General features: G+C 38.9%; 1 protein-coding gene across 5 annotated transcripts; it reads right to left on the bottom strand.

The window, feature by feature from the left end:
• Window positions 1-16,372: 16,372 nt before the first annotated feature.
• Window positions 16,373-65,724, bottom strand: elavl2 (ELAV like neuron-specific RNA binding protein 2). Of its 5 annotated transcripts, none has more exons than XM_039823062.1 (8): window positions 65,333-65,724; window positions 40,013-40,103; window positions 38,452-38,692; window positions 31,619-31,722; window positions 23,822-23,975; window positions 21,907-22,132; window positions 21,069-21,107; window positions 16,373-19,019 (listed from the first exon to the last, which is right to left on the bottom strand). In XM_039823062.1, exons 2-8 carry the CDS (start codon window positions 40,082-40,084, stop codon window positions 18,689-18,691), a joined length of 1,167 nt encoding a protein of 388 aa, XP_039678996.1. In that variant the 5' UTR covers window positions 40,085-40,103; window positions 65,333-65,724; the 3' UTR covers window positions 16,373-18,688. The 5 variants fall into 5 exon arrangements, with proteins under 5 accessions (XP_039678996.1, XP_039678993.1, XP_039678992.1 ...); XM_039823059.1 differs by having other exon boundaries at window positions 38,452-38,695; window positions 65,333-65,719; XM_039823058.1 differs by lacking the exon at window positions 65,333-65,724 and adding an exon at window positions 63,882-63,990 and having other exon boundaries at window positions 38,452-38,695.
• Between the last annotated feature and the right edge of the window lie 6,365 nt (window positions 65,725-72,089).

The raw sequence follows: 72,089 nt of genomic DNA, 5'->3' as shown, positions 1-72,089 counted from the left end.
CCACTGCAACAATTCCATACTGCCTGTATACATTGATCTCTATAAGTTATTTTTCAATTTTTGAAGTCTACACATTTGATCAAAGGAAGTGGAAGGGGGATGGCATTTTTCGAAAGCAAAAAGACCAGAGATACACCTGACGAAGAATAGGGGGGAGGGTGTCTCTTCTGCTGCAACAGATCTGGATCAAAAGTACCTATTGCACAATCAAAGTCAGCGCCATCAATATTTCATCATAGGAGAACCTGCCGGTCATTGCACACACCCTTCTGCAACCTTTCCTTTTCTGTCCTTTCCTTGGCTACTATTTTTTTTTTGGAATACAGGACTCCATAGAACAATTGTTTTGTCCCAGATGTTGGTGTTTAACCTGATTATAAATACCCCTAATCACAGCAGCCCCATTGTCTAATTATTAGATCCTGGTTACTGACAACATTACTAAATCATTTTATCCCATAGACTGTATATGGTCCATCCTTTATTCCTAATTTTGAGCCTTAGGACATTTTTGGGGAACACCACAATCCCTTTATCTTAAAGGAGTAGTCATGCAATTTAGTATTACACCTTCACGTAGTTGGGATATTAAAACCAACAGATTACTAGGCTGTACTAGGCACAGAGATTCTTTGAGCTAACTGGTAACATCAGCATGCTAACATGCTCACAATGACAACATAAACATGCCGAGTTTAGCTTGTTAGCTATAAATCAGCTGGTAGGGTTTACTATGTTCACAGTCTTAGTTTAGCATGTTAGCATCCTAACAATTGCTAAACAATCCCTAAGCACAAAACACATATTTGTGTTATTGTATTTTAGTATTTGACAAACTTATGGTGGCGCAAAAGGAAAGGTCAGGGGATCACCAAAGTCAGTGGCATCTGGGAAGCATGAATATGATTTTTCAGTCCGGACCAAAGTGGTCGACTGACCAACTGACAGACCAACAGCAGTTGGCATTGGATGTAGTTTTTTTATGTTGCAAAAATAATTGTAAAGAAAAGCCAACAAAAGGTTACCAAATAGCTCTCTAAGCTGTTATAAGTTCTGTTCCACTTTATTTTAGCAATAACTATAAACAGGGCAGCAGACCCACATTTACTTGAACTGTTTTAGAAAAAAAACATCCAGACATCCGCTGGCCTAAAAAATGGCCGAAACTTTAATAACCAAACCTCCATTAAATTGGCGGCAGTCTCCAGGTTCACTCTAATCTAATGATTAAGATCCAGCTGTTCAGTATCGGAAACTTTGTCTGTGCACAGAATACATTATTTCAGTTTGTGTTGGCATACACAAAAGATTAAAACTTATGAGAAATCTATGCAAATAATAATAAAATAAAAGCTCAAATAAACTTTGGCTAGACAGTTTATCATATTCATGAATACAACCCCAATGTGTCAGAATTTGGATTCTTCTCCAATCCCAAAACAGGGAGGCAGTGACATTCACGCTGTGCAGAAACTAGGCTACACTGAGCTTAACATGGCACCACACCGACTAATACAGGAAGAGGTTAAGTTAATGCTCAGGAGAGAGGGAGAAAGTGGGAGAGAGTTCTCCTCCCACGCAACAGTATTAAGGGAGGGGAGGGAAATGAAACTTTGCATTATTTTTTGAAGGAAATTATGTCTGTGCAGCTCAGTAATTATAAAGCAATTCGGAAATGACTGATAGGCCTTGCTGTGGACTTTTTTTCCCCCTCCCTACTCTTGCAGTCTTATCTTTTCCAACCACAACTGCACAGACTCCTACATGCATTTTAATATGGTAATTATCCAGGGAATTGTAAACATTAACCAAAAGGAAAAGCTGGCGAAAGCATTTAAAATGGGATTCAGCCACCAGTTTCCTTTATCAACACAAATTGTGCTTCTCTGATTAGGAGGATTTATTCAAGGTATTTATAGCCCCTATCTCTTTTGTGTCGACTGGCAGGCGTGCTATTTACTGTATTTTGCTGCCGTAATTTGGCTGATTTGCAAACGTGATAAACTTAGTCAATGAATGAGGGAGCTTATTGTTAAAAATGTATATAATTGTTAAGCATAGGAGAGCTCCAGCAAGTCTGAGCTATTCTTTAAGACTTGCATTCATTCCATAGACTACATACATTGTTATGTATTACAATAAAGAATACTCTCTTAGACTGCACCTCAGCTGCGGGAAAAAAATAGTCTTGTTTGACAACCTTGGTCCCAAAGTTGTTTTTTTGCCTGCTAAAATAAATGGATAGAGAAGAAGAGAGAAAGAGTGAAGGGGGGAGGCAAGGACCTCCCTACGGACTCCTCTATCTCCAGGCAAGTTTTTCTCTGTTTGATGGAGCTCAACAGACGAGAGTTTGCTCACTGTGGCAAAGTTAAGGGGAAGCCGCAACTGTGGTGCCATGGCTAAAAAAAAAACATAGCTTACAACCAAAAATCGGTTGCAGGGGAAAGGAAACCAAAGCTGCTCCTTTTTTTCTGCTTTGTTGAAGGGTCATGGCCAATAGATCTATTTATTTCAAGTTTATGTTGGAGTGGGTTGGACCTAGATACTGTTTAGTTTTTCAAAAAGCCCTCTCTCACTGGAGCGCACGTCTGCTGTCAGTCTCCTTCTCACTCTACCTTCAGTGGTGGACTCCAGTTATTCCAGCAGGAGAAAGCTAGAGTGGGATTGTAGCGAATGCATTTTTAATAGAGTCAAACATATTCTACACACTGTAGCTTGTAGTAGGTTAATGCCAGGGCTGTCCTGTATCACCTTCTGAATTCAATTCAGTGTTAAGGCCTCTGAGATGTGACTTCTCCTCCTCCTGTTTCTTGCAGAAAACATGTGTCTCACTCGAAGGAACCACCGCTGAATCCATCTCTCTAAAATTGATGCCAAACCTGATCTATTGCCTGCCTTTCCAAAATGTGACTCTGACATCTACACAGTTATGTCGAGATTAGTATACAGATAGAAGCCCAATAATGGCCTGACTCCACAAACTCCCCCCCGTGTAGGTCTTGGAAGACATTCGACACAGCATCTGAGTCGATCCCTGGCACCTTACTGATCACCTATGTACAAGTCATGAAAGCAGGGATGCTGTAATTGGTTGGGGTCCAACGCCTGCCAAGTCTCTTTGCCAATTTACAGCAAACATGTATAACTCTGTGATTGCTTTATTTGAAATGGTGACCATCTTGAAAGACCAAAATGTCATGTGGTCTGATCCCAGCATTGGGATTTAATCAAGATGGCTAATTCAGCTGTATCGGTATGTCTTAGCTGTGTAATTTAATTATGTTTTGCTGCCTAGCAGGTACTGTAGCCTTACTTTACACAGTTTTATTCTCCCTGTATACATCTATGATTCCCATGCATAATTTGTCCTTTCTTCCATCCCATTTCTCTGTCTCCTCTCTATCACTTCCTCCCTCCTGGGTTAGCTTTGCAGCCTAGCCTGTGGGCCCAGGGATGTTGTATTAATTAACTCGCATCACTACACTCTCATCAAGCTGCCGGTAAATGGCCTCGCTCCAAGTTTCCCTCCCGGAGCGCACCAAGATGGCAGCATCAGTAAACAACTTCAAATTTACGGTACTGCAGTCACAGCGGCGAGGCCCCTGCTACTCCTTACAATGAGGGAAGGCAGGCTGGAGCGTGCAATTCAAACAGAGCCTCGCTTTGCATGCTGCTGTGTGGTTTAATATGTAAATGTATTTTCGTTAGACTCAAACTGCCATTGCAGTCATCTATTTTCCCTCTACCTCTCTGACGTCTGTGATTTGCAATTGCTGCTCGGAACAAAGTACAATCTGTTTTAATGTGCACTGCAGTACGGAATGTGCCTATTGCTCAGCGGTGGAGCAGTCATAAACAACTTTGTATACCTTTTACGTTGCGTGATTAAAATGGGTGCAAATCTTTGTCAATATTAACATGGTTTGACAAGCAGCCATGCAAATGACTCTGCTCCTCAGAGAGTGTGCAGACTATAATGAGGTAAATGTTACAGTGGGTTTCTGTAGCATTGGAGCTGAGCTGCTGAGGAAACTCAAGGTAGGTAAATACAACCCACAACCCCAGAGGATTCCCAAGCCTTACTTTAGCTTGGAATAGCAGCAACACATAATAAATAAAAAGAAATTATGGACATCTTAGTAAACTGTTTTGCAAGAAAAGCTAACTAGTTTAAAGTATGCAATTTTTTGGTTTGTTTATTTCCCCTAAAAGCCATATTTACCCCTGTATTCATGATAGTTTATGCTTGTACGTAGGTATGTATGATGGTTTTACGGTGGTTTAAGCCTTGGCAGATCATGTTTGCTTTTCATTTCGGTTTGCCCTAAAACACACAAATTAATGCTTGATTAATTCCACAATAAATCCATCCATATAAATCAAAATTAATTAATGCAGAGCTCAAAACATCTATCTTTGGATCTTAAAAAAAACAGATTAATATGTTTTACAACCTTAATGGATGGATTACTAAATAGACCTAAAGGACACAGGCCTAGGGGCCCAAGAGGTCCCAGGGCCCCTCGGCATAAAGTCACACAAACTGAAGATCGAACAACAGCAGCACCTGAAAGTTCTGCTTTACATAAAAGAGATGCAAAAAGCCTACAAAAAGTCAAATGCCAAAAAAAAAAGAGTACTTAGAGACACAAAATGCCGTAGAAATGAAAATGACTACAAAGAGATGCAAAATAACTATAAAGAGCGCACAAAGAGACTCGTAATGACCACACAGAGAGATTACTACATGGAGACACAAAACTACGTAGATGCAAAAGGACTACATAAAGACTTTAAGCAACTACAAATATACTCTAAATAAAAGAGACACAAAATGACTATAAGGAGATGCTAAATGACTACAAATGGATGTAAAACAACCACAAAAAGAGTTACATTTTGTAGTTGTAAAATGACCAACAAAAAAAAAGATACAGAACATCCAAAAAGAAACACAAAACCACATGCCTGTGTCCATGCTTCTGTGCTATTTAAACAACTCCCTTTCAATGTTAAGAATCTCAAATGCAGCATCCTCACACTGAATCCAACCTGAGTTGGTCAGGAGCATCTAAGTGAAATGCAATAAGCTAAGAAAACAAGTGTGAGTCACGCTACCAACAGTGCAACACAGCGGCTCTTCATTCTGAAGGCCAAGCACAGAAATACACCGACCTAGCATCATCTATAAACAATGATCTGAGGCTTTTTCTTTCCTGTGGACATAGCTTCTGTCTGTTTTCTCTCTCAGTGGCAGCAGTGGGCGAAAATAGCCCTCACAGAGACACACCCAGAAGAGTCAAATCAAACATCATTATTCCCTGGGTAAATATTGTGAAGAGATCTCATCACAACTAGCTGTAGAGGAAATGAGGGACGAGGTACTATTCCTGGTGTGCTCTGGTCAACCTTAAATCAGGCCTTATTATATGAGAACAGACGCTGGCGAGGAAGCCAGCAGCTACTTCACCGTGAGACATTGCATAAGTGTATGGACACATCATGAAGCTGATGTGCAACATACAGAACCTGACTTCTAGGACAAACAGATACAATCATGCTGAGCTTTCATCACAGCCTCATACATACAGTATATCAACACATACAGTGAGTTGTTGCAATCTGTCAAGAGTGTCTAAAAATACATACATGTTATTGGTCTCTTTGTTTCACACCCAAAATTACATTTTAGAGAGGCACATTAGACGATGTAAACGCAAAAGAAATGGAGAGACATCAGCTTAGTGAACATTGCTGAGGTCTGAGGTAAAATTAAACTACAGTAGTGACCTGACACTCGCATGCAACAGAAGGTGCTCCGCATTGCCCACCATAGACATTCATATCATTGCCTGTAGTAGCTGCTGTGCAAGTGATATAAAATTGCCAGAACTGCAGCAGCTCATCAGAGAACCTGACACTCATGTTGAATCCAGCTACAGCTGCTGCACAACAGGAGTGTAATTCTCCTTACCTGAGACGATGTCTTGGGGATTTTACTAGGGTAAAATACAGCGACAGGTTTCATAATCATCATAATAAAGGTGTAAATGACAACAATGCAGTGGCTACAACTATGATCCTCCCCCCCCCCACCATGTTTGCTATTTGCTATTGTTTTATGGATATTGGTACCATATTGGAAAGTCATGTTAATAATAAAATGGTAACCCTAAAGTTTATATAATAAGTAACTACATGACTCAACTTGCACAAAAACCACAAGGTGGTAAAGTAAGCTTTAAATCCAATTTAGCCTTGTTGGATTCATACTGACACATGTATTCTTTTAAAGGGCTTTCATCCATTTATTTTAATTAACTAGTTTGCGGATAGTTTTACGGTTCTTGCCTAATAGATCGTACATTACATTGTAAGCACAAAAAGAGTTACTCAAGGATCTATTTTGGATCCTTTCCTTTTCACTATGCATGAATAAAATTGTGGCGTGGCTATTGAACGACTGCAGCTTGCTTTTACAAATACAAACCCAATTCCATGGAAGTTGGGGCATTGTGGAAAACAAATAAAAACAGAATACAATGATTTGCAAATCCTTTCTAACCTATATTCAATTGAATAGACTACAAAGACAAGATATTTAATGTTCAAACTTTGTTTTTTTTGTAATTATTCACTCATTTTGAATTTGATGCCTGCAACACGTTCCAAAAAAGCTGGGACAGGGGCAACAAAAGACTGGGAAACTTGAGGAATGCTAAAAAAACAAAAACAAAACTGTTTGAAACCAGAGATGGGGACTCGAGTCTGAGACTCGGCCTCGAGTCGAAATCTAGCTGACTTCAGACTTGACTCTGACTCGAACCAAAAGACTTCAGACTTGACTCAGACTTGAGCTTTGAGACTCGTCAACAACCTGTTTTCATGCAATTATTGCTTTTTAAATCTAAATGTTCTATTTTCTTTTATTGGCACATATGCGTTGGGGAAACGTATGACGAGCTGCATGTTCCCTGCCCTTTGCCATAATGTGCAACGTAACGCATGTGCTATGCCCATGTGCGCGCACTCGCATATCAAAAAATGCATTGACGATGGCGACACCAAGTGCTCCCGGAGTTGTGCCTTTTGTCATTAGTTTTGCTTTCAATAACTTGGTAAACAGTGGCAGTAAGCAAACAGCTACATGCAAGGTGTGTGGCACCAAGATAAATGATGCCGGATCAACAACGTCGAACTTCATCAGGGATCTCAAAACGGACCCAGATGAACAGGCAAATTGTATCTTTATAGTTGTATCCATATGATGTGACAGACTTGGGTTAATATTTCACCAGGTCAGAGGGCCAGAGGGATGTGATAAGTATCAGAAGATTAGACTATACCATGTCCTAAGTTGGAGACCCAATGTTCAAAGTTCTGGATGTAACAAAATTAAGCTAGCTCCATTAAAGCATACGTGATAACTCTCAAACTTTGAACACTGAAAAATGTAATGCATGATGAGTTTGGGCTTTACAGCCAGTTAGTAACACTGACAAACATGTATTCTTTGGTGCAGACACCAAAATGTTGAAAAATACAGTTATGAAATTGAAACAGAGTTCTTAATCTGTGTTTCTTCATATTGCATTGCAGTAGACCCCATAACGTTATCCTACAACTGATTTTGATACTGTACTGTATGCTACAGGACATGCTTTGAATTCATAAGATTTAACAATACAGTGTTAGGGACAGATCAGATGGCCAGAGACTTGAGACTTGACTTGGACTCGTAGCAAAAGACTTGAGACTTGACTTGAACTTGCCCCTCAAAGACCTGAGACTTGACATGGACTCAAGCTCAAAGACTTGAGACTCGACTTGGACTTCCAAAAAATGACTTGTGAACATCTCTGTTTGAAACATACCACAGGTGAACAGGTTTATTGGTCATAATTGGGTATAAAAGGAGCATCCCCAAAAGCCTCAGTCACTCACAAGCAAGGTTGGGGCGAGGTTCACCACTCTGTGAACAACAGCGTGAGCAAATAGTCCAACAGTTTAAGAACGTTTCTCAATGTACAATTGCAAGGAATTTGGGAATTTCATAATCAACAGTCCATAATATCGTCAAAAGATTCAGAGAATCTGGAGAAATCTCTGCATGTAAACGGCAATGCCGAAAACCAACATTGAATGCCATGACCGTCAATCCCGCATTCATTCAAAACTGACATCACAATGTAAAGGATATTACCACGTGGGCTCAGGAACACTTTGGAAAACCATTGTCAGATAACACAGTTTGTCGCTACATCTACAAGTGCAAGTGAAAACTCTACCATGAAAAGCGAAAGCCATATATCAACAACACCCAGAAACGCCACTGGCTTCTCTGGGCCCAAGCTCATCTGAGATGGACTGAAGTAAAGTGGAAAAGTGTGCTGTGGTCTGACAAGTCCACATTTCAAATTGTTTTTGGAAATCATGGACGTCATGTGCTCCGGGCCAAAGAGGAAAAGAACCATCCGGATTGTTATCAGCGCAAATTTCAAAAGCCAGCATCTGTGATGGTATGAGGGTGTGTTAGTGCCCATGGCATGGGTAACTTGGACATCTGTGAAGGCACCATTAATGCTGAAAGGTACATACAGGTTTTGGAGCAACATATGTTGCCATCCAAGCGGTGTCTTTTTCAGACACGTCCCTGCCAATTTCAGCAAGACAATGCCAAGCCACATTCTGCACGTGTTACAACAGCGTGGCTTCGTAGTAAAAGAGTGCGGGTACTAGACTGGCCTGCCTGTAGACCAGACCTGTCTCCCATTGAAAATGTGTGGTCAGTATGAAGCACAAAATATGACAACGGAGACCCCGGACTGTTGAGTAACTGAAGTTGTACATCAAGCAAGAATGGGAAAGAATTCCACCTACCAAGCTTCAACAATAAGGGTCCCCAGTTCCCAAATGCTTATTGAGTGTTGTAAAAAGAATAGTTTTTTTGGAACGTGTTGCAGGCATCACATTCTAAATGAGTGAATATTTACAGTTTATCAGTTTGTACATTACACATCTTTATAGTGTATTCAATTGAATGCAGGTTGAAAAGGATTTGCAAATAATTGTATTCTGTTTTTATTTACATTTTTCCCCAACGTCCCAACTTCATTGGAATTAGGGTTTACATCAAAAGAGCATTTTTAAAACTACACCTTGTTAATGTTGACAAAAATAATTCATATTCTTTATCTTCAAACTGGCATTCTTTATTAAATGTTATTGAATGATCCACTTGTGATCAATGACAAAGTCATCAATGTCAAAGCTTCAACTGACGAATTAAAGGTAAAGATAACTTATTTTCTTGTTTCCTCAGATCCTAAAGACTTAATTAGGTCCAATCCATCTGACATTTACGAACGCAGGTCAAGTTTCACTCTCAAACCCTTAGATGCTCTAGATCTATCACTATGCGGTTTCTTTTCATGTGCATCTTGTTTTTGACTTGCAAATTGCACACATTTGTAAAAGAGGGCACTTGCCACTAGACACTTTTAATATTTTACTGTCGGATGGTTGATTTAATCTAAACAGCGAACACTGTTGACCATTTCACCATAGAAGTCGACTTGAGCTACAATTCACAAGTGCTTTTTCTATATTCACCACAAAGGTTTTAAAAAATAGTTTTTTTCTCCTCTAATTTGTTACATCAGTAGTTTTATAAAGCTTAATTGAACCAACTAACAGATTTGTTGATCTCCTATTGCACTCCTGTCTAAATCTATAATAAACCTGTCTGCTGTATGTTCTGTTAACCAGAAGGGGCCCCTAGTGAACACCCCCTGGAGAGATGAAACAGTTTTCCAAAACTGTTGTCTGGAAAACTTCACTGCTTCAAAAAAGCCTCAATAGCAATCACTGGCAGAACCGCCTATGTCCCTTAGATGGGGGCTGGAGCCCTCAGTAGTTTCTTCCGAGATGAAACCGGTCTTTCATTTGCAAAGTCAACAGTCAGAGGAGGCATGGATTTCCTTTCCTTTCTCCTCAGACTATTGGTGGGAACTGAAAAAGAGAGAGTGACAGAGGAAGAAGCTTTGTTTTGATGATTGCTGTACTTGTGCCGGAGGCTTGCCACAGCCGTTATTCTTCGGGCTTGTTTTGCGTGGGGGTTGAGAGAGAGATTTTTCCGTGGCACTGCAAAATGAGAAATGACATGGTTTTCCCAAACGTGGCGCCTCATCGGCCTGTTATGGATTAGTTAAGGCTGTTATTCTAATCTGCACCCCTTTTCTTCACTGCCTCATTATGGAATGGAGGTGCCAAGGCCTCATAGGGAGAATAACATGGAGCCCTGTTAAGAATCGTTAGGATAGATGATGCCTTGTTGATGGAAGTCAGTGTTGATCTGACAGGGCTGCATGAAGCCATGCTCCAACCATTTGTGATGTAAGAACTTAAATCCAATCACTGAACATGTTTGACCGTGGACTGCAAGAAATAGGGAGACAGCAGAACAAGGTCGTATACTGAGCAGAATGTCTTTGATGTCTGAAAAATGGAAATATGATGCAAAAGAGAAGCATTCAACATGGTATACTACACTGTGTAAGCCGCATGGCATTTCTGTCAGTAGCAGCAGGGATAGAGGGACGCTTCTGTGGTGAATTTTAAAAAAAGGGTCTTATTTCCTTTGACCTTCACCATTTAATTAATTTCAAGCCGGTCAAAAATGCTACTTTAACTCCATTTTGCAGTTTTCAACTTTGCAATTAACTAATTTGAATTTGTACGCAATCAACAAGGACCACTGATCCCCACTTATCCTCTGAAATAGACAGGTGCAACACGTCTAACCCTTCGTAACCATTTGTTAAAAAGAACATTTCAGGGAGTGCTTAATGGAAGAACCTCTCACAAAGAGAAGGTACTTGTGAATTTACCTGTGAATTATCCGTGACACTGGGCCATTAAAGGGATCATATACAAGTCACATAAAAGACCACTATTCATCCACTCTTCCCCAGTCAGCTTAAAGGCCTTTTCATTTAAAACATTCAAGAGCGTTTCATCAGTAGATGAAAGACAATGTTCTACAGAGGACAAATACTCAGTGATCAACTGTGCATAGGGATCACTGTAAATCGAAGGAGAATGAGATGAATGACACAAATGCATTTTAACCTGCAGGGTCAAGCAGTGAGGTTTGTGTGGTCGTAATGTCAATGACCACACAAACAAGCTCCTTGGCAACTGGTTTACTGGCAGCTAGGTGGGTAGCACCATTTACCATGGAGACATAGAAGAACAAAATATAACAACACATTTGTGTTGAAAAACACCTTCTGGGCACGGGCCATTTATTAAGCTTCTCAAAGTGCCATTATAGTCTTAAGTGCTGAGAATTCATGACATTTACTCCTACTTTCAAACTAAAGTATGAAAGCACGTTATTACATTTCTTGAAGCTAAGAATCACTCTTACTCTGGCCAGTGGTCTTTGGCTAGGAGTATGGCAACTCCTAGCCATTTGAGAGACCTCAGTGATGGCACTGATGAGACAGAGACGTGTGCAAATCTTTCAGGATAGAACTTTTTTTTTTTTTATGTTTGACGGTGAGCAGTTAATCAAACGGTAGCGTTTTGAGATATATATGTCAGTTAACAGAACACAGATTTAAAATTTGTAATTAATACATGGTGGAAAACATATTTATCTTTAATTTCCAATGTTTATATAATAATGTATTCTCTTGAAAATGCTTACAGTAATGTCAAATGTGTGTTGAATGTAAACCCCTTATAGGAATTTCACCATTCAATGTGAATTTATCTGAGAATATTCTTAAATATGGAAATCTGTTCAGTGATTGGTCCACGCCTATGTCATAATCCAAAATCCTGTTTGTGGCACAGCAAAGTGTTGTGAATCATCTCTAAGACTGACACTTAAAGATATATTCCTACACTTCACTTAAATTCCAACTGAGATGCTTGATATCGTAGCTTTGAGTCAAGAATGTTTTTACTCTTAAGTCAATTCTTAGTAGTGTACTTGTGAGTAATTCTCAGAGGCTTAATAAATATGGGCCCTGGTCTTTACAGTTACACAGGCAAAAATGAGACTTCAAGTAAGTTCAAATACTGCCAACCAAACTAACGCATCTGAAACATGTCTATGCTGCAGCAAGCTAGACGCTTTATTTTGTCTCAACAAGCTTTGCATGCAAACTTCCTCACTCTGTGTTTAAGACATGAACCATGTTTGTATCAAACCGATGCTGAGTAATGTAGAGAAAGTAAATACACGTTATCGTACATTCTTTTGATTCATTCCAATACAATTCTGGCCCTGAAATAAACTGTAGCTAATTTGTTGTGCAATATCTGCAAATGAGAAAATTATGTATCTCACCATGTTTAATTGTTTCAAAATTACTGGGGTGGACTCCTCAGAAGTGTCAAGCACTGCTTACACCCAAAACACAAAATCTGTAGAAAAAAAAATTAAAATAAAAAAATTTACAGAAGGGCCTGAGGACAACTGCATCAGTGGTGACATGTTATTGCCTTATCACATAGAAACATGCACATCTATCTTATCCAGTTCAGAAATCTGTAACTGAATTATATCCCACTAAACACATAGTCCTATTAAAACAATTTTTTGACTACAGTCAGAAAGTTTTTCTCACAACCAGGTACACAAATATAATTTGAAACCAATTTTATGGGGGCAGATGACACCATTTCAAGTCAGCTTTCTCAGACTAGCCCTGAAAATCAACAATGTTAAATGAAAAACTCTATAGAGGCCAGTCAGATAAATTATTAACTGCATTAAATTATAACTTTCAATCAGCCTGAGTGGGCCTGCATGAACCTCTTGACAAAAGGACATTTTTGGTCTGTAGTTTTACTGTACGTCCATAAAAACTGGAATTGGAGTACAGGTAAGGAAAACTCAAAAATACAAATACTGTAAATGCCAAAGAAATTTCAACTATTGCAACTAAAGCTATCTTGTTTGTTATTAATTCAATGTTCTGAGCCTAGAATAGTTAGGTTTATTACTTGTAATGCCTTATGTTGGACCTCCAGGATAGTATCTCACATTCAGGTCAATCCAGAGTTTTATTAAGCTTTCAATGCATACCAGTTTCATAGTGTTAACCCTGGCAAGGAATTTGTCGGTATGGAAAATGCAGATGTTCCAACTTATGCAGATTTGTCACTTTTGTGCACAAAACATCCTGTAATAAAAAAAAAAACTCCTATTATCCCATTTATCTGCGCATAAATACAGTACAAGGTCTCAACATACTGTAGGAGAATACCATGAGATGAAGGCTTTTTGCTTTGGTTATACTGGGGAATCCAAACAGGAGGGTAGGTGCAAATTATAAATGAGCATAATAGAAACCTGGTGGGCCATAAATCACATCAGCAGACAGACCATATGCAAATATGTTTACGTGCGCCTGCTGACATCAGCAATTCTGGAAAAATTGTACAAGCATGTTTTATTCATCTCCTGTTCCATTGCTACAGTATGTTAGGTTTCACAAGTGCAAGGGGGCAGTTAAGAGCGTGAGAGCAGCAAATGGGTGGCATGATAATGGAGGGACCATCTGTGTGAACCCTTTCTTCATTAACACAGACTGAAATGTAGGGTAGGCTAAAGAGAAAATGTAGAGGACAAAGTGCTGGAGTGCAAATCTCCACATACTGTCCATGTGGGAGCTGCAGGTCAAAGCTACATCACTTTACAGCTACTGTACATCAAGGGCATACAGGATAAAGTTTTTTTTTATACCCTAGAAAATTCAACAAATATGCAAAGAAAAGTGCAAAAAAAGCTAAACCACAATCAACCTACTCCTTTGACCAGTTATTCACAATGGGAAACTTGTACCCCAGGGGTTGCTTCTGAGTTGGCAGAGGGTACACGGTAGCTAAACATAGAAATTAAGATTAGATCAAAATAATACTGTGACTCCTGAACACTATGTGTTGCAATTATAAGTGTGTGAACTAGTTATCAAGCCAGCAAAGACGTCTAAACTGTTAAAATTACAGTTAGCTGCAAGTAATGATTTAGTTGAAATTGTTAAAGATAAATGGAATGGGTAAAATACTGTACTAAAAGTAATGGATTAAGTCAAAATATTTAACTAAAAGAAATTAATAGTTGCAATTGCTAAAAGTAAACGGAAATAGTGAAGTTAGCCATAAGTAACAGTCAAACAGTTGAAATAGTTAGCTAAAAGTAACAGATATACAGTTAAAATAGCTCGCTTAAATTAACAAATAACGGTTTAAATAGTTAGCCTAAAGTAAGATTATTAAAATAGATTGAAGTAACCGATAAATGGTTGAAATAGTTAGCTTAAAGAAATAGCTGTAATGTAATTTAATGTAAAATGTTAAAATAAATACCAAAAAGTGATAGATAATGAAATGGCTCCCTAAAAAAAAAAAAATGACAACAAATGGCTGTTACATTAATATTTTGGCCTTTGCATAAGAAACAGAGACGCCACTCAGGATAAAATGGTGTCCTCTTCAAAGTTAAAAGCCCATTTTGTCCCTGTTGGTACCATCACTTGTACTATTTTGTGATCTGAATGACTGCTTACCCAAAGCATTAAAAAAAAAGGAGTCAAAGTATTTTTTTCAAAACCCTGATGATTCAGTGTGCCAACAGAGGAAACACACTGACTGAAAATCTGTTTATGTCAAGTTACAGAGGGATATGACATCAACTTACACCAACTCATCTGTGATGGCCATTAACTGCTGAAGCCTAATCCTATTTCAACTTAGCAGCGTGTAATCACAACATACAGCTAGAGGATGCCCAATCACAATGTGTCTGCATTGATAAGACCACTTTCAGCTGGGAGAAGAGCATCAAACATGCCAGATAAGAACTAAACATGCTGTCACTCAGCCAAAGCTCCTAACATAAATATCGGTTTCCTGTGAAGGACAACAAACCAAGAAAGTGCCATGTAACATTGACACACACGATGCTTTCAACTGCAAAAATGACTCCTTTTATAGAAAAAAGTGCTGTCAGGAAAGATTATTTCTGCTCTAACATGCAGGCTAATGGAACAGTAAATATCAGAGACTCAAAGCTTTTTAAGCAACGCACAGATTAGCCTCCTTATCTTCTGCCCAACAGTGCTAGAATGCCTACGATTGAACATGCCATAAATATTGTTTTCATTAAACTGAGCAACGTGTTGGAACTTTAACCTAAACAGGACATTCTTTTAAAGCTTTCTTTACAAAAAGGCAGTGGGGTTTCTTCAGCTGCCCCCCCCCCCCCATCTGCGTCCTTGCAATGCCACTAAAATGACAGTCGGGCAGTGTAAGGTGGCTGCGCAGTGGGGAAGTGCACTTCAAAGCCGGCCATTTCATCTTCAGCAAGGCTGTCTGCCTCAAGTGGAGCATGAAAAGAAAAAAAAAGGGGGGAAAAAAGAAAATCAATTCTCTTATCAGGCTTAATCCTTCAAATCGTGTATGTGTTACTCTTTGTGACTGTGCATACAAGCCAGCACCTGAACTCTGCCCCAAATACCTGTTGGAGGTAATTTGAGAATATATTCGTATTTTTCAGACATTTGAAGTTAAAAACTTTAAAAACAGTGTATTTAAATTACTATGCACCTGTTTATCAGTTATCTTCAATGCCGTGCAATGCAAGTATTAATCGAAAAGTGTAGAAACATGACCACCACCATGAATACCAAACAATCATCCATCACTGGAACAAAAAACTGTTCTTAAAACATTTAAGTAAGAGATAATGTCAATTCACAAAGAAATAAACGCTTATGAACGATAGGTATTGCACAGACTAGAACAAGGCAAGACAGTAAAATTCAGTGTTTGAATTCTGGTACATCAAAGCAATAGTTTGACGTTTTATGAAATTGACTCACTTGGTTGCCAAAGGTTAGATGAGAAGATTGATGCCTCACTTCTGCCAAACAGTTTGCTATGCTTAGCATAAAGAGTAGAAGCAAAGGGAAACCACTTTAACCAAAATGGTACAAAATTAACTGCCTCCCACTACATTGAAAGCTCACTAATGAACATGTTATACCTTTGTTTAATTCCTACAAAAAAGAAAATGTAAAAATCTTAATTTATGGTTTTACAAGGAGGTTAAGTGGACTTTGATACCTTGGCCAGGACGACAAGACTCCAGTGATCTTTAGAGGTTCTCGTAGACAGATTTTCTTGAGAGCAAAGCATCTAGATGAATTAAATACAATTATAATGGGTGTACTCTCTGCTTAGAGCTTAGATTTAACAAGACAGAATAGTGAGGAAATTATGAATTGCTGACAGTTTTACATATTAAATAAAAAAAACATTTTTAGAGGAATGATGGCATCCATTCACAAAGCTGCATTGCCCTTCAACTTATTTATTGATGTACTGAACATGGAAAAAATCCAAAGTATCCAAACACAAAGTAAATAACATGTACATCCTTTTAAATACTCAACAAAAGATATTCTATTCCAAAAATGCTGTGAACCAAGTCAGACTATACAACTTCAAATAAATAATTATTCTTATATTAAGAATTGAGATAAGAGGGGTGGGAGGGGCCATTTCTTCATGCCAGACCATCAGCACAATTTGTCAAGACCAAATCATCATGAAGAAGTTACAAAAAGAAAGTTATTTTCAACAATGACTGGTCAGGCATGAGAAACGTAGTCTCTACCCCACAGCAGCAAGTATCACAACTCATCTAGACTTAAATTTAACTTTTACAAGTAACACAAAGAAGGAATAGATAAACAAGAAAAAGCAGTTGCAAAGATAATTATACAATGCATAGCACACTGCTCATTTAAGGGGAAGCATGACTAGTAATTGGTTTAAATACCAAGCAGGATGCATGTGCAGTATTCAGTGCATCTAAGGCTCGACTAGCCTCCATTTGTTTGTTCAAGATTACCGAGATGTTGTTTTACAAACACTCGCTATCGTTAATGGAACTGCTTCACTGACCTTACCCCAAAGTGAATAAAGCAATATACACCTTTTTACGATTTTAAAGACAGGTTATATGCATTACGTATATATATGAGTATGAAAAAAAAACTAATCAAATAGCTTCAAAACTGTGGTTTATATCCATTCTTTACCACATAAATATATATCTATAATGTTTATATATAAAAAAAAAAAAACATGTCTATAGTTTAATACCTTTTTTTTTTTTTACGAAGCAAGACTATCTACAGACCAAACAACCAACAAATTTGATGCACTGTAATGCTAGTCCATGGGACAACAAATCAAGGATTTCAACTGAAGGAAAACTAAAATGTAAAGGTTAATATCCAAATTAAAAATACCTTACATACTCAAAAGAAAAAAGAAAAACGATATATATAATATCACTTTCCGATGAAGTCCAAACTAGAAACAAAAGAAGTTCGCCAAATACTCAACATAAAAAAAGGACTTATTTACATAGCTCAAAGCTCAGGAGTAATCCGTTCTATTCTTCAGACTAGTTTTTCTTAAGCTGCTGCCTTCATTGGCTTGTCCTCAATCCTTCATACAAAGTATGTAAAAACCCTTATTGGTCGATATTAAGACAAAAATCAGTCTAATGATATATCGTAGGTACACCACAAAACACCACAAGCTCTGTCTGAAGGGAATCCTTTAGGAAGAACTGATTTTTATCCCCCATTTACGTTTTAAGATATCTCCACGTTATAATTTTGCATGCACTGTTTGCTAATAAACCTTTGTATTTTTGTCCGTTTCCAAATCATCAAAAAGCGAGTTGCTTGTCATAACAACCAGGATGACGGGGAACCCACAGATGATTTTACAAACGAAACCAGCACTGCCATTGATTCTAGAATCTAAAGATAATACAAAGATCTCAAAAGGTATCTTTTACATCATAAATCTCCCCCAGAAATTTCAACCGCTGCAAACTTTCCTGTAAAGTTCAAAAGCTCACAAGGTGTCATATGAAGATATTTCTCAAAGTATCCAAGTCAAAATATTTTGTTCCAGGTCCTGTAAAAAGTTTCTCCAAATTTTTCTTTTTATAAAAATAGATGCTTTTTAAACCCACATCAAAGAGGTTCTTAGCTCTTTGGCAAGGTACTGCTTTAAGAATTTTTTTTTGTCTTTTATCCATTAAGTTTACAATAAGCAACATTATGCAGCCAACCAATAACCAACTCATAATACAATAAACTGAATGCTTACAAAATCAAAAATAGTTGCAAATAGTTCAAAATAAGTACTCGCTAACCACTGAAGGCATAACGCACCTAAGGCAAATCAGGACACAGAAAAATACAAAGAAAATCACTACACATAACCTTACAAGACTTACTTTTTCAAAGCAGATGTGCAACAAAATGACAAAACCTATAGTACCGTTATAGATGGTCCATCTGTAAAGACAGCAAGAGAATTCAACATCACAGGCAATAGAACCTGCAGTATTTTTTCTGTTTTAAAGTATATTGAGAAGATTCAAAGCGTAGCAATGAAGAAAATAAAAATAAAAATAAAAAAAATAAAAATAAAAATCACATTGTTGGACACTAAGTTTTGTTTTTCTTCGTAACACTGATTTACAAAGCTGTTTTTACTAATGTAGAAAGTTACGGTCAATGCGCTTCCATTTTCTGTTTCCATTTTCTGCTGAGTTTTCTAGAAACATTCTCAATGGGTATTAGGCTTTGTGTGTTTTGTTGGTTTTGAACGAGACTTGCAGCACTCTGTCCCCGAGGCGGTATCCATTCAAGCTGGCGATGGCCACGGCTGCCTCATCGTAGTTGGTCATGGTGACAAAACCAAATCCTTTGCACTTGTTTGTGTTGAAGTCGCGAATAACCTTGACATTTGTGACAGCACCAAACGGCCCAAACATCTGCCAAAGGATGCTCTCATCTGCATCTGGAGCCAAGTTGTAGACAAAGATACACCAGCCAGTGCCTGCATGCCCTGGGATGTTAATGCCAGCCAAGCTGGTCACCCCTTCAATGGCCATGGGGGAGAACCTGCTGTAAAAGACAAAAAGTAACATGGTTTAAGGCAAGAGCCAAAATGAGGACAAAATGGGCCTTTTAGAAGATGAGATTGTGCCAACAAGCATAACAGAATCTGACAAGTCTCTACAGAGATCAGCACTAGCCATGCTTCATTCTGAGCAGTGTTTACATTGCTTCTACAGTCAGTGTTAACACCTCCTTTGTATTAAAAATCATTAGATGTAATTTTTTTAATAATCTTTTTTTAATATTTTTGAACATACAAACACAAATGAACAAAACTTATTTTTTAAAAGTAAATATTTTTCTTCAGCTGGACAATAAGTTAAAAAGTCAACCTGGTCAAAGAAAAAAAGGTGAGCAGTCATTCTGACTAAAACATGCATGCACACCATCTCTCATATGAGAGTTGAGATTATAAAACCAGCATAACACTTGTTATGCTGGCTTTATAATCTGTTGGTGATTTTTGAGCTCATGTACCTTTAAAGAAAGGATCACAGACTTATTTACTCAAAAACAGGTAAATAAGTACCATATTAAAGTTGGAGTCCGTGCCAAGACTGTAATGAAAAGGCGCGCAAGAGCCCTAGCTTTTGGTAAATGTGGTTTTGCAGTTTGAAGAAACAAAATTCAAAGTGCATGAAAAGCCTATGAATTATTGCAGCAGGTGTCACATAAGATTAGCTGCTCCAGTTGGCCTCTCAGGGAACATCCACCATGACAGGTATGCTCCCAGCATCAAGGACACGCAGAGAGATTTGGGAACGAAGACGTCAGCCAATGAGCAGGGCAGAAGAGAAATCACAAGTCTATTGTCGCCGGTGACGGGCCTTTGAGTTTTCAGGGGATTGGACTTCAATCATACTTGAGGAAGGCATTCTTATAAAACTGAACTAAGACAAACTGGTATCCTGGCGAATCCTGAAAGATGTCTGACGCAACAAAGTTTAAAACGGGACAGGGCTGTCCATAATAGATCAAGGTAAAAATATGGAGCTCAAAATACAAGTATGCAATTATGTGCAATAGCAAGTAAGACATTGTAAAATTCTGTCCTTTGTTATATAGACAAGCAGTGTAGTCTTTAATCTAGACATGTTGTGACATCATGTCAAGATTAAAGCACTTCACTGCATCACTGTTACTGACCTTATCCTATACAGTCACTAAACTTATTTTAGAGAGACATCAAGTAATTATCAGTCAAAATCAAGTTTAAAGCACAAATCACTGAACTTGCTCAAATTTAACTTACAGAACTGTACATAAGTGATTAAAGTGTATGTTGTAGAGTCCGGCTAATATGACAGAAGGCCATCATAATAGCCACCAATCAGATAAACCGAAGCAGCTTTAATGTTAGGAAGGTATGCTTGAGGTCATTAACAAATGTGTAATATAAGTTTGTAGTATAAGTTTAATAATTACGATGGGTTCAATGTAGGAGAAGTGAGCCAATGGGGATTACGATATAACTGGTAAACCAATTTCACATGATTACTAATACTTAAACTGAAAGTATATCAGAACATATTTATCCCCCAAATCAGCGTCATCCCCAAGAATCCAGTATCCAGCTCTACTGTACTGTGGCAGAGGGAAAGTGATTGTTCCAGGTCAGAGGAGCAGGTAGTCTTTAGTAACACCCATCACCGGTCTCTTCCTAGGAGCATATGTGGCTCTGGTCCTCCCTTTCCTACTCGTAACATACACAAGTCTACCTTTCTGCATCTTGCACACATGTTAAATATTTACATTATCACTCGCTGTTAAGCGACAGCCTAATTCATTCACACCGACTGCATTATGTATACGTTTGAGAGGGGAGCACTAATTCATGCACACAAAAGCTTTTTCCTTTGATCAACAACCTCATATTAGATCAGTGTTACCTTATGCAGTGTTAAATACCTACGCAATGTTGCCAAGAGCTCATGCAGGGAAAAATAAACATAAGAAAAAGGAAAGGTATCTCATCATCTCCCTCATGTTAGGTCTGAATTTCCCTCAGGCTCAATTATGGCAGGCTATGAAATCTAAAAATGAAAATCAATTTACCTTTTGACTCCATAGGCCATGTTCAGCAGATTGTCCAACCTAACACACACACACACACACACACACACACACACACACACACACACACACACACACACACACACACACACACACACACACACACACACACACACACACACACACACACACACACACACACACACACACACACACACACACACACACTCTTTTATGAGGTTGATGATGCATTTTGACAGGATGAGGAGATGAGTAATATCTCTGATAAAAGTTTGTTCCATTCAAGTGAATCTAAGACAATCATTAACCTTGTTAATCAAAATTCAACCTACACAATACAGCCAACCGGAAAAATTCTGTTCATATAGAAAGCGCAGGTTATGTTAAAAATACTGCAGCTTTCACAGCATTCTATATAAAAAGATAACATTTCCACAAATTGTGATTTTTATGAGGTCAATTTGTGGAATGAAGAGCAAATTTATGGATTCATTTTCACAAGTAGGCTAACTGACAAAATGTTTTTCAGACCATCTATTGATTTATTCAGAGTATTGCTCATCTCATTTTCATATTTGTCGAAATCTGCTCAAACCCAATTGTGTGAAAGGCCTACATCTGCAACAGGAGGAACACAGCAAAGTTGGAAATGTGAATATGGGGAAGAACTATAATTCTGTCCAGAGTATTGCGCTCCAACACAGAATATTTAATAAAAAAAAAAAAAAGAAATACTGCTGTGAGACAATTTAAATGCTAATTTCAAATAGCTTCAGAGGGTCAACAGACTCAAAAGCACTAGCAGTATTAACCATACTTGGGTCTAATCAGATTGTTTTTTTTGGTGTGCCCCTTTTACCTGAAGCGTTGTGCCTGCTGTGCGAGGGGTCCTGGGTACCTTCGATTGGGTGACTGATACAGCTGGGACAGCAGTGCCTGGCTGGTCTTCTGGCTCGGGTTATTTGCAAACTTGACTGTAATGGGTTCAGTGGCACCAGGCGGCTTCTGACAGTTAAGACCCTTGATGGCCTCCTCAGCCTCAACTCGCCGATCAAAACGAATGAAGCCAACCCCTCTGGAAACACCTGAGGAGTGCAAATTAACATAAGATTAGTCATATGCTAAGTTTCTCTTGACAGCCATGAAAACATTCAGTAATGATATGCAGCATTAACTTCACTGTCACAGCCTAAACAGTAATTTAGGGGACACAAAGTTTATTGGGGTTGATTTACACCTTACAAATTTATCAAATTATTTTTTTGCGATTACGTTATCTCATCATGACGGTTGTGCATTACCACAAACAGAACAAATAAAATCAATTTTTTTTACCACAACCTTCTGAGAAAAAAAAAAAATTTGCTGTGAGGATGCATCACTGCCCTGCAATACTACAAAGTTTTGAATCAATAGAAGTGCGAATACTTCTAATAGCTAAAAATCTGAATAATACAAATGATGGAAGAGATTGCTGTAGCAGGCATTAAATTCCCAATTAGCAAAATTTGAGGTATGGAGACCAAGACCGAAGATCGTGACATGCACAGACGTCCCAAGAAGACAGAAAGGGGTGGGGGGAAAAAATGAAGAAACAATTTTGTTGGCTGAACAGCACTGAAACTCAAACTTTACAGACCACTACATTAGTACCATTACATTAACTGCTGGTTGTAATTTCTGTGTGACAGTTAGCTAGCTATTTTGAGCAAACCCCACCAGTTCAGAAACCTTTAAGTAACAGATCTAATAAGTTAGTTTAAGCATTATTCTTTGGGACAGCCATGCATGTCTTTTTGTTCTTGGTCTTGTTTCTTCCTGCTGACTGCCAATCAGCCTTGAGCTTCAGTAGCTTTGCCAAATCAAAAAAGGTCCATCACTCCAGTACCCCATGTTGCTTGGGTACTACTTCTTGCTGCACATTGTGATTAATTTGTTTCGTGTTAAATAAGTGCATTTCTCTGTTATGGTACAGTATGCATTTGGACATTTTTGTATGCATTGCAGTGTTTGGAATTTATTCTGCAATGTTTGTGCTTAAATTCTTGTATGAGTTTTGTCCTTAAAAGCCACGCATTAAACAGGCATCAGAAAGCATGAGTACCTTTGTACAATGCGCAAGTCTGTTAGTTTGTGACCAATAGCATGTTGCTTTCTGGGTTTCCCTTTTTCTTACAGTTGGATCACAGACTGTTCCATTAATACTAAAGTAAAACTGAAAGTGAATTCTCCAGATAAAAAGTGGATGTTTGAAAAATAAAGATAATCATAATGCACACCTAAAAGGAATATCTTATGTTTCGGCAGGACACAGGCACAGAACCATTGGGAAATGTCTCAGTGAGAGATTCTGTTTATTAGTGTTTCATAATGGTTCTGCTTCCTTATGACAGTTGAGAAAGAGAATATAACTGCTCTAAATGCATTTCATTTCTTGCCATGAAACAGGCATTGCATGTACTGTACACCCTAGGGATAGAAAGAGAAAGGGGGAGAAAGCAAGAGAAAGTAAGTGCAGGCAGAACAGAGATTGGAGGGGAAAAGAAATTATGAAGCACCGAGTCCTGCTACTTGACACCCATTTCACATTCTATCCATCTATGCATATTTCGGAACACCTCTAGTGGAAAATTGCATTTTTGGGGACCTCATACCACCACCACCTGATAGATTTCTCAGGCCTGACTGTGTCATATTGTTAGGCAGTCACTGGGGGAAGGAGGGGAAGAACAGTAAGAAAATGGACAAAAAGAAAGCTGCCATGTCCTACTCACCAGTCACCTGGTCCACCAGAATGCGTGAGGTAATGATGCGTCCATACTGAGAGAAGAGCTGCTCCAGTTCTTTCTGAGTCATGGTTTTTGGCAAGCCACTGACATACAAATTTGCGTCTCTGATGGAGGCGGAGCTTGGACGCGCATAGGAAACCTACAGACGGAGACAGTTCACATGACCATTAATTACCACCTATTTTAGCACATGCAGTGAACTCTCAAACCTCCAAATCATATAAAGGTGTAGGCTATTCATCACATTTCATGTTACATTTGTTCAAACTAACAGAAGCAGAGGAGCAGATGCTGTGCTGCTTTTATCAGAGAATGCAAAACACTAATAATTAACCGGACTAAGTTTTACTTAAATATACACTCATGCTATAGAGCTTGCGTCACTTTGTATGTGACACATTGCATTCAATTACAATACTTTGTATAATTTAAACAGTATGTTTATCAGGTAACATAAAAATGCTGACACTATTTCAGTATATTTATAAATGCATTAAATTTCTCAATTGTTTTTCAAACAATTGCTATTGGTTGCATTTCTAATAGAAGCACTCAGTTTCTGTTTTCCACTAAACTAGTGCAGTGCCCATTTAAAACATGCCTGTATGTAACAGGCCAATTGCTTGTCTTGTGGTATTGCTGCTTATAGCTTTCTCCAGAACCACTGTACACCAAAATAACTTACAGAAGGACCCCAAAGCACTTACATGCAACGCCACTGTATACTACTGATTATTGTGTACTTCTAGGAAAACATTGTAATACTACATTTACCCGACAGAGAAATGTTACTGGATGTTGCAGATTCAGATTTTACTCACAAGATAACAACATTAAGTAATCACAAACATTTGCCTCATACTCACGGCGGTGCGCTATTGCGCCACCCATCCGGCCCGTTATGAGAGCCAATCAGCAAAAATCGGCATTAATCAACAACCAGAACCGGACTGAGTAGAGAGACTGACTCAGCCGGCTACGGAATATGAATGAGTGAGTGAGTGAGTGAGTGAGTGAGTGAGTGTGAGTGAGTGTGTGTGAGTGTGTGTGTGTGAGTGTGTGTGCGCTTGAGAGAGAGAGACGGGGGAAGAAAAGGTAAAAGGCAATCAAAATAAAGAGTTTGTTTTATCTACATTTTAGTGTTGTCTTTTTTCCCCAATGATATTCCATGTTGATATCGCAACAGTCCGCATTTAATGACAGCGGTGCTGTCTTGTCACTATTATCGTTAATGAATTCAACACTTCAGCAGAGGTTTTAATTTCCAAACAGGCTTAGGGGCTTGACGGTTATAAAGTACTGTTAAAGTATGGATTTAATTAGCGGAGGCATTTTGCTGACGGTAATGTTATTAGTGCGTTAGCAGCACACTTACACAACCGGACCCGGGGTGAGTCTGAGTGAGACAAAGGAAGACTGCTCTCTTTGCCCGAACAGGCTCCGAGTCGGAAATGACGTTATCTTCTGCCTCATGCTTAGAAGTGGTGAATTTACGGCTCACAAAAATTTGAAAACTGTATAGTTTGTTTGATATCTAGTGTCGGCAAAAAAATGCCTTTTTAGTGAGTTTCCTCTTAGCAAAATGCTCTGAGTGAATTTAAGCTGGGCTTTTATTGTGAAGGGTAGACACGGAAGAGCCAGCACTGTGGCACCGCTTTTCCCCCTCAACCTATATTATGCGGCCGTTTAGTTTTACCCGCAATTTTCACCAACTGCGGAACAGCTGTGTGTCAGCTCCACTGCATGTCGGCTCTGTGCTCCGCCGTCCTTCAATACCCACCAGGTCTGGATTTGTTGCAAATAGCTGCGGCCATGACAGCTGAAGTCACGAGGACCCACGAGATCTCACAAATTCACATATGATCGATATATCAGGATGTAGTTTCTATAAAGAGAACCACAAAACCAACAACAGTTCGACTTCAGGCCTGTCTCCGCCCATTATGACATTGTCAAGGTGTAGTGCAGGGAAATATGATCCACTGTGAGCATGGTGTATTTTATTTTGAAAATTAACTGGATGTTTAATTTTGTTTCTGTGCTCTACTTCCTGTCCCGCACAATCTCCACTGTGCTGAATTGCTGCAGAGCTCTCTGGCATCCAGCAAAAATAGAAGTTCTGTGTATCTGCTCCAGAGGGCTGCGGCTCGCCGGAGTTGGGATGCAGTCGGAACGCAGCCGTTCCGCAGTCAGTGAAAATACACACATTTACTTTAAAAGGAAACCTATCCACTCCGCCTTCGTTCCAGAGCGGATCCGCAGTTGGTGGAAATTGTGGGTTATTCACTTTATTAATATCCAATGCTGTCCAAACTGCTCCAAATTCCAAACCCCAAGTTCATTGGGTACCCACGAAGCCAAGTGTGAAATAGATCAAATAAACGGTTCTCGATACATTTGAAAGACACACACGCACGCACACTGACATTGGCTCTTGGTGACTAGTAAAAAGACTGAAAAAACACGGGACAACAATTTAATTTGTACAAATAAAAATAAAAAATAGTGATTCCTGTTCAGTCAGAACAGGCCTAAAGAGAACCACACTAATCTGTCATAGAGCAGACTAAACAATGTCATGCTTTATTGGCGCATTAAGGTGGGGCTGGGTGTTATCGATTTTTTAAGGTATAGATACATTTTCAAACGAGACATAAAATTAGACAATACCGTTAATCTCAATATAGCTTCCATAAAGCCGTGCCTGTGTTTGCATCTCCCTCACAAACTCTGCAGTCGCAAAAACACGGGGAAAAACACAGAAGAGAAGGTGGTTACTAGATGTAAATTTAACTTCAGTTCTATGACTAAGAGTGAGTAAGACCACGCCTGGATGCTGGCGATAGATGTGACCCTTGAATAGATTATAATCGTTCATCAAAAAAAAAAAAAAAAAAACAGCGCATTGATGAGACAGACATTTCATACACAAGACGTGTGTAACATCGCTGACCTGCCAATGCACATTTAACTCGTGCTGGAACCGTTCATATGAGTCAGCCGTCCGTCACTCTGTGAACAGATAATCCACTTTGCAGTAGGGATGTCACAACACCAAACATCAAGTACTAGTCGGTACACGATACCAAAGTCGATACCACGCTGTGTAAAAAAGTAAATAAAATACTTCAACATTAATTGCTTTATATAAACATTGGGGGTGGGGCAGTGTCATGTCTTTTTTTTTTTTGTTTCAACTTTGTTTTAGAGTTTGAGTGGAGGGGGCAAGGAGAGCGTGAATGACATGTATTCTGGAGAAAACATCAGTCTTCTGGACCCACAGCCCTCTGCTCTGAAGCCTGGCATCACAACACAGCCAGCATACAGTACCATCTTCCATGAGTTCACCCGTTTTCTGACAACAATGCTAATGTAATTTTCTCCTTTGAAATTTTCGTTCCGTGACGGAATGTCTGTTTTGGCCTGTGTGTTGGTATCAACTGCCCATTCTGACAGCTGGGCCGGGTTACCAGATATACCTGTAAAAACGCAAACCCAGCGTGCTACAGCAGTAACACAGCTATGGATCCGCAAACAAATGAACGGGATCAGTGGAGAAAGATTCATTCTACCCGCCCTAAAAAAATAAATAAATAAAAAAACTCGCCATCTTTCTAAACTGTTGCATATCCAGAGACACGGTAGAATAACAGGTAACTACTGGAGATGCATTTAAAAGAAGGAGACAGCTTAGAGCCTAAAAAGGACACAGAGTAGACCAATTTCCTCATAAACAGGTAAGCGTTGAGCTTCGTTAATTTATCACGGCTAACATAGGTAGGTAGGTTGTCATTTTCATTCATTTCAACAATCATGTGCTCGCAATAAATTATATAGAGTAACGTTACTCAAGTTAGTTACTCGCAAAAACATAGCCGGTGAAGTGATCCTGACTGGTGCTTACGCCACCATGCGAATACACGCTAACTGCTAACGTAGTATTTCTTACAAACTGGAACGCAACGATAATCTGTAATGTACTGATTGTACAGTGTATAGACTGTACAGACCTCTTATGAAAAGATACCAAACTCGACCGCTGTGTGGTTTCCATACATTTTAAAAAATTTCAGATATTTGACCTTGTTTGACATTTCTGCAAGGCGGTTTTTGGGGACTATTGACTCCATGAAAGTGTATGTTTAGTAAACAAGAGTTGTTTGCCAAGTCAAGTAGTATCTCTTATTTTGAAAGAACTTCGCTTGTGAACGCTCCACACAGATGTGTTGTCTACAATGGCACTGAAAGGGAGAGGAGGACTATGTTTCTCTATCTCAAGTCCGGAAGCTTATGGAACTAATGGTTTTATAAAGATCTGTTGGATTAACAGGAGCGTAACTATCAAAACGTTTTAAAAATAATGACTGAAGCAAATAAGAGATTGGACAAAATTACGAGAGAAGTGGATTATGCAAGAGCCTTCATTATAAACAAAAAGACGATGAACTACGGGCTGAGGAAAGAGAATCTGCCAGAGAGCGCTCAGAACTGAGATCTGATGTTACAACTATCAGTCAAAACATCCTCTCTTTACTAGGCAAATTGGACTACTTAGAGGGACAGTCGCGAAAAAACAGTGTGATTGATGGAGTACAAGAGAGGTAATGAGAGTTGGACAGAAACTGAGACAAAAGCACGTAAACTCCTCTCAGATAAGCGCACAGAAGCACACTACTAGATCCAGACCGATTGTCGTCAAGTTCCTTAAATTCAAGGACAAAATTGCTGTCATGGAAAGAGCAAAGAACCTAAAAGGATCAAATGTATTAATCAACGAAGACTATCCGGAAGAAGTTGGCCAAAAACGCAAGGAGCTTTTACCGGAGCTGAAAGCCGCATGGGAGCGTGGAGATGTCCGCCCAGCCTTCCAAAGAAAAGACAAACCCACAGACGGACCCAGCAGTTCATAAAGGTAATCCATATGTACCCACTGATTATACACTCACCTAAAGGATTATTAGGAACACAATACTAATACAGTGTTTGACCCCCTTTTGCCTTCAGAACTGCCTTAATTCTTTGTGGCATTGATTCAACAAGGTGCTGAAGCATTCTTTAGAAATGTTAGCCCATATTGATAGGATAGCATCCCCCCCACCATTACACCACCAGCCTGCACAGTGGTAACAAGGCATGATGGATCCATGTTCTCATTCTGTTTACGCCAAATTCTGACTACCATCTGAGTGTCTCAACAGAAATCAAGACTCAGACCAGGCAACATTTTTCCAGTATTCAACAGTCCAATTTTGGTGAGCTCATGCAAATTGTAGCCTCATTTTCCTATTTTTAGTGGAGATGAGTCTTCTGCTGGTGTAGCCCATCCGCCTCAATATCAATAATTGCATTAACGAGAAATTGAACAGGTGTTCCAATAATCCTTTAGGTGAGTGTAGTTGCCTGTTACACAAAATCATCTGAACATGTCTATTAACTAACTACCTAAAGGCTTAGTATTTGCACATATTAACATCTGCAGCCTTAGAAATAAAATGTATGAACTCTCCCCTCTTTTTTGCAGTCTAATAAGGTTGATGTTCTGGCTGTTTCAGAGACCCATTTGGACTGTTCATTTGAAGATTCAGAGGTGGCTTTGGATGGCTTTTCTGTATACAGAAAGGATAGAAATAGGTTTGGTGGAGGGGTGGCAATTTTTATGTGACCAGTTTCCAGTAAAAAAACGCTATGACCTTAACCTACATGACAGTGAGGCCATATGGCTTCAGGTGCAACTGCCGCACTTGAAGCCTATTTTGATCGCCTGTTGTTACAGTGCTCCAAGCTCTACAATGCATAACTTTGACTGCTTGTGTGCCATGTTGGATAGGGCTACAGAGGAAACTAGAGAATTCTTATCTACTAGGAGACCTGAATATTGATTGGTTATCTGAGAATTGCCCTCTGAAGAATCGGCTCTTGTCTATGGCTAATACCTGCAGACAATCTCAATATTTCAACAAACAAGAATCGCTGTTAATCATATTGTGGGCACAGTTATGCTAGATTTCAGTGATGCGTTTGATGTGAGTGATAATGATCTCTTGATTGGTAAACTTATTTGTTATCGTTTTAAACACTCAGCTATTTTGTGGTCAAGAAGTTACCTATCCGGTAGATCAGAGAGTATATTACAATGGCACTTTTTCAAACCGGTTGAGTTGCCTTGGGCCTCTTCTTTTTGCAATTTTTACCAATGATCTGCCACTTGCAATTGGGCAAGCAAGTTTGACAATGTATGCTGATGATTCTACCCTCCCTTATGCCACATCCACATGCTCTGAGCTTAATCAGGTTCTATCTAGCGAGCTCAACATCGCATTTAATTGGATAAAAACAAACAAACTTGTGCTTAATGCATCAAAACTGTCTGCATGATATTTGGCTCTAAACATAAATTAGCACATGGGCCTGAAATGAATCTTGAAGTCTATAAAACAAGTAAATAAAGTTAAGCTTCTAGGACTACGGCTTGATAGTGCATTGTCGGGGTCCAATCACATTGACTATATGGTTTCTAAGATGGGCAGAGCAGTTGCCACCACAAAGAAATGCTCACCATTTCTACCCTCTTTTTTGCTAAGGCAACTTCTTTGCTCTTTAGTTATCTTCCACTTGGATTATTGCTCGGTAATCTGGTCATCTGCTTCAAAAACTCACTTTAATCAAACAAAAATACATTCCTTTCTGTGCTCTCAGATCGATAAAACTTCACTTGGTCACCCAATCACAAAACTAGCTGTGTTTCTGCCCTGAAGGGATGGCTGACAATGTGAACGTGAAAGCTCAAACACCCTGACCACAGCCAGGCAACTCCCTCGCTTCTCATCCCTGCCGTCCAGTCTTAACTTTACACTTCATTTGATGCTAATATTTGCAAAGTATATTCCTCTACCTCACTGGGGTTTATTTGCACTTCTGACAGAGCAGCTAGAGAATTTTGGGTGAGAGAGAGAGAGAGAGAGAGAGAGAGAGAGAGAGAGAGAGAGAGAGAGAGAGAGAATCTATCTATCTACATACATATACACACACACACCCCCCCCCCCCTTTGTTATACTTTCGGAGGTATGAACTGAGGAAGCGAGGTGGAGAAAAAGACATTCAGTTGGATTCAAGGGAATTAAGTGGTATGGCTCATAACACTATCTTCAACTGTCAATATAATATTTAAATGTTAGTACAGAAATAATCAAGCGCACAGGTAAAAATTTGGCGCAATTCAAACATGATTTTTCTATCACAATATATATTTTTGCCCACAGACATTTTAATGCCCGGTGTGAGAAGGGATCTGGCTAGCTCCTAGTAAGACCACTGTAAAAAATATCACATTTAATAATCTGGCTCCACCATCCACAAATCCTGCAGCACTATATGAAGCAAATGAGTTTTTCCACCAGCACATTGACTGCTACGTTGCCTGATGAATGCTAATGGCAGCCACCTCCCTGTAAAGGCATAGAGCAGCACTACAGCACATGCAACCATAGAAACAGTTCTGCTCTACTTGAGGCCCAGGCAAAGCCGCATGTGCCCAGATTAACAATAGGCTCTCCCTTTCCACCCCACATTTCTCCAGCCTCATTATGCTTTGACTCCAACCCAGAGAGCTAGACAAACTGTCTATCTTGGATTTTTGCAACCAGACATGAATGGTAACTGATTTCTGTAAGTTGAATATGACTGATAGGATAGCTTATTGGAGATAAGATTCAACATGTCAATGCCCGTTTGTGATTAAAAATAAAATGTTTTAAATAAAAAAATTCATGCATGACATTTTACCTTGATGGTTTTGGTCTGAAGTCTCAAGCCATTTAAGGTATTGATGGCTTTTTCTGCATCCTTCGGGTCCACGTAATTCACAAATCCATAGCCTAGGCTCTGCCCTTCAATCACAAGACCAGAAAATACATTTAGTGTCACATTTAATAGAAACTGAAAAGTGACTGCTAAATACAAACACTACAATACATTACAACTAAATATGGACATAACTGCATTTTATGAATCATTGTGAATGGCATCAATAGAGTTTTACTCAAATGTAAGTGTCAGTAATACTAGGACACACAGATGAACAATCAGTCTTTATTTGGCAGAGCATGAACACCACAGGAGGTCACAGGCCATTTCCAACATCTATTTGGCTTACAACCTATAGTAAATTATCAAACCAACTCTTTGACCAACATGTCTTAAATTAAAAACGACAAGCAATTGCTCTGCTTTTACACCAACTCATCTGACACAGTGCAGTAGCCAAGGCTCAATGTGTTCCCCTCCCTCTACAGTTTATCTCTAAAATGTACAATAGATTGACACCCACTCTTTATGTGCACAGAGGCAATTCAATTTCCTCCACCCACACTGCTGGGTCTCTCTGCAATTCCACTGCCGGTCAAGTTCACCAGCTCAAGCAGCTTCAGCATATTAATACAGTACATAAGCAACTGTTGCATCTTAAACTTTATGATATTAAATCAGGTTAACATTTTCATCGACTATTATATTTAAGCACAAGACATGTTCAGAAAGATGGGTGAATCCACAAGAGAGGTCAATACTTGTCCATCACTTAAATAACTCAAACATTTTCTTTTAATCAGACTCTTCAAATGTGTTTGAGGTTGTCATTAACTACATCAGCTTTTTTACATGTTGTAGACCGTCTATGAAATATACACATTTGTGTATGTGACAGTGACAATATACAATTTTATATACATTTTGTATGTTAAAATAAGAACACATTGGTGTATTAGTAAGAAAAATATTGCTCGCAGCATTGCTAGCTTACACATCTAAACACCCTATATGCATCCATACTGGCTTTATCTGTCTTACCACCATGAGTCACTGCTCTCATGGGGTGTTGTGATCAAGTGAAGTTCATAAACTTAATTTCACATTGCATCTCAGGGACATTTATAGCCTGTAGAAAAATGCAGAGCCTTTGAAATGAGCTGGTGAAAGGACACTTTTACTTAAGCCTTGTGGGCAAATTGCCTGCTTTACGGTGTTCTACTGTACATGCTGTATGTGGGCACCCCCTACCCTTATAGTGAAGTCTTCATATGGAATGTCTTAAGAAGTTGCTTTGACTGCGAGGCCTTTACATGTTCCTATTATAAACAACTTGCTCACTTTCAGCTGTCATTAAGGAGTAGAGGAGACATGCTGTGATGCACTTTCAAACAGAAAACTGCACCCTGCTTCCAGTAAAAAGACTAGCGCTGCCCATAGTGGGAGGAAAATGACACAAAGACTAAGCTGCTGCAGCAGCCGCAGCAGCCAAGGCGAGAACATTAAAAGCAAAGAGGAAGCATGCATCTCTCTGATGATTACTTAACATCTGATGTAGCACCAGTACACAGATGTAGGCTGGCTTAAATCCACTGCCACAGGGCCAAGGGAGAGACAAAAGCAACACAGTCTGGAGGGTATAGGGTTTTATGTAGAGCTGAAATTGAAATCAGAGCATCATTCCTGATAAATGACTTGAGGGTTTGAATAACATTAAGGGCCTAATTTTTCTCAAATTGAGTTTGAAGAAGTTTTTCCCACCTCTATTCAAGTTTTTAATGGTAAAAAAAGAAGAAAATACTAGCTTAACTTCTCAATTTGATATAGCCTGCTGGTCAGTTACTGTTTATAAAAGCTGGTCATCAAATATTAATCCAAATTGCAACTTGTATAATATCAAATTCATGCCTTATAAATGCCTGCATTGACAAAAACTACTGCTCAACAGCAGGGATCAATCCTCTTTTTATTGACCCAGTCTTGGGATTTAGACCCTAAATATTGCAAATTTGACCAAACACCACTGACATTGAAATTGAGATACAGTAAATTTGGCACTAAAAAGCAATAATGACATCAGAACTGCAGTCCTAAATAAAACACAAGTTTGAATTTATTAATGTCAGTGCTGTTTATACATTTGCCTAGAAGACATTTGCCTAACTTAACTGTGCCGTTTAAAGGTTATCTAATGCCAACCGGAAATCTAAGAACTCACCCTTTTCAGCTGGCTACATTTGCATTTCTTAATAAAAATAATAAATAAATGGCAATTTGTTTTTGTATGGCTAATTACTCCTAATCAGATTACCACTGATGCTATGTGCCGTAAACAGACCCTATCTACACACTTAAGTTTCACTAAAGATGCCGGTGCAACAGTCATCTCTAATCCAATCTAACAGAAGCTCTCATTCTGAAAACAAAGTGATGATTGTGTAATTATATACTCTTCATTACCGGTTTCCTTTTGTAAAAGGTGTAAAGGGGCTAAGAAGTCATTCTGTTTTGATACTGTACTTAAACTGCCAATTGACAAACTCCATTTCTCTAGAGACTGAAGCTGCAGCATGTTGATTGACATGTTTTAATTATGTAAAGACATGTTCAAGGAGTTCATATAGAGCCTGTATCAGGGCCATATTTAGTTCAATGTGTTATATGTCACTTTTTTGGTAGCCTACTGTACTTAAATGGCCAGTATGTACTTTATTTTCTTTATTCATTGAAGCCTCTATGTTTGCAGGCTTGTGTGCTATAGATGCCAAAACAAAATCTATGTTTGGTACTGCCAATTTGTTTTGTTTTTTCATGGTTCATGTGTGCAATAAACATTACGCTTCGTGAGAAAAAAATCATGGCAGAGAATCGTGATATCAAATTCTAAGCTAAAAAATCGTGATTCATAGTTTTCCCCGAATCATGCAGACCTACACTCAAATACAAGATGAACATGATTGCAATGCTACAGACAGACATAAACAGACCTAGCAACCAGTTTTAATCAAATCAACAGTTTGGATTGTCTATAACAAGATAGCTGAATTAAGGCAGAGGACAAGCAAAGTCAACAACTGACATACAGTTACTATACCATTCAAGGTAGCAGGGGAAGATACCTTAGAGAAATAGATGTTCATTTCAAGCAATGATTACTTCCATGTTTAAAACGTTACTTTTAAAAAGAACTGTTGACTTAAAAATGAAATAAAATGTACCAATTCTAATGTCGAGGGTAGCAAATTTCTCAGACTTAAAATAGATTAATTTAATAGATTACAAAGAAAGTTTTCCTTCAATTTTGTTGTCCAAACCAAAGCGGCCCTGTATGCAAACAAAATATCATCTAGTTAGACATGCATTAGAGTTCCAGATATTAAAAACATCTAAAAATCTAAACTGACCTTGTAGACTTGATCTCCTTTAATGTTAATCAGTCTGGTTGGATCTAGTCTGCTTTTAAAGAAAACTTGAAATTACCGCTGCCTACAAAGTAACAAAAAGCCATAGATATGGCACCATAAAGGAACCTACGCTTTGGTAACAGTTTTGTTCATCTATCAATGTTTGCATTTATTTTGTTTACAGGTCACCTAAAAGACCAAACTTGATTGAGGCATCAGGAGCCCTACAGCAATTTGTTTCCTTGGTCAAACCACAAAAAGGTTCACTTATGTTACTTGCTAAATCTTAAATTACACAGCCCCACTTTATGGGGACATGTAGTATTGCCTCAAGTCCTTTTCACTCAGGGCAGGCTGATTTCAAAACAACTTGTTTCATTTATATCCTTGCCCTTAAAAATTATTTGGAGAGCTATGTTCAGACTTGCTCTGCTAAATATGTAAACCATCAAACATGTTTATGTTCAATCACCCAAGCAGACTGTGCTCGACACTGATTTTAAACGAGGATCACTTGTCAATTCAGCTCAACCCATTTCACACACCAACAAACAAATGCATTTCTTCTACGCATGGCTACATAAGTGCATTTATTCCATGCAAGACTACACACTTGACAATTTTCATCATCGCTGCATGCCAAAAGACTAAATTCAGTAAATGCATAATGAGCTCCCTACAACATCCATCCCCACAAATACACTAATCTCGGTGCATGGTCTGTGGAACTCTTGCTGCCATTTTGAGCACTTATACAGTCACAGACACTCCAATTGAGCTACAACTTAGTTTTATTTTTAAAGAAGTTGTTTTTACTACAAATGCACCTTGAATAGAAATCATTCTTAGAGAAAGCCTAAAGGACTATAGAAGCAACCAGAGAAACAATTTAAAATATTTGGCAACCATGCAAAGACAAATGTGTGAATACTGGTCAACTATACAGTACATGAGCATTGGGAAATATTAAACATTAACCCTTTGAACTCTGCAATAGAATTGTTCCGCCAGTGCCTACATTGGTATGTTTGCTCATTGTGATGTCATTTCTTGGAGTATCTTGAAATGCTTCAGATCCCTAAAATCAGTACAACCCAAGCTAAAAGGCTATGTAAGTCAATAAACCATAATTATTAATAATAGAACTGCAAGCAGTTATGACTGGGTCCAAGATTCCCAGCGCCAGTCGCCCCCGACGACCCGGGGAGCGCGCGAAAGCGGGACCCAAAGCGTGACGGTGGGGAGGTAAACGTCGCCCCCTAATGGCTGATCTTCGCCAAATTTGGTACAGAGTCTCAGAGCGTCATGCCAAACGAGCATCACAAGTTTCGTGTTTATAGCTATTACTAAGGCAGAGAAATTGCAATCGAAATTGTCCCATTTGCATGCATCGAGTTATCTGCCAAAACATTATAGCGCCATCTAACAGCCGATTTTCACCAAATTTGGTACAGAAAATCGTAGTGGGACATTGAACAATAATCTGAAGTTTTGTGATTAGAGCATTTACTGCCATTGCAAATTTACCATTTAAATACATTGAGTTATTTGCCAAAACGCGTCTACGTTCATTATAGCGCCCTCTAATGGCCGATCCTCCCCAAATTTGGTAGTGGGATGTCGAACAATAATACCAAGTTTTGCTCTGATACCTATTAATTTGGGCGAGATAACTTTTGGTCAGGTCCGTCTAGAGATGCTACGTACCAGGTTTTGTATAGATTGGTCACACGGCCTAGGAGGAGTTCGAAAAAGTTGGTTTTGCGTGGCCTATATTATCAGATTCAGTTCGATTCAAGGAACACATTGATGTAAGGGATTCTAATGTGCGATGTGTAAGGTGGGAGTTATAGGCAAAAACACGTTTTACGTCATAGTGCCACCTAGAGGTCCATATGTGTAATTTTTGGTATGTGAGGTCCATGAACCATGTACATCTACACTGTAAATTTGAAGTTGCTCACATCAGTGTAAGTGGTGAATCCAAACCTGGGCTCCATAGGCCACACCCACTTTGACAAATCAGTACCCCACTGTAGGCGTGGCCTCAGGAGTGGCACTAGATCGTACCCTCGAAAGTTTGTAAAAATCTGATCAGCCGTTCATGATATAAACTTTTTGTACTTGTAGCGTCCCCTAGTGGCTAATTTCTGTAAAATTAGATTTGGAGGCCCAGAGGGTCATCGATTTAAACAGGATCATGTAAACGATCTCTCGCAAACCTGTAGCGTCCACCACGGGATCTCCGTTCTCTAAGGGTTAATATTTAAAAGCCAATTGTGGTTAGGTGCACATCTTCCATGTTAATTTAATTAAGTTGCCTACCTTGGAGTCTCAGAATAAAGAAAATCCATAATTATTAGTAATAGCCTCTTAGTTTAACAGTGCTTCTCAATAACCGCCCCCCTGCCCTCCAGCCTAATTTCATTTGAAATATCTTGTCACTCAACTAAGGCTGTTAAGGATATTTTTTAGGACCAAATGCAACAGTTGTGTGTATACATCCTTAAAAAGACCATAGTGGACAGTCCGAGGTCTAGGTAACCTTGATCATAACAGCAGGCAGTTAGAACCCAGCAGCCTTAGTCCTTATCTACCTGCTCATATCAGACGGGCGATTTCAGTGTGCAACTCTGCCATCTACATTCCTTCCATTAAAAACAACCTGAAATAATTTGCAAGTCTTCTACCTGCCCAAATATAAGGAATGTAAAATGCATTACATTTGAGCGCCTCTTAAAATTCCTGTAGTAACGGACCAAGGAATTACCCTCTATGGCCCAATGTTGCACACATCTATTAAAACCAGTCCTTATGTTGCTGCTTGGTAGGTTTTATAATTGTTACAATGTAGGGTTGTCACAGTATTGATTTTCTACCGTACAAATTTCTGAAGTAGCATGGTTTCCGCCATAAAAAGTCATCAAAATCTCAGCTTTACATGCATTTGGCAGGTACATCATTCAATTCGGCAAGAACACATCCCTTATTGAAACAGACTGATAAGCTACTAAACAATGTTTGACAGTTATGTGGTTAAGCCGTGGTAAGCTTGACGTAATCACGACAGCCCTACTACTATGTAAAGGCAATGCCTGATATTCTCCATAATGAGATGCAAAATAACTGGCTGACTTTCAAAACGAAGGCCTCTGCTGAAATACAGAAAAGCTTTTGGCATAAACAATATTAGTAGGGCCACACTGATAGAAGTTTTGGGTTCAATGTTGATGTCAGTGAGGAAAAACATTTTTGTAAAATTTAAACTTACATTAGGTCTATTTTATGTTCAATTTATAATAATCTCATTTTCAAATTCACATACTCGCAGCCAATAAATTTAGAGCACATACTATCTGTGGGGCCCGAGCTATTACCCTGTCATAGAAATGAAAACCGTTGCGTTACCTGTTATTTTGTCTCGAACTAGTTTACAGGACTCAATTTCTCCGATGCTCCCAAACAAACTCTTCAGCTCTTCTTGGGTCATGTTCTGAGGCAGATAGTTGACTATCAAGTTGGTTTTACTGTCCTCTATGCTCCCTGACTCTACAGGTGAGGAGCAGTTGTTTGAGATTGTTGAGGGGCCGTTGCTTGTGTTGTTGCAAGTTGGCCCATTGGACAGCTGTGTTTCCATGGCAGCAATTACCTGCTAAAGAGACAAAAAAAAAAAAATCAAGTCAAAAACAATTGTAAATCAGACATTAAAATACCAATAAATAGTTAAAGAACAATGACACATTTTTTTTAATTACTGACTAATTGAGATGTAATTTGTGAGTTTGTGAGTGCAACATAGTGGAACTAACCTTACAGGCCATTACGGTTTAAAAAAGTAGAAGCTGTGAATGTCTATACTTGGTTCCCCTAGAACAGGTTGGGGCAGGGAAAATAATGTGATGGTCTATTAATGAGTCAGAAGCTCAACAATTGATTAAAGGTCCCATGACATGGTTCTCTTTGGATGCTTTTATATAGACCTCAGTGGTCCCCTAATATTGTATCTGAAGTCTCTTTCCCAAATTTCAGCCTTGGTGCAGAATTACAGCCAAGAGAGCCAATCCCACAATGAGCTTTCCTTAGTATGTGCCTTTTCTGTGTCCGTAGCTATTGAGGATGCCACTTTGCTCGTTTGAAAGCCATGATGTCTCCCTCTCTCATGGGTGGGCAAAATTCTCTGGGCGGGCAAAGCAGAGAAAGGGGAGGTAACCTTCCAGGTAAGATTCCAGATCGGTCCACCTGAGCTTTCATTTTCTCAAAAGGCAGAGCAGGATATCCAGGGCTCGGTTTACACCTATCGCCATTTCAAGCCATTGGGGGACCATAGGCAGGCTGGGGGAACGCATATTAATGTTAAAAAACCTCAAAGTGAAATTTTCATGCCATGGGACCTTTAAGCAATATTCAATTTGGTAAGGGGCATGTTTAAATATATCTTTCAAGGTTAGGCCTAAATGTAGCAGAAGTGAAACGTAATCCGGCAAAATAAAGTAGATACAGTACACAAAGCCTATAGCCTATGCATCAGACAAAAGGCCTTACATGATGTGCTAATCATTTAAGGCAACCAGCAACAAGTAAATGTACGAAGACCCTTTGTTAACATATTCACCATGTGCAGAAAGCAGATCAGTGTAATCAAACCACTATGCATATTATTCTTGGAAAATCACCTTAACTAATTTGTGCAAGGTCACAAAGCCATCATTTCAAAAAAGTAATTCTGTGAGACAAAGATATTAGAGTAGAGAGTAGCAGACAGTTTCAGACCATAACAATACAGTAATACATTAGCAACTTGGGTACTTTTCTTAAACAAAACTGTGCCTGAATTCCAAATTGATCATGTGATTAATTTGGTTTGAGTGTCAAAATATGAGTGAGAGCTAACATCATTGGTATGGCCTGAGTGCTTGGACAGAAAGAAGGCTGTCTGGTCAACTTAATTAAAAAGAGAAGAGCCACAGACCCCAGTCCAAGGCTCAGGCGCCCACGAACCACTTCTAAGCAGAGAAGCCACATCGCACAGTCTGACTGCCATGTTAGTTTGGAGTTGCGGTCTGAAAATGTGGACACAAAAAGTACTTCATGTTAGATCAACAAGAACAAAATCTACAGTCAAAAGTGATCACATGTCATGGGGGAAGAGAGAGTCAAGAGAAGAGAAACCTGGACACAACAACACTGACAATTCAGTCAGGAACACTCATCATTCATCAGAGTTAACCATTTATTGCAACAAATGGAAAAACAGTTATGCTAGGTGCTGATGGCTTTGCTCTTGGTAATGCTCCCTGGACCAGCCAAGCTGTATGCTAAGCTGAAACAGGGAGCACCATGCAGAAACCTACGGAGCCTCGGAAGTGACATGGAGGAAAAATATATAAAAACGAATAAAAAAAAAATAAAACATGTACTGGGGACAAACGCTGACTATACTTTTGCGAGATCTTGACTTTGTTTTGCGAGATCTTGAATTTCATTTGCGAGATCTCGAAAACCCAACAATGCATATGAGAAACGCTAGAGTATGGATGTATTAAGAGAACTGGATGTCAAAAGCACATTGAGTGGCCCATGACGTCACAATGGACATGCGTACTAGCAACAGTTGGTTTGTGTTGCCGTAGCAACCGGTAGCAACTTGCACGTTCATGAGCTTCTCTCTCATGTCTCTTACAAGTATAGTTCGTTCTCTTAATACATCCATGGTATACATGGAAAACTCATGAACTTACCGTTTCATTGTATAAAATATTCACTAACGTTAAACGTGTTTTCGTTGTTCCTGATCGTTTACATGCTTATCTAAAATAATGGATGTATTTAGACAACCAAGGAGATGTAATCATTATGTCGTGCTACTAGCTAGATGCTAGCTACTAAGGTTAGCGGTGAAATTGTATATGACAACCAACTCAATATTACTTTCCAGCCCCTCCCATTCCAATCACGTTTTTAACTCCTACGGAGGCCGTATTATTCCAAGAAGTACAACTTTGTCCATGAGGCTTCCCTTCCAGTGTAATAATAGTTTTACATTTTCATTATTTTGTTACCATTTCATTGCTAACATCAGAACATCAGTTCCCAAACAAATGCAAGCTAATGTTAGTAAAGTATCAGTGTGTTCCTCCATCTTTAACAGGCTTTCAAATCTGCTGGCAGATAGAGTAATCTCCCCCTGGCATTCGTCACGGTGTAAAAGCATGAAACGCGGAGGTATGTACCTCTTTGGCTAATGTATTTTAAAGATGGAGGCGCAACATGGCAGAATACAGACGAGTATGGATGTCACGAGAACAGATACTACAGATACCTTCCAGTTCTGAAATGGCAAAACACCGACGATGCCCATTTTTTTAAGCACCGTAGGCACCTCTTCCAGAACTGATGGGGGCAGTATACGAGTGTTCCAGTCGATACATTCAGAAGTAGGAGGTTACGAACAAGTGACCCTTCTACTTCCAGTACATATTTTTTCGAAAAAATATGAACGAGATAGCCTGACAAGCCAGACCCACATCAAGATGTTGGGTCTGGGAACTCACCATTGACTGGGCTCAATCCGAGGGGCGGGATAAACTGTTGTCTTTCAAATTCCCTCTGCACGCAATAGGATAGCGCTACAACCAGTATAGAGCAACGAAGAAGGTAGCGGAGCTAGTTGATAGATTACATTTTTGCCGTATCCGGTCGGCAAAACTCCAAACACATCTTCCTTTTTTAAGAATGATTTCAGTGCTGTTCTTCGTTCTTTTCTCAAAGAAAAGCTCAACTCCAAGTCTTCCAAAAGACCGCGGTTCCCAGCAGCGGCCATAAGCCCGCCCACCGACTCTATACACAATGTGATTAGCCTGACCAGAGTTTGGTTTTTCCAGCTCGCAAGTCAACAGAGAGTGCCTAGACCCTCCTGGCTGCAAAATAATTTTGCTGCTGCTAGGGTGCATCTAGATTTCTAGGCTATGAACGAGAGTCGACGAAGATAAATTCTACCTGACCTAAAAAACAGCATGTTCACTGCAAACTCACGGTCCTCTCTTCCTGATTTATAGCCCTCTTCTCTTGGCTTCAAATAAGTCACCGTTGTCTGCTACTGCCGCTGAACAGGCTATATGTTGTAAACAGCTGTGGCCCGCTTGCCTGCTCCTCTGGTAACGTTAGCTAGCAGTTAGCATGGCGGCATTAGCCACGGTTAGCCAGGACCAGTCGGGATCACTTTACAGACTGTGTCTCAATTGTTTTTGCAAGTAACCAACTCGGGTACTCTAGCAATATAATTCAATGCGAGTACACAAATGTTGAAATGACATAAAATGCCCTTCCATTGTAGCCGTGATAAATTAGCCTGAAGCTAATGCTTAGCTACCTAGGAGGAAAATAGCCAACACTGTCTTTTTGGGCTCTAAGCGGTTTCCATCTTTCAAATACATCTCCAATATTTACCCGGGGTTTGTAACGTCTCTGGTCACACAACTGTTAGAAACACTGTTGTTCTTGCACAGTACCTTTTGAAAAGATGCCTGGAAGTCTGGAATGTGTCTGGGGACACTAGTTGCACTATGACCATTAATTGCACTTTATTATGTTGTTCTATGCTCTATTGCACATGTTTTGTATGTCTTCTTATGACATTTAGATATTTTAATATTTTAATAAAGAAGTTTCAAGTTAAAGTACAAGGAATCTTGGGAAATCTTTTTTTTTTTACTGCGGTATCAAAATCGGCATCGAAAATATTGTTATTTTACTGGTATTGGCACAGACTACTGAATTTTTGGTATCATGAAACCCCTACAAATGTATTCTGAATGGCAGATTCTACGCTTACGAGAATACTTTGATTAGTTGGTCGAAGTAATTACACATGAATGAGTACATATTTGTGAAAGAACAAAGGGGTTTTTGCTAAGAACCAACTCAAAACATTACAAAATGGAGCTTTAATACACCCATGCTAGCTACCGCTGATGTTAGCTACTAGCTGATAGCCCCGGCAGTTTGGGAAACGCTAATGACATTACAGATAGATAGATACTTTATTGATCCCCAAGGGGAAATTCAAGGTTACATCCACATTACAGGCTTTACAGCATACATACATCCATACATAAAATACTATGGATGTACTAATAGAACACATGGTGCATTACAACCATTAGCTATATCCATTATTGCAGCTACAGGACCTCGGGAGAACCGACATATGAGCATGCGCAGTGCAGGGCGACATGGGCGGGCGCAGTCCCGTGGGTCTGCTACTTTCAGTGGCTAAGCTCTCCGTAGACAACTCTTGGATTTGCGAGATCTCGCAAATGAAACTCAAGATCTCGCAAAACAAAGTCAAGATCTCGAAAAAGTATAGTAAGTGTTTGTCCCCAGTACATGGTTTTTTTTTCCTCTACATGTCACTTCCGGGGCTCCGTAGAAACCCCCCTGGGTATATACATAAAAAAAAAAAAAAAGAGTGCGCTAAAAGAAACATTGAAAACCATTTTAAACTTTGAGTCATGTTAGGACTCTGAACTAGGAAGGTGGAAGCTAGGGTGGTGGGGCTAAACGTGCCAGCAGCAGCAGAGAGTGACGCAGAGTCAGTGTAGCAGGGATCAGTGAGGAGGGAGTCACGTTTAAAAGGACCACCTTGATGTGAGAATGGCTGTGATTGGTGTGTGTCTGATAGGAATGATAATTCAAACAGCGGGCGTATGACTTCCGTGTCCTGCATGAACTAACGCTAAGCATGAGGAATAGCAAATTAGTAAAAAGGATGGGAGTGCTGCACAAGGATGATCAATGATATTGGAAAGAACAAATCAATTGGTCTGCTCAGATTGCTCACATCCAGCAATATAGCTAATGCTTAAGTTACGCTGACATGTCCTGCATTTGTTATCCAGTCTTTAGCACACACAAAGCATTAAACTGCAAACATGAATATGAAATGATCTACAAGTTTCCCATAAGTCTTAAACTCATACTTCAAAAACAAACTGACAAATTATCAAGGTTAAAAAGAGCCATACAAAACAAACACCAACAAAAACAAGCTGGGCCAACCTGCCCCACGAACCATAACAAACCGTGTTCAGGTATAGGCCTACATGTGTTTTGAGAAGAGTAGCCGGCCCCATAATGAGGGTTAGTTTAAATATGAGATTCATTCTATTAACTAGACTATTCTAGTTAGCAGTAACAGCCATGCTGTTATAAGTTGTGAGTGAACTGTATTGCTGAGCAACCTGGATCTGAGCAAGTTTTACAGTTTTATTATTTCAAAGTTTTTTCACCTCTGAACTTAAGGTGCCACACCATGTTATCTGACATACAAGTATACCAGCCAAACTGAGAATTATATTACACTATATACACTAATAACTTACAACTTTGAAAAAAAAAACTTCTCCCTTTCTCTTTTGCTGATAACCATAAACTATAATGCCCGGTTCACACAGAATGTCAATTCTTGTGCGAGTAGTAGCCTGTCTGTTCACACCAGGAGCAAATTTCTCACCACCTGTCAAGTGATTCACAACTGTCAAATATCTGGTAAACACAATCACAAACAGTGATACTAGGCTATTTCTAATACCTATACCATTTAAAATACATCAGTGTGTTTTCTTGCCCAAACTATCACTGCAAATTGCGAGCCGGCCATGCAGCTCAAGCGCTTCCGCCTCCTGTGGAACCCGGGATGGTAAACTGACACTTGCTTTACAATTTAGCATTACCGAACCAGCAGGAGAATTTATCAGCAAGTGGGGTTGGGTTTGCATGGACGCAAAAGTGGCTGCATGTGTCCATAATAACGTTCTGAAGGTTCTTCTACCAACACAACCCCTTCACTCTACTGTACCTACTAGACATTATGTTTAGGCTATTATTCCATCTGCATTATGTGTTGGTAAATTAAAGTTAGATTAAAGATCCACACAGACTATAGCAACTTAAGTGAAAAAATAAAATAAAAATACAGCAGAAAACTGAGAATTTAGTGTCCCATTTATAAATTGACCTGAATATATATTTTTTAGACTTTTAAACACCAATATACATCCACAACTACAAGTGGTGCCAAACAGAAGTAACTAGGGGCGGACTGGCCATCGGGAGGTTCGGGAGATTTCCTCAACGGCCGGTCTATCAGGGGCCTAACCAGCAGGCGGTCATATTTCAATTTTGGCCGCTCCCGTGTTTTGTTCAATCTGATTGGCTCAGCCTGATCCTCGGCTGGGAAACTTCCCTGAAGTTATGATCACAGAGAAAACCAAAAATGTTGAAAAGAAAAAAAAGGTGGTGAAGATGAAAAAGAAATGGGCGGCACTGAGAAGTTGAGGTCAAAAAGAAGTACAGTTAGAACAAGATGCGGCAAAATTACCAATCTTCCATAGTGGAAAGGCCAAGATTAATAGCACTGTCAGCAAGAGCACTGATGAGCCAGGACCAGGACCCAGCAGCAGAGACATTACAGGTGCATGTTTGGCAATAATGTGTGCATTAGATCAAAGCAGGTTTAAGAGGGAATAGTTATTAGTTATAGTTATTTTATTTGTCTTATTTTGTTATAGTCCTTGTATGTAAATACAGCATGGAAAGTATTAAACTTTAATATTATAATCATTTAAGTTTATTATTACTATTTTGTTATTAGTCAAGTCCAGTGACTATATGCTGGGACACAGGGTGACTCCAGACATGGTGGTGGTGATGAGAAGAAAAACGATGAGGGGAGGAAGACAAGCAGGAGGAGTATGGAGCAGGAACCCGCAAAGATACAGTGAAAGGAACAAATGCAGTGTGCAGGGCTGGATAGGCAATCATTTTATAAAATAGAAACAGAAACATATGGAAAGAGTACCGGTATATAAAACAGAAATTAAGAAAGATCCACTAATGCCTTTAAAGCTCTAGTGCGTAACTTTGATAGTAAACGTCTGTTTCATTCAAGCCGTTGCCAAATGAGTTGCTACAAAGCTAATTAAGACTATCAGCTCATCAAAACTGTCTGCATTTGTCAATATGGCTTTTTTCACAAGATTGTACACAATTGTTTGAGTAAAGTGGCAAACTTTTTGAAGTCAATCGACTCACACAGTTGCGTAGAATAGACATCCCAGTATCAATACACATTAACCCACGCTTCCTCTCGCTTTTGGGGTTCCTGCGTATTTACTAACCAGCAGCTACCGGGTTGCCGTTTCAAAGCACGCCTGTAGTGTTCTCTGTTCTACAGTTGTCTCATTCATGCTGCCTAGCCCTGTACCCATACATCCATGCCCTGTACCGGGGTTTTGAGGGAGGGGGGCTTTGCGTTCTCCTTTACCTTGTTAAGGTAAGCTAGGTCCCTGTGCACGCTTCTCAAATGTGCTTTCAAATTTGTGGGATTTTTCCTTTTAATAAATTGTCCACATATTGTACCACCTTCCACTGCAAGGCACTTGCTTTTATCTGACAGTCATAATCAAATAGGACTCTGCCGCTTTCTTCCGACTTTCGGTACTGCCATCATGCCAGACGAGGGGCATGGACCATGTTGTGTTCAATTTGACATGGAATGTCAGAATTTTTGGGTTCCCAGTCGGAAACTTATGTCTATGGCATAGACTGTATAAAACAGGTTTATGGTCGGAAATGTCATCTCTGAAAGATATAAACGTTAATTGCTCTATGAAAGACATTGACAAAGACAAAAACTAAGGAAATTTACTCAATTTGATTTTAGTTCGTTTTGCAAACAGACATTACAGTTTTAGTTATCGTTTTTTGTAATGCCTCGTTTTTTTTTCATTTCAGTTCACGACAATGTTTTTTCCCCACCTAGTTTTCATTATTTCGTTCGTTTTTGTTAACAATTATAACCTTGGTTGGAACGTCAACTCCGCAATTGAACTTTTAATACGTGGAAAGAGAAGCCAATTGTCTGTACAGTATGTGTGAAAACAGCTTTATCTTTATAAACAATGATAGGGGAAAGTTTTATTATCGGGGTTGTCTTATATTCTGGTCAATACGGTAGTTTCTTTTTAGTTACATCTAGCGAAAATGTCAACGTGACATGCTCAAATGCAAATTGATTTTCTCTACTCAAGTGATGCATTGCAAATGTACAGTTGAAAGGTTTAAACCTGATCACTACGTCTTAATGGAGAGCATATCAAACCAATGTGCCATTTTTAGTGTTTCACCATACTCAGCCATAGAGATGTTTAATGTTTAATGAATTAAAAACAATCCTATTTCATAAGCCAAAAAAAGATAAAATTATTTATGCCATCTTGCTTGCAAGTTTTTTTTTGATATCTCTACCATCCAAATTATACCGTTAAGTGCTCCCATAGTGTGGTCCATACAAGTAGCCTATATGCACGTCAATAAATATATGTACTGTATACTGGAGATTTCACACATCCTCCCTCCCCTTTCCTTTTTCTCAGTTTACACATTCAGTGAAAGACTTTTGTACCAATTTTTTATGAAGTCAGTGCAGCTATCATGATTGAAGAGGAACCCTTTGACCTTTGAACGCGCAGTTTCTTTTTCATTTGCTTTTCTCGGTTAATTGTGTTACAACACTGTCACATTTCAGCTGTTGCCACCAGTTGAAGCGATTGGCTGTGCTGCGAATCATGATGCACATAAATGCACGCAAACTGAAATTGAAAAGAGCTCGGTGTCAGACAGATCAAACAGCTGTAGATCCGCTCTGGACTCTTATTTGATTAGAAAATAATTATGACCTCAGCTTATCCAAGTGTGAAAAACTGGAAGTGTACTGTGAGTGTGTGTGATCAGAGTTCACTGAGAGCTTGACTAAAAATGACAATGTACATAACAGTAAATTTATCTGGATATTTAGATCTGCTCTGAAAGAACATCAGCGGGTATCTCTGTGCACAGAAGAAAGCATATCAGTAGGGAGAATGCATTTTTGCCGGAGCGCATTGCCGATAACCAGGACTGTAAAGAAAATGTGGATCATCATATGTTGCTGATAAGTTTGTTTATTATTTTACATTCGCACTAAGGCTGGGCAATATATCAATATCGTGATATGAGTAGGCCAGTGACGCACCGCAATACTGGTGGTGACATGACAACCTCGATGACATCACCGAATTTATTTTCATTTATTTTATTATATTTTTGACTCTGTGAAAGTGACAGGAGTGCATATGCCGTGTGATATAAGTATAACAAAAACAATAATTATTGTTATCACTGGCTGTCTTCCATCCGATATTCAAGAGATCATGGAGGACAAAAACTTAAGTTGCTCGATGCTTCAGCTTTGCACAAGAGGATGGACAGTCCAATAAATATGGGGATTTCTTTTTTGTGTCCAATTATGAATTATTTCTAGGTTTGAGTACTTGTGATAGTGATATCTACAGGTAACCTTTATTGTTAATACGCGTTAGGGAAGGACATTTCTTCATTCTTAGCTGAGGTGGACACATTAACGTTACCGCTGCACTGTTTCCCATTGCACTTTAGCCTAGCAGCTAGTGGAGTTTCCTTCTGCTTATTGGTTAATCCTGACAAAACAAAACTGCACAGTTGAATTTCAGCCTGCATGAATGTTTTTGTAGCCTAAAACAGAGCAGCTTATATTGGTAGAAAGACAAACAAATTTGTGTACTGCCGAGTCACCCTCTCTGCTCAGCTGCTAGCCTGCTTTGCTGCGAGTGCCTCGGCCAAAAAAAAAAATAATAATTTAAATACTTGACAGCTTTCTGAAACACTGTGCTGCAACATATGTTGTACGGTTTAAGCCCATGCTTTTTCTGGGGTAATTCCCTTCACTTTACCAGTAGTATTGACAACATATAAAGCCAGTGTCTTGAGAAGCTTGTCGTTTTATTGTTCTCTTTTAACTCTTTGCTACCTCTCTTACGTCTTGTTTTTCCTCACAGCCACACTCATACGCTACTCAGCACTTCGTCTCCTTGAGAACCACACAGCCACTGACGTCACTCACTTAAGGCACCCTGACTTTCTTGCTCTAACTTACGCTACTCTCGTAGCAGGGGATTGCAGTTAAATGCAATATCGCAGGAATACGTTGCTCTTCACTGCGGTAAGAAAAAAAAAAAACTCTATACCGTCACAGTCCTAGATACACAGATACTAAATATCGATTTTTGATATTGTAATATCTAATATGGCATATCTGTTTTTCCTGGTTTTTGCGGCTGCATTAGTTAATTGTTGCAATTTTCTAAACTTACAAGACTGTTCTCGCAGTTCTACTTGCCTTTACCACTTAGTTGTTATATTCACATTTGATTTTGTTTTTGTTTTTTTTAGAACACTCCTTGTGTAGATATTTCATGAAAGCACTAATAGTCAACTATAATATTGTTGGAATATTGATATAGGTATTCGGTAAAAAAAGTTTTGTGGTATTTGAGTTTCTCCATATTGGCCAGTGCTAATTCGCACCAAATTGAACAAAAACTATAAGAAATTGTGAAGATTTTTATTGAAAAGATATTTATCTTTTTGTTATGGAACTTCAAAGTTCGAATCAAGATAATTTGTAGACTGAAAGGCAAATGCAAAACATCTAGCCTACTTAACCGTGCATTCTCATCTGAGTAACAACATCCTACGTCACTGACAATATGCTCAGTCCAGTGTTATATGTGGCAGATAAGAAGCCATGTGTAAACTAGCATAATGAAAGCTAGACAAACTGAATTGCCAATATTGCAGTGCACAAGTGCAAATACATAACTAATTTGATTCACTGGCATGTCCCTAAACCAAGGTCAAAACCAACTGACTACATAACCTAAGCAAAAATAGAAGCTACAGCCATACAGCCAATAGCTTTAACCTTTGACTCAATACCACATACATTTCATTCACTAGGTGAAACAATAACACAAGTGACGATCATTTACAGAGTCTGGACAAGGACAGTCAATTGTTCAAGGCCAGTAAGAAGTTGACCTAGTCTCAATCTCCAAAGACATATGGCCAATGAGTATGTCCATCATTTTTATTTGAAGTTAAAGCACCACGTCAAGTAATCCGAACCCAAGCCAGGGCTCTTAACTTTGTTCACCATCCTCCTGAAACCGTCACAAAATACAACTTAAGGGGTCTTGAAATGAATGTGGACCACCCCGAAATTAAAAACTTTGTTTTTCCACATTATAATTAGAATAATTGAAAGTGCCCTTTAACAAATAAATCATGAAAATGATTATATGATCAATCATCAACCTTTATAGTTTTGACTTTTAACGTAACGTTATCGTCAGCTGCTGACTTGTTGGCTGTTAACTGTAACGTTACGGTTAACATTAAACAGGCTAACGTTAGCTAACTGGTAACGTTAACAATAAAATTAAAAAGCTAACAATTAACAGCATTAACTAACAACAAAATCGCTAGCAAGGTTACCAACTTGAGTTTAATTTCCCGTTGCAGCTGCAGCTGTCGTGAGGTCAGGGTCTGGCTCCGCTCTGTTTTTTTTGGTGTTTGCTTACTTGATGTAACATTCAATTGCAGCAGTATCCCACCATGGGACACCATTGCACATCACTTTACAGTCAATACTCTGAATAAAAATGACGGACCTACTGTCTGTGTTGGGCTACTACTTTTTCAGTGCTGGGGTTTGCTATTTAGCCTACATGACAACGCATAAACGCAACACCGACTATTGCAGGTGCTAAATATTGATGTAACACCAACTCAGTGCTTCAGCTTACATTAAATGTTGGGCTCGGGTTGGTTTAGACAAAAAAAGACTGTCTGGACTTGGATGGGTTTTGGACAGAGATATGCTGCCTTGTCGTTTCTAGGGTTGGGCATCGAGAACAGATTCCTAATCTGAATAGTTTCAAAAATTAGGATTCCATCGGAATAGTTTCTTTATTGGAATCGTTTGGAGGATTTGGTTTCAAATCTGATCATAGGTTCCAAATTTAATGTGCGCAAGTTTTGGTTTCCGTAGCAGCCAGGCGCTTGTTGTGTTGCAGCCGTGCAGCACAGTAAGCGGAGCTCTAGTGTGGCTTTATTTTGAATTGTAAAAGCTGTAAAACTGCAACCCACCTATGAATCAAAATAAAACTTTCCTCTTATTTGTGAAATAAGCATCTAACCCGTTTCAACTCCACCACTCAAAGAATCAGAATCGAGAATCGATAAGAACCGGAATCGAAAGGAAGAATCTGAATTGGAATCAGAATCGTTAAAATCCAAACGATGCCCATCCCTAGTCGTTTCATTACTTAACCATAATCTACCCCGAAATGACCGGCAGCTCGTGGTGCTCTGGTGCTACAAAAAATGCTCGAAGCAAAATTCTTTGCCTCGAAGCTTCGTTAAATCAATGTAATTAAGGTTGTATGGCTCACTGTGTTTCCGCACGGAGGATTATTACTAGCGCACAAGAGGTTTGCACTTCTGCGGACACAACACAAGCACAGACAGTATATAAACACAAGACTGACGGCCCAGATTACAAATGAAGGAAGACGAAAATAGCGAGGATCCAAGAGGAGAGACAGGCGAGAGAAAAACGACAGAAAGTTTGGGATCATTTTAAGCTGCAAACATGCTGCTACTAGCCTGACGTGGTCATACTCAGATTCTAGTCAGAATGTGAGTCTGAAACTGCTCCATTGGGCTGTGATTATGGGGCGTGTTCCAACCGAACCAGGAAAAAAAATGCCTCTGCATTCATTGGATAGACCTACATCCAATCAGAGCAACGGAACTCAACTCAGCTGTCAACAGAACTCAACACTGTGTATCGTCTCCATAGCAACCACTCGTTGCACAATGCATTCATTCTAACTTTTAGACCTTTTTGAAGCTGGATATATCATTTGTTGCGTGTAAATATAAATGTGGATAACGTTAATGATATTGACATGCTTGCTACAGTCGCATTTCTAGAGATGAATCGGCGAAAACACGTTTTCTCTGATTCACGGCTTTGTTCTAGCGCCGCTGGGCACTCCCTCTCTTCAGTCTCTCCCTATCTCGCTCCACCATATAACGCTACTGTGCTTTCGGGCAGTTGTTGAGGCTCCTCCGCTGAGGATTTTAAAATGAATGCGCTGTCGATATCTTCTGTAACAGACGCGATGGTGGAATCTACACATCTCAACAAATTCAACCCAAGCGTTCTTTGGTGACGTGGTTGATTCTGTTTCTGTTGATCATCTGTCCGACAATCTGACTGGTCCGAACAGATCCTGTTCGGGCAATAATTGCTTCTCAACGGAGCGACTCCAGACCGAACTTCCCGACCTCGAATTTTGTGGGCGGGGCTAAGTTCGGCTGGTATCTAGGCTATGCTGCTACATCATCTCTGTAACAAACATCCAGTGTACTCAACCATTCCACGGAGCCAACCCGACACAAGGAAGCTAGTGTCTGCTGCTCTCGTCCACCGCGCTGTTTACACAACTAGCCTACAGCATGCTACTCTGCTAATAGCCATGTTTTACCAACAAGCTAAAACGAAAGCTGTTGGTTTGTAGTCTGTTTATTAGTTTGCTTCTAATCTTTGGAAACTTAGCTGCTGCCGGAGACAAACCGGCTCCTCCCCACAGCATGGCTACTTAATATGCACGTGAATGACATCATCATGCATTATTTATTCTTTCTCCTCACCATAGATATATCTATGCTCCTCACTGTGTATTAGGCTTCTGAAAATGTGTCCCCCAGAACAGTGTAGTTGAATAGCCCTGCTGTAATCTTCGTGTCACATTTACCCTCTGGTCAGTGAACAGCTCTTTTGCATATCCAGTGCAAAGAGCCAGAGGCAAGGAGGGGAATGGGGCGAAAAATATTAACATTTGGGCCACCAAAAATGTACTATTGTAATGTATTTCTTTTTTTTTTTTTTTTAAGGGTCTTGGAATTAAATTTTTTTGCTTTTTCTAAAAAAGGAAACCTGTCTTTTGTATATATACAAGCTACAGGTTTCCTTTTTTTTTAGTAAACAGCAATAATAAATATTTACTATTGCTGCTTACTAAGTATTTCTTACCAAGTGTTTCTTAGCCGATTACTCGATTAATCGATGGAATAATAGGTGGAATATTCGATTACTAAAATAATTGATAGCTGCAGCCCTAGAAAAAACTCAAACCAATTTATATTTCCACAAAATTGCATGAATAATCATAATGGTATACATGCCCTGTGTGTGTGTGTATGAGTCAAAACTAAATAAAGTTAAAACTTGTTTTGAACAATTTCTTTGTCATTTGCAGATTGATTTTAAGTAAGGACAAAAATAAAAAAATAAAAAAATCTGGGATTTTCTTTTAGGCCATATTGCCCAGCCCTAAGAGATGGTAGTAAACTAGTTACATAAGATGGACCGCTGCAGACTACAAGTGCTAATTGAATCAACGCTCAAACTTCCCAACACATCAAGGTAAAACAACTTACTCTGCCGTTTTGCCAGAAAATCTACTGTATCACCCTGTATATCAACATTGTGATAGAAAATCACAATGAAGGATTTTATCAATATCATCCCTCCTATACTAAAACTCTTACTCTATTCCAGAAAGCACAAATATGAAAAGAATTGAGTATCTAAATATGGTTTCACAGTTCAAGGGGTAAAACAATGCAATTAACTGTGTTCCATTGTTTTGCCTTACAGACTAAAAATAACAGACATGACCCAAAAAGATAACTCAATTATTGCCATACCCAAAAACTAAACTAAACCATTCACACACATTCATACACTGTGGCCGAGGCTGCAACCCCAAGGTGCAACCTGCTCATTAGATAAACATTCACACACATTTACACTCCGATACACAGCATCTGTGGCAACTCAGGGTTGTGTTCGACATGGGACTGCAGGGCCAGGGATTGAACCACCAACCTTCCGATTGGCAGGCGACCGCTCTACCACCAAGCCACATCCTTTATGTCAAATGAGTTTGCTCATCAGCTTTCAACTTCAACTGATTAAAGCAATACTAATTGAGGTTAGTACAGTCAACATCAAAACCATACACTGCAAGCATTCCATTCATGTAAGGATGGGGGCTTTAACACTGCAGGTCAACTTAATCTTACTGCTGCTTTTCCATCTGCTATAGGTCTTAAATTATAACACTAGTTGGTGACTGCAAAATATATAAACTGGTCATTTTTTTTGCAGTTTCGTTAACATGGCAAAAAAGGGCACAAATACAGACATTTTAAAAACCCAAGTAACGTTCAGCCAAGTTTTTCATATGCCAAAAATCATAATTCTAAGACACTAACAGACTCCCCACATGCATATAACAGGAGAAAAGCAGGCCACAAGAGAACATATTGTGTTAAAAGAAAATTACTTACTTCAAATCTCCATTTCACATGTTTTACCTTTTATTCTCAGTACAAAGCACAAACACTGGCTATTGTCCCGCTTGAGATAGTGCCACAAGGAAGAAATATTTCATTAGATAAACACTTGGAAGAGAAAGCTTGGCAAGATGCATTTCCCCAAAAAATTGAGTCAGGCTTTCACTGTGTGCAGCCAGCAGCCTCCTCTTAGTACAGTCATTTGAGTGTGGAGCATCTTGTTTCCCTAGAGGTCTTGCCTCATAGTTTTCGTCAGAAACTATCCCCAGATAAAAACCACAAGGTTCTTTTTTGTTTTCTCATCATTGCTAAGATAAACCCATCCACCTCCACAATTTTACCCCACTGAGCAGGCTGCATTTTAAGACTCATTAAAGTGTAGTGTGTTTAGTTATTGGTACTCTCAGATCCCACAGCATTCTCGCAAGGGGGAGAAAACCTCTGCAAGCAGCGTTACTATGAAGAGAATACAGAGATTCCTAATTTAAATACAGTGAACGATTTTGACTTCACACTCAAGCTGAAGTTAACTATATTGTCACTATGACAATATACAAAATTCCTTTACATGCAAGTGGTTCATTCAAATACTTTGACAGTTCCTATACTCTGTTTTGTGGCTTAGCCATGTATCATGCTTCAACCTCTGAAGCTGGAGGTGCTGGCCCTGTTTAGCAGATCACTGATTGTGCTAATTACATGGAAAAGTCACTGAGTGGGTGTTTAGATAGATTTCACAGCTGATCAAACTCTTGACTGAAGTACAGCTGGAATTCAACGGGTATGGAATCAATCAACCTGCTAACATTATGTGCCTGTATCCTGTTCAGCCACTGTAAGTACGACAAATTAAGCAACATGATGTCACAAAGGGTTCTGAGAAATTGTGACAACTATTATTCACAATTTTGTGATGTTTTATACACTAAATGATTAATTGCTTAATTATAAAAATAAGATTAAAGATAAAAATTGTTAGTTGCGGCCCAAATCCTGTTCGCTTGTCAAACTCCTGATGCACTACTATACCTGAGGATAGACGTTTATGACAAACGTAAGCTGCAACCAAGAATACCAAGTCCTTTAGCTCTGAAGTAAATCAATCTAAATTATGTATTTAAGTCCCAACTGCCATTTGAGGATATATCTTCAATTAACAGCAGCTTCAGTAAAGGCCATCAAGCAATCTAGTCTAGCTAACATTTGTGACTGCCATACCTGCAAATATTGATTTTTTTAAATAAGTTTAATTTCCTTTGATTGATTTGGGCGATAAGGGGAGGCAGCAACAACGTTAAATACACTAAACTCTGTTGTTAGTATGTCTTATACACAACAGGAACCAACATCTGTCAGCCTGAACAATAAGTGTTTATGTTTTCTTTCTAGTCACACTGATTCATACTTTTAATGCATTGCCAGCAAAGTGACATACAATGGTTTTATTTAATTACACATTGGTTGAAAATGCTTTGGCGTCCGTTTTCTTCATCTGTCAATTTCAGTGATTATATAAAACAATATACCATATAGTCCATTTCTTTAAGAGCTTTTATGGGATCAAAACACTAGATAAAACTTTTTTGACAAACACTAGACTGATGAGGGGGAATGCAGTAGGACTAAGATTTTGTCATACATAAACAGTTGGGCAATTCGGTCCATTTACTGATCTGAGTAACTGTAGAACTTCTTGAACTTGAAGCAAACAGTGAGATCAGCATGTACTGATGTGACACTGAGCACTTAAAGTGAGGAGGCACGAATCTCTGCTACTAGCTCCTCAGAGGATTAAATTGACCAAGTACGCGTGACAAGCTGCAGAGTGAAGAACTCCAGAGTGCACACACTGACATGCACAGCCTGTCCTTGAAAACTAAAAGCCCACAAGTAACGGTTCAAAATATCCCATCTGAAAACATAGATGTGACCAGTCTACCACACACTGAAGTGTGTGAAGGCAAATGCTACAACATACAATGCTGTAAAATGATCCAGACTACTTGTACCTTGATAAAAAAAACAAGGTGTAGTGTGATGTAGTACTGTGGAGCAAAAACTATACTACAATTAACTAATTGAATTGCACCTGGTCAGTTGAATTATGTAGCCAACTTTGAATCATCTTAATTAGGGAACATGGTTGAGCATGTAAATTACATCACTTGATAGCAGGACGACTCCTGTCTTAGACGTTGCTACCAGGCCACGCCTCAAAACTCTGCTTAGTGTTAAAAAGGTATCCTTGCTCTACCACTCATACTAGAAAATAAGCTTTGTTCACAGATTAACATTTAAAGATCAGCAAAAATGTCAACATAGAAGCACTCTTAATACTTTAATACAATTTGTCCTGAAGGTGCAATGCTACAGTGAGTAGGGTGGAGAGCGGGGTAGTTATGCAGCAGCAGCTTCCTTACATCAGAGCCACTCAGAATAATACTGAAAAGTGAGTTATAATTGTCAGCCTGCCTCCAAAGTAAAAGTGCACAATTTCTCACCAACACTTTTGAAGAAATAAATAATCACACATCTGTAGAAAAAAAATACCATGGAGTCCGACTGAAATAAAATTCAGTTAGTTACACCTGTTTTTTTTATGCTGTGAACCATGTAAAAAAATGTTTATCATTGCTTGTGAAAAAGAATATTCTCCATATCTTCCTGCTCTGTATCACCAAAGTTATGATCAAATGTATTGCTTATTCTTGCAACTGTTTAATATGCTGTTAGTAACAGTTATCATCGCTAAACTGCATTATGTGCTCACATGGTCTTACAGGTATTTAAATGCTTGTATTGGGAACACAAGGATGTGAGGATTTTTTGGAGTAAGGTTTGTGCTGCTTAATCTAATGTATTGATGTAGTTGTGCCTTGCTCTCCCACTGTGCTACTCTTAAATGATACCTCCTTATTACAAATGTTCAAATAGACGTATTCTAACTTGCATCACTGCTGCCAAGAAAATGCTATCTTTACACTGGAAACGTCCACATACATTTGCAAAAGATTAACAGATTAACACATATTGATATAATTAATATGAAGCCATCAGTTACAAAATTTCAGCATGGAAAGTGATGGCCGATAAAAATCAAGAATTGCTGTAATCACCATTTATAATACACACTGGTGCGCCTAACTTTTATTTAGGTACACTAGGGCTGCTCGATTATGGAAAAAAAATAATAATCACGATTATTTTGGTCAATATTGAAATCACGATTACTCATTAACATTTGGATATAATGGATAGCGTCCAGGGTATAATCGGTTAGTGTCCTTTATCTCAAAGAAAGAGTCTTTGGATCAGAATAAAATCTGTTTTACTACTGTGAGTTGGTTCAGCTTTACAGCTATCACACATAACATTACACCGCTAATGAACAGTTCCACAGACATAACACAATGTGCATCTCACATCACATGTTCACTGACTATGACCACTACTACTGTCATTACAAAACATTGTGCCAAAATATCAACAATAATGTCGCCGTCAGTGGGCTTATTTGTTAGCTAACCTTAAGAAAAATCCAGCACATAGACTGTACCTTAGAGTAACGTTACGTGAAACAGGTGATTTAATGTTTTTTCATGTTGTTTTGGAGCAGTATGTCTATGCACCCCCACTAAGCTGGAAAAAGTTTTAAACAACGCTGCTGCCATCTTTACTCTTTACGCTGAGTTTTTAAATTCCAGCGGATGATATGCACACGACTTGCCTCCCTGACTGGCTGGCTTCGGGAGGAGCGGATGTGCGCGCATGCGTGTGTCATTCAGAACACAAGACAAAATAAGAGTGTTCTTGCAAAACAGAACATGGCAAATAATCGTTTTTTCTCGATTATACTATTTTGGTGATCGTTGGGAGCCAAAATCGAAATTCAATTAATTGCAGAGCCCTAAGGTGCACCAGCACAAAATTTAGGTGCACCCAAATTTTTCCTTGCGTCGCTGTTAACGCTGAATGGCGATACACGATATATAGCTCTGTATTGTTCTACAAAGTGGGCTAAATGCTCAGTTGTTTAATTAAAACAGATTGTGATTAAAATAAAATGCAAAGACAGGGTTTCCTTTACCAGTTTGAAAATCTACAGCTGCAACAAGTGTGTGTGTGTGTGTGTGTGTGTGTGTGTGTGTGTGTGTGTGTGTGTGTGTGTGTGTGTGTGTGTGTGTAGTATATATATATATATATATATATATATATATATATATCGTGGTGGCCGCAATAAGAGTTACCTGCGGAAACACTGCTACCAATACAGGTTTCTCTCTCATACTTAACAATATACAGCTGTGTTAATAACAATTACAAGTGTAGACAAATGTCAGCAGTTTGGACCGGCAATGCTGTGTCTCTCCATGTTGCAGTGGAGCCGTGTGTGTGTGAATGGGGGCGGGGCGGGGCTGCACGCAGGAGAGATCCAAACACAGTCACGGCTTTACAGAAGGAATGGGTCATGTAACGCAACATCAAACCATATTGATATAAACGACATCGCTTCGTTCGTGGAGAGGCAGCGGATGCGAGGACGTTAGGTGCACCGATGCAACCTAGGAAAAACGTTAGTCGCACCCTTACAAATTTTGGTCGCACTCTAGATCCCTGGGGGTGTCACGATTCTCCAAATCCTCAATTCAATGGTCATGGTTCGATTTTCAATTTTTACAATTATTTTTTTTAAAAGCACAGGTTGCTATGCCATTTTTAGACTAGACTTTTATGCAATATACTGACCTTTATCGCAATGTACCACACTACATTATCAAATTTAAAACATCTATTAACATAATGTAACAATAACTTACTATGTATATCTTCAGTCAATTGGAAACTTGACAATTTGTCAATAAAGTAAAAAGGAAAAAAAAGTTTGCCGAAATGGCTGAGGGCAGACGCTTCGCAGCCGCAGCGGTGTTTGGTGTTTTAAGCCCCCAACGTCGTCTTCCAGGCAGAGCTGCCTGGAAGGTACTAGGATAAGACAATGGTTAGGTACCTTGAAGGCTTGGTTGGGGGCTTAAAACACCATCGAGCCAGCAAAGCGGTCTTAGCAGACAGAGAGGGCGACTTGGCAGTCCGCTAACTTGTTCCTCTCTAACATAACCAATATAAGCTGCTATGTTTAGGCTACAAAACGTGCATGGATGCTGAAATTCAACCGTGCGGTTTTGTCGGGATTAAGCTATAAACAGAGGAAAACTCCGCTAGCTGCTAGGCTAATGTGCAAGGGTAAGCACACAGAATATGGTACACACACATAGCAGAGCTTGCAAACTGTGGTTTTTTTGTCAACAATGCGAACATTGTCATAACTCATTGGAAATCCAAAATACTTCCACACCAGCGACTTCAGTGAAAGAGGAAGGGTTTCTTCCTCTTTCTGTCAAGGAGGTTGACTTGCAGCACTTCAACACGTTTTTTTTCCACTCGAAAAGCCGACCAGACGTGACATGGCAGCATCGACGATTCCATTTTTGTATTCTAAATTCGAGATTGCGACTTAATTTCGGTCGATTTCGATACACCCTTAATATTTGTTGATCCATTTTGGATTTTTGTGTCTTGTAAATATTATATGGAAATCCATGAGTATAGGTTTTGCATTTTGTTGCCATTTTTATTGTATTTTGCTTGTATAATACATCTATTAGCAAAAGAATAAGAAGTTGATCGTTGATTGTTATGAATAAGTGTTAACTCATTGGGGTACATTGATGCTACTTAATATCAAATAATCAATGCCAAATGTATTGATTCTGAATTTAGGGTAAGTACATTTTCAGATACTGGCCTTGTTGCTTTAATAATAATAATAATAATAATAATAATAATAATAAGTGCTCGGGCCATAGATTATTAAAAAAAAAAAAAAGGTGACAGTGTGATGCTAAACCTGGGCTTAATATTAGATGCTGATGCCAGTGCTACAGAATTACCCGCCATAATGGGTGGAAAAGCAACATAAACCATACATATACAAATGACAACACTTTAAGTCAGAGTGGTTAAAACTAATAAGTGACATTTGTGATAATTTGGCACTGGGTTCATCGCTGAGGTTGTGACGTGTCAGTCTGTTAAGTGCCTCAGCTATTTACCGGAGGTCTTAGACTATTAATCTTACTTTGACAAAACACTAAAATTAGGCTTTAGACATTACAATGCAGTTGCTTTGAGCACCAATCCAATAATTTAAAAATAAAAATAAATGTCAATGGAATGTTTAGACACAAGGTTTATTTAACTACCTCTGCTTCTCACCATCATAGGCCTACACACCAATACAGCCAAACAAACACATCAACACTCACCACATAACACCTATACAGAGTATGAGATGTGGATATCTATAAAAGCTGCTGTGATGCAGTGACACTGCATTGCTGGCCTCCAGTAATAACACACACACATGCAGAGGGAGGGCCACCCTGTGGCCAAGAGACAATGAGGACCAAATAAAAACAGTCCTGTGCAGCATCCACAGAGCCCAGACAAGATGCTCTGCAGAGGGGAGTAGAGTGAGAGGCCATGAAGACAAAAAGGGGGGATGGGAAGGACATTTAAGGACAAAGGGGGCAAAACTGCTTTTTTCTTTTTGCTAAAGACACCCACTGTATACAAGAGCTGTCAATCTTCATCTATATCATTTGTATTGCATTTGTTGTTTTTTAAATATTCAAATATTCGTATGTTTAATGCTCAAATGCAGCCTGTTAAAAATATTTACTACACTACTCTACTACGTCAATGCCACTATCAGCATGTAGTTGTTGTAACACGTTCTGTCCACAAGAGGGACGTCCAACATCAGCCTGGCCTTGAAGGGGATCTACATCATGGCGCACTGCATTTCTTGCACGCCACTTTTATGTTCACTTTCCACCACTAGCACAGCGACCTACACAAAGCAACAAAACTTAAACATTAACAAATGTACTGAACAGTTAACTGTTATAAAGGCTAACGTGCATTATAACTAAGCCAAATGGTGCTGTTACTATTTTAGTGATTTGTAAGCAACCTGCTTCTTGCAGATTGTCACGTTACTGAGAATACAGCTATTAAAAAAGGTAATATATGAAGTTCAAGCTAACTGACAGCTGTAGGGCAGCTACATAAACTTTGGCTGTCTCCATGAAGCTCCCAACTAAGCTCCTATAACTCTCGATGAAGTTAGGAAACAAGAACAAGCTAACAAATGATACCATAAGCATTTTGGCTTAGTGGATGTCAATTTTAAAGACACGTTAAAAGTATTTCCCATCCTTTTGATTTCCAGCCGCAGCCCGTCACTCCCATTGTAATGTTACTAACATTACTCGGTACGCAACGTTAGCTCTGTGATCTAAGACCTCTCAATGTCTTGTTTCTCTCTCCCACTAACTTATTCTTTATTAGACGTGACATTATAAAAGCATTTTGTTTTCACATGAGGGTAGGCCAAGGCGAGAAGAGGGAGATTCGCTAATGTTAGACAAAACATTTATTGAATAGTAATTTCAGCATTCGAATGGTATGATTTTTTACCATTTAAAATTATATTTGACTTTGGAATTCGTTCCAACAGCCCTACTGTACACTAACCCAGTTTTGATAGCAGCACACATTTCTGTACAAAGCACAGTGATGTGGCCTTTGGAAGTTCACTCCGTGGGCATCTCTGAGTACTACCTATACTAAAGCTGGACTTGTGATGAGATGTGCAATGACACTTAATTTGAATTAAGATCTCCTGTGCGCTCGACATTACGCATATTATAGCAAACTTGCACAATATCACTACTTAAGTAAGTGTGCTCTTAAAACCACAAACACCCAAATAAAATGGAACCTGATTTAGGCCATTTCTTATAAAAAATATTTTTTGTATTTTTTGGCATACAAAGAATTGTGGTATTTGTATTACTTAAGTTAAGTAGTTAATTTCAGGTGATTGGGGAAAAAAGCAGCACTGTCAACATTTTCTTTTGCTGGGCAAAAGAAAATGCCCACAGGACCACAGATATCCTGTGTGTTGGCAACCTCGTGGTAAATTAACTGGTCAGGCTCTGGGTGCTGGCTCCACAATATATAATCTTTTCATGACCTACCAACTGAAGATTACTCACTGCAGACTGCCAACTATAACTCCGATGCCTGTGGCTTCAGCACATTCACCTGCTCAATATTCAAGACCAGATACTACAATCATAAGCACAGAAAAAAAAAGTAGTAGTATTCTTTCAAAGTAGAAAGAATACACCTTTGGTTATACCATAGATTACAGTTTAAGACTTTTCCTCAAAGCCCTTGAGCACAAAAACTATAATGAACAATACCCTGTTCCTTTGCCTGGAGTTGAATAAATCCTAAAACATCCTTATCGACTATTTACAAGTGGACATATGAGTAACAGTATCAATCACCATGATATCAGGTAGTTAATTATGATTACTGTCATTAATGTCAAACATCACATAGCAAAATACGGTTCCATGTACTGAATGAAAAACCCATGGGATACACTGTCACAATGATGGCCATTGTGTGTACACATTGTGAATAAATTCACAGCTAAATATATATTCTGGTAATGTAGTTTTAATTCAGAAATTGATGAAGCAATTTCTGCAGTAGCCTACTGAAAAGGATTACCAACCGCAATGGCATAATAGTACTAAAAAGGTAAACCTGCTACATTGCTCAATAAATACATGCTATCTTCATATATGGTCCGAATTAACCCCATTGCTATGTTAAAAACGTAAACTGCCGATTGAAACCAACTAAGGTAAGGTGTTTCTAATTAGGCGAACTACAACGTAAGGTGGATCAAGGGGGAAAGTTGCCTTGCTTAGCTAATTGATTAATCTGTGACACCTGTGCTACTACGCAACAAAATCAACTGCGACTGAAAATGGGTTCATGCTAAATCCAAATTACTGAGTAAATAATCCCAAACCAATGTTGCCTCTAGCAAACGCTAAATCAAGGCCAAATTTTGTTTTGTTTATTGCATTTAATCGTAACTTTGTGAAACTGCACCTCCATGCTAGTCTTTATTAAGGTTAGACCAGCATGCGGTGTGGGTTAGTCAAACGTACGTACGCGGTTCGGACAATTTGCCAATGCAAGCTTTTATTAACACAGCCAGTGGAGAACCGAGACTGCGGCGTTTATGAAACTGTTCAATTCTCAATACATGTAGCTAGTGTCTTGCATGCTAGCTAACACCGAAATGTGGGTCTGCGCTTGCTAGTACATAAATTATGCATTTGGCTAGCTTAACGTTGGATAATGCTGGCCGTTATGTCACGTTAAAATACGAATATTTCCTATGAAGTTCTGCCAGCAACATGTCCTACTTGTTGGCGTGCTTGCCAGCATCTTGTTGGACCTTGCTAGCAACCGTAACTCGTCAAATGCCCTTTTTCTATGTACATTTTCGGCACAGTTGATTTTGCGAGCTCATATTTTCAGACTATTCCTTTGTGGTGTCTTACCTTGAGGTGTTCAATCGGCGTCACATGTATTTATTAATGAAAAGTCTGCAGACATCGAACTTTTGGTCTCAGTCTTTGCGCAGTGGAAAAGGGGGCGGTGGCGGGAACACGTCCGCCCTAAGTAAACTACTCAGATCCTCAGCCAATCAGCGAAGACCCAGTCTCTACACCGGAAATACACTATCAAGTAATTGATTTGCTGCAGGTGTACTTTTGCTTCATGCTACCTACCTAGCCTGAGTGCCATTTGGAGCAAAATGTAATGCAAAGGAAAAAAAACACAATAAAAATGCTGGAGCAGTGGCCCTAAACCAGGGTCCCTGGGGTATTCAGGTGAAACAAGCCAAATTATAGATTAGAGTTTAATTTAATTAACTACAATTAGGCTACATCAGGAAATTATAGCTAAGCATTGCTGTTTCTATTTCACATGTAATTGGCTCCACTGTTACCTTTGCTTCTACAAGACAGACATATGTATTTTGTATTAATATAGGCTAGGTATAAAAAGCAAAACCTAATCAAATGGGAATGCTGATACTAGTGGCCTCTGGCATGAAAAAGATTAACTAAACCCAGTATGTGATTTATTTTAGTAAGATATAGGAACTGTAGGCTTGTCTACGTTTTACAATTAAAATCTGCGTGAGAATTCAAAAATCCCATTCAAATAATTATGCCTATGATAGCAGAATCTAAAACGAATCATCCAGTAACTCCAAGTAGTGCAACACACACGCTGCACTTAACCTATATAGCATTACTTCTTTTAAGAGTTACACTGAAGTAACAACTCAGCCCTATATGCTATTTTACATTTAAATCGATGAAGCGGTCTATACAATAGCCTATCATTTAGTTTAAATCACATTTGTAGCTATTTGGCCATGTTTCTAAATTCATATCCTTAATAAAATGCAAGTTCTGATATTGATAAAAGAGCTCAGATTAAAAATTAAATAGGCTACATTTGATTAGTTCGTTTACTGCAGCCATTATTTCAATTACTAATGTGTAGTGTTAGTCCAATATTTCCAACACGATAACGTTTTTACTTTAGATGCGGTAACATAACTGACTACTATGCGGATCCCACGTTTCAGCACTCTACCAAGGCCTACATTTCTACACACTAGAGCAATACATGCGTCCATGTCTGAATCTTGGAACATTTTGAAATGAGCACATGTGCAGATATAGCCTACTTGTCCTATCGTGTTAGTCTATGATATGCCAAGGCAACGTAATTCAGAGTTAAAAAAAATCAGCCGTCAATACAAACATGAATGCATCACGGTCACTTTCATATCGCGTTTGCATGCAATAAGACAGCCTTAGACTACAGTGAATGCCTGATCTGCTCTACACACTGTCTTCAAAGATATGACACAGGATAAAATATCGAATAAAAATGTTTCAGGTGAATGAGCAAATGTGTAAAAATATCTTACCGTTTCTATAAATGAAAGTTATGGACGTCCTTAGGCAAACAATCTCTGAATGAAACACCTGGCCAATAGCTTGTAAAATGATGATTCCGCTCTCTTAGTTCAAACTTGGAAACATAAAAGCCAACACAAACAAGATAAAATGAGGAAATGAAATATTTATTAAATCAAAACACAGAAATGATTTCCTTTCAGAAAATGCATGAAACAAAAGGAAAAAGAACAGAAGAAATAAAAGGAATCAAATAATTAAAAAAGCCGGCTTCTGCCTGTCTCGCTCTTTACAGGTGCGCCGCACAAATACGCGACATCACTGAGTGGAAACTAATGCTAGGAGGAGGTTGTCTTTAAAAGGAAGATAGTCCTGCCGGCAAATATATAGAGCCGTATCACAGCATGCCTATACCTCTCCGCTCTCTCCGTTTCATCCATTCAACCTACATATGAACACGCATTTGACGCGGAAGTATACCCAGAGTAGCTCCATCCACCGCTTATGCACACAGAAGCTCTCCAATACGATTGGCTCTAACGCGGTCCTCGTTGGGCTCAACCGTCTTTCCCAATCACAAGATGCCATTCGTCCTCGCCCCAGTCACTCAACACTATCAAGCATTTTTCCTAAATATGGCATTTGAAGTCAAACATCGCCTTGCCGAGACACGCACAGTGCAGCAGGCGGGAATAACACCCAGGCTCGAGAGTAGGCTATTCCGTTTTTTTTTTTCTTGTCACAAATGTATTCCACACCACATCACCACACTGTCACCGTCATCCAAGAAAAGGAAAACAACTGATCCTATTTAGGCTATTCATTTTCAAGGGTTAGGAATCTCTCGTTTTTTTAACTGGATGTTTTATTCGACTTCAGCCCTCACATGAGAAAATAAAAACTCCGAAACATTCTCCTATTAGGCCAACCGTGCTCGTCATCAACCATGTTTTTTTTGTTGTTTTTTTTTGCTTTATCATGCCGCCTCAGTGTCTGCGCCATTTCAGCACTCTCCCATCAATTGTCAGGACATGTTATCTGAAAAAGAGCGTCTGGTTTTGCAAACCCGTTTGTATCGGTGCAGGAAGCAAATCCCCTGCATTCAGCAGCTTCCAGCACCAAGGACAGCGCAGTTCTCCAGTACAGTAGCTGTGGAGCATCCTACACGCTTCCCACTGTCTGCCTCACACACTTACAGTCAACGGTCAGCCCTCAATACTCGACCTATAGGCTAGAAACAAATGTGGGCGTTCATCTGGGCAATCCCTGACACATTTTGAACAACAGAAAACGCTTTATTTAAGCATATTTTTAAGTAATATCACAACAGCATGATGCACATAGTAGAGCACACAGCAGGAGTGTTAGCAGGCTTATCCCATGCACATCTTTTGTCGACTTTCAGAGAGAGGTTGGAGCAACAGTTAGGCTCACATGGGTACAAGTGAAAAGGGAGATCGATGCTTTCAAACATATAATCCAGTACAGTAGCAGTGGCAAAAGGCTATAAGCTCATAAGATCACTGCAGAAAACCTAACACAATTGGACATGTATCCAACTGTGCAGAGAATAAATACACACACACACACACACACACATATATATATATATATTATAAAATGCCATAAGGATAACAAGCTCTTGATGTGTACTTTATCTAGTGCTACTTGTCTGTAAAGATTCTCATCACTTCCAGGTGGAAGGATGCGTCTTTGACTTTGTACTTCAAGTAAGTGATTTGGCAACAGATGTTAAATTGAAAATAAAAACTAATACGTACTTGGGAATGCAGATTATTCTATTTGTGACGTTTTCAAATTGTTTCATTATGAAGTCAACGCATGAATAGTGTCTGCAATGCATAAAATTCTGTAAGTAATACCTGATATAGCAGAGGAATTGCCAAAACAGTGCGCTATTAATATGAGTATGTAATCCATAAGGATATAAAGCAGGTGCTACTGACAATCCACGTTATCAGAATCAAAGAGTTTCCTGCTTCAAGCTGGGATGTTCAGCTCCACTGAAAATCAGAGGTTCATTAGGTCCTTTTTCTTTTTGCTCAGACTCCAAAAAAATTTGCATGACAAAAATCAAAAAATGTTGGGTAAAAAAAAATCCATCAAAATCAATCTTCTATACGGTATTTCTAGGCTCTACATCTTGATGACAGCACATGTTTAAGTCTTGCTGCTCTGGTTTCTGGCTTTGGGGAAGTTATTCATGCCCACAAATAGCAATTAGATCATTAGCATTTAGATAGCATATAGGGATTCTTAAAATGAAAGGGAACATGGAACTATTGCCCCTATTTTTAATGGTGATTTGTGAAAGTGTGTCTCAAAAGAATGTCAGGAAGACTTACTGGGTAGGCAGATTATATTTCAAAGATCAAACAAAAGGAAGTGTCAATATATAATAGGATAATTCTGTAATTCTGTGTGACTTGTTTCCAGGAATAGAATTGGACAGGAAAAATATGGAGGCAGCAAATGAACACCTAATAAAGGGTCAATTGAACAAACTGACAAATCAACTCTTTCACTTCAGGTACTGATGGGCCTCTTCCTAAAGTCTGACTCACACTAAGCTAAATCCCCAGAAACATTGTCACAGTCTTGCAGTCAATAATTTTGGCTTGGGGTTGAACAAAAAAAACAAAAACTCTCAATACACTGGCATATTAAATATTATGCTACTCGGGAGAATTCTCTATGTCAGAGCCAAGGCAACAATCAACAGAATCTTACCAGACTCCTGTAGCTTTGGTCCAGCACTATCTTCCTGTCAGGCCCTCACAGCATGCTCCTGGCTAGCTGCACCGCACCCAGGGAGCTGTAAGAAAACAACCATCTTGAATCCACCAAGTAGACAAAGAAGCGCAGTACAGTGTGAGGGAATGGACATATTTGACTTTGCTATAGTTCCATGCCGAAGCACTGTCTGAGTGGTCAAAAAAAGGATTAAATAGTGTAGAAAAATACTTTGTGACTTTAGGTAACAATTAAAATGCATTGCACAAAAGTGATTTAGCAGGTTCAAGAGGCTTTAATACCATTTACAGTGATTAACAAATTACATTTCACTTCTTCTTCCTTTCCCTGTGGATTTGACAATTGCATGTTGGCACATTGCTACACTCCCCTATGGATAAAGTATTCAACCACCAGTTTTTAGCTCGTATGCATTAGTTTATTTTTTCCCCATAAAGTCCTACCAACAGCAGCAATGGTCCTTAGTAAAGCAGCAGCCTTCGCTTAGTAAGTTTAACCCCATCTGTCCCAGTGGAGCTATCATATTTGACACCATCACAATAATAAAATGCATGAAGTAGCCATTTTTTCAAGGTGAACCTAAATTAGACATGGATATATAATCCATTTAAATCCTGCAACTACTCACTTTAAATGCACCTTCAATTTCAATAGTTATTCTGAAAAAGGAAATGTACTATGCATGCATATTCAAAGCTAATACATGTTTCCTGACCACACCCATTATGGACTGCGCAAGGAGTGTAGCCTTAAAATAATCACATTATCACACTATTACATTATTAAAAAGGCAACCTTAAGTTATAATAATTACTTACAGTTTTTAGTATAAATAAATGAAAACCTACTCAAAGCAAGAATTAAGTAAATACAGAATGATCTACCGCCAATAATTCAAGGGAATTTGGGTTACAGGAACCTAATATTCATGCGGGAGTTACAATTATGTCATGCTGTATAGTGCTTACTGGCCATGGGCTAAAAGGTGGCAAACAGGTTCATCAGGGGACTCTTTACTGTAAAGCAATATAACTCTTAGGGAGAGAAAGCCTTAGCATCCAAACCTGACTGCGGATCAGATAGCCATCTATATTTCAGGGCCACAAATATGAACAACTATGTAATATGTACACCTCCTTGGAGGGATTGTAGGTCAATGCCAGGGTCGTTAACCTAATCCATCTCTGTAATGTGTAGAGCCAAGGTCTCAAACCATTTGGACAGTCGGGATCCGGAGCTTTTTTTCTTTCTTTTTTTTTTTTGCTCCAGTTCAATAATTAGGCTCTGACTCCTCACAGTAGGGGGCGCTCTTCTCTGCCTAAGTGACTCATGCAGTAAATCACAAAATATCCCAGACATGTGTTTTTGTGGTCTGTAGCTAATCTGGCATGCAAGGGGTGGAGTAATGGAGGACATCCAGCAAGAAGAAGAACAAAAAGTCAGTGGTGAAAGCTGCATGTATTCAAATACTACTAAGTACAGTTTGAGGTACTGGTATGTTACTTAAGTATTTCCTTTATATGCACCATTATACTTCTACTAATTCCAGAAGGAAATACAGTAGATCACATATTTAATTGAGGATTTTTGTTTTTAGTGGAGTAGTTTTTTTAAATTGTGGTAGTGTTAATTTTACTTATCTAAAAGATCATGATATTTATCCACCACTGAACACTTTAAAGGAAAATGCACATAGGAGATGAATGAAAATGAATGACTACAAACCCCACTTTGTGCTACTGAAATGGTGATGAAAAATGTATTCTATTAATAAAACTTTCTTTCTTTTTCTTTCTTTTACAGATCACACTGATGAAGCAAAAAAAACAAAAAACAAAAACAGTACCTTCTGCCCCGAGGTACTGACCTGGCACAAGTCATAAAATATTCCCACCTTCATCCCCTCTCCCTTTGGATCCTCTCATTTCCTCTCTGCTCATTGATAATCTGTATGACTGATCCATTGGGTCCCACCTGCTATTAAATGTCAAGGGTGAGTGCCCTTGACTTGAGCGCCTTCCCTGCACATTTACTGACAACCTGCAAGGCTGACAGGCCAGCATTTTATCAGACATGGGTGTTCGGTCTCTCCAATAGATTCTAGCAAAGGGACTAAGATGTCAATAGTGGTTCCTTTGAGACATTTACGCTCCTTGTGCTGTGGCCTCCTTAGCGACAATGCTCTCAGTGTTGCATGGAGGTAATAATTAATGCTCCCTGCTGCGACTGGACAAATATATGTTGAAATGAGTGCCAAATGCTGCAAAAGAGGGTAATAAGCAAAACTATTGCAAAGTATGTCTTTGAATGCCTTTTCTTCTTTTAGCCCAAAGATTGCGATGAGAAGTGTGGAGGCAGGGAGTCTCTTGCAGGACAAACTACAACTTTGCTACATTAACTCTTAGCTTCCAGCTCTATTTTATTTATATTAAAATGTAAGGACCATGCAACCCTTGTTAAAAACTCACATGTTGCACTCCTGGCTTTTAGTACATTTTATTATACACAATATGAACCAACTTATGCATATTTTGTGAAGTCAATGGGAGTTTTTGTACCCAGATGAGGTTCAAATTCTGCTAAACCTGTTGGTTTGTAAGTTTCAGTTCAATCACTTTAATCCCTTTGTGAGAATGCAAAATCACAAATGTTGACTAAAGTGTCATCACTTACATGAAAAACTGAGAATTTCAAGTGAATTTGTGAACTACATAGATGGAAACTAGTTTGGTCACCCATGCGCAGTGACAAATGAAACATACAGAAGTCAGACTGGTCACAGCACACAACAAGAAAGACATGAAGCCACTAAAATAGTAACACTAACACACAAAAGGGCATCAGTGTAGCTCAGGAGCCCACCATGCCACTTATAAACATAAGTGCCGTCAATTAACTAATAAATAAAACGCCAGCCGACTGCAAGTGATGCACCTATAACAAGACCAGTAGAAATGGAAATAGATATAAAATAAAAATAACACAAAATAGAAAAGCAAATAAAATAGGCCTACATATATAAAAAAAAAACACAACCCAAATCTCCGGAAACAGGCAAGTATTACATGCCATTAAAAATACTTTCTAAATCATTCTGTGTGGAGCATCTCTTTTACCAGTCACTCAAAACCATTTTTACACTGCTAAACAACACCAAAGAGAGGATCACCTTTAAAGTAGTATGGTTTAGTATCGCTGTAAAACTTTAAGTACAGCCAAGTAAATAACTATGTATTAGAACACTCAGTATTATAAAAACTTCTGCCTTAAACAAAATTCTGGTAGCATTGACGTTTAGGTTCTAGGGCAGGTATTCTTTGATATAGTTTTCCTGTACTGTACTTCAACCGTAAGCCCTTCTTAGATACAAAAATGTTTCAGTCAAAGTAACTTTGTACATGTTTTTTAATACTTCATAAAAAAAGAGCAAACAGAAAGAACATCAAATCTCAAACCCCAAAGAACACGATCACTTAACGTCTCTGCTCTTGTGATGCTAATGTCTTGCTGTCATGTCACCTGCTTTAAACCAGAAGAAAAAGCCTTAGGGGTTTGAGATTACTTCCCCTTTTTGTATATTTCCCAATGGAATTAGAGGTTGATGCTTGTGCATGATGTCATTGATTGTGGACCATCCAATATGGGTTCCTGCTAGGAAGCTAGAGCTCCAACTGTGACTGTTAGGGCTATGTAATGCAAGACTGGGTGATGTCATTGCAAGAGCACAGAGACCATAGATGACAGTGTGACATGGCAGCAGATAATACAGCTAGACACGTTAATATGGGATATGGGACAAATGGGCTTTATTGAAAATGAATTATTTTGTGTATATATATATATATATATATATATATATATATATATATATATATATATATGTATATATATATATATAAGGTCAAGAAGGGTGAAAGAAGCATCATCACCAAGTCCTTTATCAAACATGTTGAGAGCAGCAGTGACTAGTGTTGCTGTTTGTTTGCAATTATG

This window comes from Perca fluviatilis, chromosome 14 (genome assembly GCF_010015445.1).
Source record: "Perca fluviatilis chromosome 14, GENO_Pfluv_1.0, whole genome shotgun sequence".
Lineage (NCBI taxonomy): Eukaryota > Metazoa > Chordata > Actinopteri > Perciformes > Percidae > Perca > Perca fluviatilis.
This window is presented reverse-complemented; position numbering and strand designations above follow the sequence as displayed.

Bases quoted from the DNA above. Each gene is read 5' to 3' on its own strand.
- elavl2 (XM_039823059.1), bottom strand. From the start codon at position 40,084: ATGGCAGTCAGACTGTGCGATGTGGCTTCTCTGCTTAGAAGTGGTTCG. The intron at 38,696-40,012 runs GTCTGTGGCTCT...TTGTCTCTTTAG, and splicing joins CGCCTGAGCCTTGGACTGGG to CAGGTAATTGCTGCCATGGA. The intron at 19,020-21,068 runs GTAAATTGATTT...TGTCTTTTACAG, and splicing joins ATGGCCTATGGAGTCAAAAG to CAGGTTCTCCCCCATGGCCA.